Here is a 60943-nt window from a genome sequence, read left to right as displayed (position 1 = left end):
GACTCAGACTCGGATGATGACGATGAATAACCTGATGCTGCAACTAGTAATGAGACTAACAATGCTAATATTGATCCAGGTATTGGTGGAGAAAACAATGGAAACACTGTGGACTCTACTAATGCTAGTGGTGGATCATCTAGTCAACCTGGCAGCAACTCAGGGGGAGATGGTGGATCAACTGGTCAAACACAGCATCACAATGATAATTCTGGCGAATCATCAAGATTATATCTTCCAAGGGAGATGATCTGGAGTAGAGATCATCCCTTTGAACTAATCATTGGTGATCCAGATGTTGGTGTTTAGACTGGGAGTGCAACTCAGAATGAATGTCTATATTTGGGTTTTCTATATCAGGAAAAACCGAAGAAAAATGAAGATGCACTAGCCGATCCGGAATGGGTTCTTTCCATGCAAGAAGAGCTCAATCATTTCGAGAGACAAGAAGTCTGGGCCATGGTTCCAAGACCAAAGATAAAGTCTGTTATTGGAATTAGATGGGTCTACCAGAATAAGCTTGATGGTGATGGCATTGTTGTACGGAACAAAGCCAGACTGGTTGCTAAAGGTTACTCCCAAGAAGAGGGAATTGATTATGATGAAACCTACGCTCCAGTTGCACGTCTTGAGGCGATCAGAATTTTTTCTTGCATTTGTTGCACATTCCAACTTTAAATTCTATCATATGGATGTGAAAAGTGCATTTTTGGATGGAAAGCTTGAAGAAGAAGTATATCTAGAACAGCCCCTGGCTTTTAAAATCTAGAATTTGCTGATTTTGCGTACTTCTTGTTTAAAGCTGTTTATGGCCTCAAGCAGTCGCCAAGAACCTGGTATGACACACTCTCTGAGTTTTTAATTGGAAACAATTTCATTAGTGGTGTCATAGACAAAACTCTCTTTCACAAATTGCATGATAATAATATGATATTTTTTCAAGTATATGTTGATGATATTATATTTTGTTCTACTAACGATAACTCGTGCAAGAGATTTGCTAAGTTAATGCAGAGTAACTATGAGATGAGTATGATGGGTGAACTGTCATTCTTTCTTGGTCTTCAAGTAAGTCATAAAGATGATGGGATCTTCATTTGCCAATAAAATTATGTCAGAGATCTTCTGAAGAAATACAATCTAGAAGACTCTTCACCGGCAAAGACACCCATGACCACTGCCACTAAGCTTGAACAGGACATATCTGGTAAGAAAGTTGATATTTCAAGCAATAGAGGTATGATTGGCTCATTACTCTATCTCACTGCTAGTAGACCTGATATAATGTTTGCAACATGTTTATGTGCAAGGTTCCTGAGTGATGCTAAAGAGTCAAATCTTATAACTGTTAAAAGATTTTTTGATATCTTAAGGGCATACCAAATTTAGGTATCTGGTACCTTAAGAACACTGGTTTTGACCTAACAGGCTATACAGATTCTGATTATGCAGGATGCAGGATTGATAGGAAAAGCACTTCTGGAAGCTGTCAGTTTCTAGGACGACGGTTGGTTTCCTGGTACAGCAAGAAACAACACTCAGTATCTACCTCGACAGCGGAAGCAGAATATAATGCGGCAGGTAGCTGTTGTGCTCAGATCTTATGGATTAGGAATCAGCTTAATGACTATGGACTTGTATTAAACAAAATTCCCTTTATTTTGTGATGATACAAGTGCGATAGTCATTTCCAACAATCTTGTACAATATTCGAGAACCAAGCACATTGACATAAGGTATCATTTTATTAGAGAACATGTCATGAATAGAACTATGATGTTACACTTTGTACCATCAGCTGATCATCTTCACTAAACCACTTGATAAATCCACTTTCTCAAGATTGGTTTGTGAACTTGGAATGTCAAACATGACATGAGCTCTTGTAAATAGTTTTTATGTTTAATTCCATTTTAATTTTGTTGCATGCTTGTAAAGTATTTCTTATTGGTATCCATGTTCTGAATACTAATATTGTGAATATTTCTGTGGTTGGTAAATATCGAAGTAATTGACGGTTGCAATAACTTTGTCGTCCATATCAGGGATAGACACTGGAATTGCTGGTTCTTTATTGAACCAAGTGCCTTCACAGGCATCCGAGGGAAACTTGGACACGTTGCCATCTAAAACGTCCTTGTCTACCCTCCCGGAAGGAACATTTCCGGATCCCCTAAGGGATCTTTCACCCTTGTAGGTGAAAGGCAATCTACTCTGATAGAGGATTCTTCTAAGGATCAAGTGCCTTAACAGGTATCTGAGGGAAACATAGGTTTCATGCCATTTAAAGGCCTATTGTCTACCCTCCCAGAATCAAACTCTGGATCCTTTAAGGATTTACTACTTTCTGAAAGTAGTTGGCAACTTGTGGACTATGACTTGGATTTATCCGACGAGTCTACGAGGATCAAAAATTACGAACTCCCATTGCACCACCAATGACCTTCCATGAGGAGGCAAAGGTGATCTTAATTGCAGGTACATCACACCATCTATGGAAGCTCAGGATTTGTGTGGAGTGAAACACTTACAGAACTTGTGAGTGACACCTTTACCTATAAACTGAGAGATATTTTGAGTGTCGAGTGATACACCTGCAGAATGTTTTTGTGAGACACCCACTGTTTACCAAATTTAAACCTTATTGTTCAAAATTGGTATCTATAATATTTTATATAAGTGGATGCTTACTATGGTTACTTTTCTACTGGATGCACCTTCTACGAAACCCTGCCTTCTTCATACTGGATTCTGTCATTCAATGTTTTATCTAATCAGTTGGTATCATTATTGATAACAATTGAGGATTCCTCAACTAAGGGGGAGAATGTTCAATGATGTTAAAAGGAGAATGTTCTGAGAAAATATTCTATGATCCATGATCTTAAGGGGAGAATGTTCTATGCCTCACTTAGGTGGAGAATATTCATGTTCTAATCTATCATCTAAGGAGGAACCTATGAGGGAGAAGATTAAGGGAGAATTACATGTTATATCTTGGAAGGAGATTGCAAGGCCTCTGGGGAGATTTAAAGGTCTTAAGAGATTGAAAGGTATTCCAGAAGAAGTAGCCGTCTGAAGAAAAATGGAGACTGGTACAATGTTATATGTATTACCAGAAACCATCTACTATGTACATTTTAATGTTTTATGTTTCTCTTATCAACTGGGATTATTTCCTAATAGTTTGAGTTGGTATTAATGTTTATTGAGTCATAGAAAGTTGTTAGTTGTTGTTAGTTGAGTTATCCTCATCAGAATTTGTGTGTTAATGTTCAACAAACAAATAGGGGGAGATTGAAAGGCCTTATTCAAAGGTATATGTCTAATCCTATTTTGTACAACCAGTGATAACTCAACTAGTGTCTGATAACCACTCAACTTGTAACTCAACCTGGAATCGTCTCTGATAAGTTATGTCGGTAGATAGTAGATAGTTTAGTTGGAATCAGTTCAAGAAAGTCTAGTAGATACAAAAATCAGAATGACAGAAGAATTCCAAGATATCAGCTACAAGCCACTGGAAGAAGTTCATTCCATATGATCAAGCCTCAGTGTCAAATAAACTGTGTAGCAGTTCAAGGAGTTCGGAAGGTATGAAGATTCAAGTATTTATTTCATCAGAGATTCCATATGTGTACTGAAATGAAGAAGAACTAGAAGACAAAGATTCGAAGACCCGACCACGGCTCAAATGTTTAATTGATGGAGAATATTCAATTTAGTTAGGCACAGATGAACCAGACAGTACATTTGTGTGTCAGCTATTTATATTGAATATTTAACATCAAAGGAAGGTGGTCGTTCAAAGCCGAGTGATGATCAAGACGAAGGCTCAAGACATTTGCTTTCTGGAATATAGAGTTTTTAATTAATTCTTTGTTAAATAATTAATCTCTATTAATTTATTTAGTTGTTAAATTAATTCAATTAGAATTAATTTGATAATTAAGTTTATTAATAAGTTAATTGATTTAGAATTAATTTACAAAACTAACCACCCAAATTTTCAATTCACAAAACTAACCATCCTAATTCATTCACACCTCGGGCGAACATGCCTAGCTGAAAAAAAAATTTCTAAGCCCTTGCCTCAGGCGAAAATGGCACAAAAATTGTTATATGTTCGCCCCCTCGGACGAACATATATTTGGTTTAAAAAAAATTAATTGTTATTTGAGTTTTGGCTTAACTTGTTTATTTCGTTTATAAAAAATTCACAAAAACTAAAAATTGTGATTTTATTTATAAAAAATCAGAAACACTATAAATTAAATGTGTCGTTTCGTAAATATTGAATTGATATTATTTTATTGATTAAAAATGTCATGATTTGAATTGTTTTTAAAATCTAAACACTTCGCTTATTTCATTTATAAAAAATTCAAAAATACTGAAAATTGTGATTATTTTATTTATAAAAAATCAGAAACACTATAAATTAAATGTGTTGTTTCGTAAATATTAAATTGATATTATTTTATTGATTAAAAATGTCATGAGTTGAAGTGATAATTGAGTAAATTTGTTTTAGTTTAATTGGCATATAATTTGAATATTTTTATATAGGTTAATTCAGAACCGAAACTATGTTTATATATAGTTAGAACTAAGCACATACAAATACTCGGACTTCTCATCTGCTCATGCTAAAAATATCTTATGGACAAGCAGATAAAATCCAGAAAGCTTGACGACGGGATGGAAGAATGGAGTTGTACAAAAACGAGAAGACTTGTGATGTGCTAAAAATCGCAAGTGCACGATCTCGTTTTAGTAATTTATGATTCGTCCACAGAGATTAAATCATTTTTCGCTTTCCTTAATTCTTAACCTAGGCGGATTAGAACAATTAATAGGTGGAGAGGATGATTTTGATCTAATTAATCACTAAATGAAAAGTTTAAATCTAAATTAGACAAGTAACTTAACTAAATAAAAGGTCAAATTTTAAAATTAATTTATAAACTCTAATCAACAACTGGAAACCGAGAAACAAATCACAAAACAACAAGCACTACGACTAAAACAGAATAATCAAAAATACTAGAAATCTGGCCATGACCCGGAATAAAGAAGCAGGACTCAGAAGTTTGACTCGGCATTAAAACATAAAACAAAAACCGCACAAAACTCAGACAATTGCTAAAACAGAGCTTGACATTACAAACCCAAAATGTGACTCGATAAAACAAAATGAAACCAGCAATTCGACTGACTCGAGATACAAGACTCAGCCACGACTTCTAAACAAACTCGACGAAAACTACACAAGACCCAAAATCACAGACAAAACAAAACCCATACTAAATCGCAGCAGCAGAACATTCGATAAAACGAAAACAAAACTAACAGCCATTAGACACTCAACAAAACCAACAAACTCAACAACTATACTACCAGACGCGAGAATTAGACACTCGACTCAGCCATTCAAAATCTAAAAAAACAAACTCAGACTCGGCAGATTAATTACGACTCAACTGATCAAAGCCAGTAAGCGAAAAGCAACACACAAACAAAACTAAACTCAATTTAAAATACTAAACCACAGGACTCTAAAACTCGACAACACCACACTGACTCAGCCATGGACTCGACTCAAACTCACGGCGGCAAACAGAAGCAATAAACTCAGTGCTAAAACAACAAACTCAGCGAAAACTCTGCGACTCAAACTACAAAACCCAGCAATCTAAACTAATTTCTTGACTCAGTGATTCAACTCGCGATTAAACAATCAGCAAAAGAAGACACTACATATATAAAGCATCACAGACTAGACTCGCGACTGAATCAGAACTCAACAATACTGCAGGACACGACTTCGGAAAGACGCTCACGCAGCGCAGCAAACAAAAACGAGCAAATGGTGACTCGAAAAAGAACAGCTAAACAAGATTCGACGAAACAGAACTCAACGACTAGGAATACGCTTTTTTTAAAAGTCAATAAACAGGAGTACCCATCAAGAACAAACGAAACGAAGCAGCTTAATTAAAAACAGAGAAATCGGTGGACTCAGTGAGTTGACTCAGTAACGGAACGCAGTACTGACTCGGTCGAGGGGGGGTTGGTTTGTGTGTGCACTTAAAAGAAACAGGGCTGCTGGGTTTGTGAATAAAACAGGGGAATAATTTTTATACTTAAACCAACGATTTAATCAAAGCAAACCGAGTAAATTAATTAAAAACAAGCGCAGTTGTTTAAGTATCCAAAAACTGAATTGCCAAATTAAAACTAATATATGGTAGCCTTTAAATCTAAATATTTAACCCCCACACAAATCATCTTTTGTGCTAGAGTTTCAATCACTTCTCAAAAATTAAATCTAGAACTTAAAGAGAGCTACAACTAATTAATGGCTCCTTCCAATCTACAAACAATTTTGAACTTTGTAGTTAGAGGAAGATTTCATAGCCAAAGGAAACATAAAGAACAAGAATGTAAGAACAAATATGAAATCTTGCATTAAAATATTAAAATGTGTTTACAAAAGGAGGAGAGAGCATACAAATTAAAACTAGATCTAGACTAGAGAAAGGAGGCTACTAAAAGAAGAAAATCCTAGGTTGGTTAAAACATGATGGGGAGATGAGTATTTATAGGGGGAAATTAGGGTAGAGGGGGGTGTAGGTGTCCCATCTAGATGCTTCCTTGAGAATATTCCCCTATGATTCTTTTCTTCCCATCTTTTTCTCCCTTTTGCTTTATTCTTTTATTTCTTCAAGCTTTTGCAATTTTCCTAAAAAAAGACAAATAAACAAATAAATAAGTGAGAACAAGCAATAATTAGGCATTTAAAATATACAAAAATATGCACTTATCAACTTGTTTCAATTGCCATGGAAAGGGATGCTGAGAAGATGAAGTTTGCTACGGAGATGCGGTTGTTGGAGTATCGAGAAGCGAGACAGGGCAAACACTGGGTGCCGACCAAGGATGAGACCCACATTGAAGTTCTGCATGGAGTCGGTCGGTCGCTACGTGAATATCACTACAGAAAAGACCGGGATATAAATGATGCCTTCTTGAAAGGAAAGATCACGGACGAGGAAAGTATAGGTTTGTTGAGAGAAAGCTCGGTAGAATACGCTGTAAAAGTGAAAGTCATTGAGAAATCAAATTTTGATGTTTATGCAAGGCAGTTGTAATGTTGTTTGTGCTAAGTTTTTCCATTTTCATGTTTTAAAAAGAAATAATAAAGATGCATTTATTCGTACTTATATTTATTGGAATAAAGTACAAATGATATTTTGAAAGGCCTTATTCAAAGGTATATGTCTAATCCTATTTTGTACAACCAGTGATAACTCAACTAGTGTCTGATAACCACTCAACTTGTAACTCAACCTGGAATCGTCTCTGATAAGTTATGTCGGTAGATAGTAGATAGTTTAGTTGGAATCAGTTCAAGAAAGTCTAGTAGATACAAAAATCAGAATGACAGAAGAATTCCAAGATATCAGCTACAAGCCACTGGAAGAAGTTCATTCCATATGATCAAGCCTCAGTGTCAAATAAACTGTGTAGCAGTTCAAGGAGTTCGGAAGGTATGAAGATTCAAGTATTTATTTCATCAGAGATTCCATATGTGTACTGAAATGAAGAAGAACTAGAAGACAAAGATTCGAAGACCCGACCACGGCTCAAATGTTTAATTGATGGAGAATATTCAATTTAGTTAGGCACAGATGAACCAGACAGTACATTTGTGTGTCAGCTATTTATATTGAATATTTAACATCAAAGGAAGGTGGTCGTTCAAAGCCGAGTGATGATCAAGACGAAGGCTCAAGACATTTGCTTTCTGGAATATAGAGTTTTTAATTAATTCTTTGTTAAATAATTAATCTCTATTAATTTATTTAGTTGTTAAATTAATTCAATTAGAATTAATTTGATAATTAAGTTTATTAATAAGTTAATTGATTTAGAATTAATTTACAAAAAGAAAGCAAAAGAAAGAAGGCCAAAAGGAAGGACAAGGAGACCGCCGCTCAGACCTGTCTAGCTATGGGAAAAAGAATTATCACCAACGCAATGGAGTGTGATATATTCTTAATGCTGGAAACCCGGTTGGAATTGATTTATATTTTTCAAAGCAAAAGGGATCCGGTTCCAGACCCACAGGAGACCGAATCTTTGACTTGTCTGACTATGAGGAAAAAGAATTATCACCAACGCTATGGAAAGTGATATAATCTTAAAGCTGGAACCCCGGATGGAATTAAAATATTATTTGCAAGGCAAAAGGAGTCCGGTTCCTGGCCCTCTAGAGACCGCAGCTTGGACCGTAAGGATTTATTTATATTAATAAATATTTTAATTAATTAGAAAATTATATTTATAAATGTCTAATAATATTAGATATTTATTTATATAATTTCTGGATTAAATTAAATATTTATTAATTAAAGATTATAAGCTGTGCGGGATTAAAAGCAGTTCTAAGGGCTGGCTGAAGGACGAAAGTTTATAAACTTTCGTAGCGAGCGTACTGCCGTGTGGTTCAATGGTGTGCAAGACAATTCTTGTGAATTGTCTTGCCGAAGGTATGAGTATGACAGCAAGACAATCTCTTTGTCTTGTCTTGCCGAGTCAAGTGGATGGTGTGCAAGACAATCCTGGATTGTCTTGCCGATTCTTGCAATTGTCTTACTGGCAGTGCAATTGTCTTCCCTTCCCCTTTGATTGTCTTTCTGACTTGGTTAAAGCTTGGTAGACAATCTGTGATTGTCTTCCCTTGCCCCTTTTTGTCTTGCCCAAGCCTAGATTGTCTTACCCTTCTTGTAATTGTCTTTGCTAGCTTGTAATTGTCATTCCTTCCCTCAAATTGTCTTGCCCTTCAAGAAATTGTCATTCTGGCTTGTTTAAGGCTTGGTAGACAATCTGAAATTGTCTTTCCTTGCCTTGATTTGTCTTGCCCAAGCCTAGATTGTCATACCCTCTTAGTATTTGTCTTGTCTTGTGTTTGTCTTGCATGTACAATGCTTTGCCTATAAATATGGCATTCATTCTTCATTTTCAAGTGTTCATTCTCTTTGATTTCAAAGCATTGTTAAGCTTTCAAGTTGTTCGTAACTTGCTTGTTATATCCACAGTTTTCTGTGCTTTGATCACTCGATTGTTTTAATCCCTAAATTAGAATACTTCCTGTCAAATTTATTCTAAAATATTTAGTGGACATTAAAACTGAACCCTAATTAATTTAATAACGACTTTCAAGTTTAAATTACTTTTTACTTGAACCTTGTTTATTTAATTAATTAATATCTGATTATCCTGTTTTATTCAAATCAGATTTATTCCGCGCGAATTTTGTGACGATTGTATTCAACCCCCCCTTCTACAATCGTATCGGGACCTAACATATTTGTTAATCAGAATCATCGGCACCGGTTGACTCTTCGTCAGACATGTAGAAATCGGAAATGTAATTTGGATTTTGAAGTAGTGCGCATTCTTCTTCGAAAGACATTTCTCTTCCACTAGCAGTTGACGAGTCTCTGGCCAACTGATACATGTACATACGACATCGGCGCATCAACATTCTGTTGTTCTCTTCCCTGATCAGCTCCACTGCTGCAATCACTTTCATTCGATATTCACCCCAACTACCCTGGAACCTAGGGTTGTGCATTCGGTTAACCGAAACCGAAACCGAATTTTTTTTCGGTTAACCGAAACCGAAGTTTATGAAAAATCGCTACCGAAAACCGAACCGAATTAATTTCGGTTTATAACCGAACCGAATTTTAAATTTCGGTTAAAATCGAAAACCGAATTTATTAACCGAAATTCTTAAATGATATATAAAAAATATGTAAATAACAGCCAAAATAGTTAAGCATAAAATGAAGATAATCATGTGGTTCTTGTCGTTGCAGAGTTGCAGCACATAACTGCTTAAGTTTGCAGTTTACTGTTTACATTCCAAATCAAAACAAAATATTCCTGAAGAAACTAACAAACTAACAACTAACAAGCAAGCTCCTAAACCTTGAGTCCTTGACTCATGCTGTGTAGTGCTGTTGGCCAGTGTCATCTTGCATGGCATTTATAAAAAAATACTAATTTTTTTCGTGAGATGTATAAAATTCGGTTAACCGTTCGATTTTCGGTTAACCGCGGTTAAAAAACCGAAAAACTGAAAAATCGAAATATCAAAATTTGGCTACCGAAAACCGAACCGAAATTTAAATTTCGGTTAACCGAACCGAAATTATTTCGGTTATTCGGTACGGTTTTCGGTTAACCGAACCGAATGCACACCCCTACTGGAACCTATATTCCGGATAAAAACCTAACGAGTCATGGGCCAGGAGTTTTGCGCCTAGAGCTATAAGATCATTTCTCAACTGGTCGGATTCTTCAAGATGATATGCCAACTCGCGCCAAACACCAGCAAAATACTCTCTCGGATCGCTGTATTTTAAACTCTCGTAATCATCATTTCTTTTTGCTAGCAACCATTTTCTACTTGGTGAGTACATTGTGGGTGTAAGTATAGATTGAAAGTTTGAAGGCGTCTCTGTGTATATAAGTTCATAATGTGGAAGTAAATATAGAGTTCAAAAGCACTGTAGCCATGTCAAGACTGTAGCCATGTGAATATGTTTGGTGCAGAGAGAGAAAATGACTGTAGCCATGTGAATATGTTTTGGCCTTTGCAATGATAATATTATGCAGAGAGATTCATCCACTGTAGCCATTTGAAATTATTGTGGCCATTGCAATGATAATGTGGCCTTTGCACTGTAGCCATGTGAAATTATTGTGGCCTTTGCACTGTAGCCATGTGAATCCTTCAGTACACCCATGTGAGTAAAGTGGTGGAGGTGTGTGAAATGCTTCGGGCCATGTGAAACTACATAGATTCCTTGACTGTAACCATGATAAAAGTAAATGGCATAGTGGGGGGTGCAGAGATTCGGAGGCTGTAGCCATGTGAAGCCATAATGGTAGAGATTCCATTATTTTCTTCCGCAATAATGCTGAGTGAACATGTGTATGAAGGGAGCCTACTTAGGAAATTGGGGTTATAAATAGTGGAAAACTTGTTCACACTTTTTAAACAAATCTTAATTACATGGATCCAATAGGTGAGGTTGTTCAAGGGGATACGTGCTACTGTGAAAGGCTTGCCATTCATAGTCGTTATCGAGGGACTTGGCCTAATGCTGGAAGAATGATGTCCCGGTGTCCACTATGGCCAGACGGGTGCGGATACATGTTCTGGATCAATGACCCACTTGAGCCGCGTGCTACTGCAGTGCTTACTGAGATGACTAAGGAGATGAGTGACCTGATATGGGATCATTACTTTGCGAAGGAGAGGATTAGAGAGAGGCATGATGAAGACCTTAAATCTATGAAAGGGAAAAAAAGGGGGAGGGTTGTTCAAAAATGGGATAAAAGTTGATGTCCTAGCACCGTGCATGTATTGTTGTGTTTCTTATTATGTTAATCAATAATATATTGTCCTTGTCTTTCCCTACTTTACGAACCCAGTCTTATATATTAAGTTATTTACATTTTAATATTTTAAAGTGATGCATATGTCATTTTCGATAAATAAGTCTCTCACTCATCATCTCACTTTCATCACTAGCTCAAACACATTATAACATTTATGGATTCCGCTGCTGTCGATAAGTGCTACTGTGATAAAGTCCTTGTTAAGAGGGTTTGTCGGGACAACGGTCCCGACGTTGGTAGACGGACGTTGCAATGTCCTGACGGCGCAAGTGGTTGTGGTTACTTATTATGGCTAGATGAGCGGTTAGACACCCGTTCAACTGTGGTCATCAACAAACTTTCAGAGGAAATAAGTGACCTCAAATGGTCGCAGGCAGTGGAAGTGGCAGAAATGGAGACGAAGCATGCCGAAGAGTAAGAAGAATCTGGAAGACCATGAAAGGTGATGGATTTCGATGGGATGCTGAAGATGTGTGATGTTATTCATGTTATGTGTTTGTCTTTCAATGTTGTTTAACTTATGCACATCTGCCTATCTATCTTTATAACTGTTCCAAATGTTGTTTGCTCGTGTTACGTTTGTAAGTGCCCACTGCTATGTTTCAGTGGCATTTTAAGTGGTATGTTGATGCGTAGTATGTTTGTGTGGCTTTGTCATTGTTAGTTGCAATAAAATTCATGTTATGCAAGGATGTTTGTCATTTATTATGTTATGTCATTTGTTATGTTATCATGTAAATGGATCGTGCTAACATTATACAACACTATGAGTGAACAAAATACATAATACATAAACATAATCAAAGTACATAAACCGTTCTACCCGAATAAAAGTACATAAAGATAAACATAATGCATTATCAAATGCATAATAAAAGTACATAAACATAAACAAAGTACATATGAGGAAAAGCTGAAAAGCCTACTTCTTCTTATGCCCGAAGAAGTGGCTTCCGGTATGACATCTACGACCCTTCCCCTTCACAGCTCTAGGTGGCTGTTGTCTTTGCTCATGCTCAGATGGCTCCTCAGGGTCGGACACCTCCTCAACCTCCAACAGCTGTGCTGCTGCTCTTGGTGGACGCACAGGTGCGTACGCCCAGGGGCTACTATCCCCCGAATATGAAGCAAAAGCGGGTAAAGGTGTGGTAAAACCCTCGCCGGTGGTGGACATCACCGGAGTGAACGTGACAGCTGGACTCCCGAATCTGTATGTAGGGCTCCCAAAGGACGGCACCTGGGTGAATGAGGGAGGTGTGTGCTGCTTGTCCTCTAAGAACGACATGTCAGGACGATATACATATGACTCTGCCAAGTGATCCTGTGACGGACCCTCATCGTCCTGTGCCTCATCATCCCCTAATCTAACCGTATAACCAGCCTCAGAAGTACCCGCAGCTGCATATGTAGGGAGCTTAACCCACTGGAGCCATGCACCCCCCTTAGAAGTATCTGCCTCATATATAGAAGGCTGAATGAATGGAGACCATCCACCAGCCTCAGAAGGTTCTGCTCCGTCATGACCTGCAGAATGTGAGGTGCCTGCAAGGTGTGAACTACCCACATGGGTGTAGTAAGTGCCCTCTTCGGGCACTACCAGTGTGACTGGTGGTCGTCCCCTATGCCTGGCAGGAGCCTGTGCCCTAGGTCTGGCAGGGGCACGTTCCCTAGGTCGACGTTGTGCACGAGCAATCAGATCCTGTAAAATATGGTTTTCCTAACCCAAATCAGGAGCATAAGGGTCAATGGCACGCTCCATAGCTGATAACTGCTCCGCCTGTTTACAAACATGTATACTTAGCTCAGAACAATGTACGAAACAAGTGAAAGGAGCGGATGTTTACCAGTTCCTGTGTGGAAAGCTGTGTTCCCTGGAAGGCAGCCTCCTTTGGCCAGTACTCGGGGTTGATAATGTATCGACGTGTGACCCTGTGGAACCATGGTAGGTATGAGGCAGTGCAACCCTCGCCATGCATAAGTGGAGGAGATTCGAGGGCACGCTCCATACGCGTATCCCAAAGATCAACGAATGACTGCCTCGCGTACATCCAATCAACTTGCTCGTTGTAGTGGTCGTGCAGCCGCTGATGATTATAGCAGGGAGAGGAATATGGTACGCCCTGCATAAAACCGAACTGCCTCGTGACCTGTCCGTGTAGCACCACTCGACATAGGACATGTACATCATGGGGGCGGGAGCTGTCCAGCGCAAGTACATAGTGGCCTCTGGGTGATGCTCCCCAGGTAAATCAGCATATGGCCTCCATCGAAACTGCTGGACAGTCAATGCATCCAACTCATATCGTGTCATGCGGCTCTGCGATCGCGGCACATCACAATGGCTAAGTGGCACCTTCCACCTACAGTGGGAGTTGGCATAAGTGGTCAGAGGTTATACATGCAACAAATATGAATGCGTTAATCAACAGAAGGATTGATAACATACCTCAGCGCAAGTGGGTACTCGAACAAGGGTTCACCCGCAAGGCTAGACGCTAGTGATGGAAAGCGCTCGTAAATCCACACCTAGTGGCAAGGTTAGTACATCATGAATAACTGACAAACATAAATAATGCAACAATAAAGACAAGAAAGAAAGTTGTGGTTGGTTTAGTATTACCTGTAGCAATGTGGCGTAGCCGCAGAAATCAGAACAGTCCTTCCGACTAGAAGAACATAGCTTCCTGTATAGGAAGGCAAGAACAGCACTGCCCCAGCTATACTGACGCAGCTTGCCCATGTCCCTCAGTAACCATAGAAGGTCAAGCTGCACGCGGTTCCCGCTGCTGTGGGGGAACAATGATCTAATAACGCATAGTAGGTGCGCGCGAATATGGCAGGTAACCTGTGCACCACAACCTATAGCTGCTGGATCCAAATGCTCCAACCGCTCACAGGACCCAAAGTTCTCCACCAGCCATTTGATCTTTAAACCAGCTCTGTTAACATCCTCATGGTCTGCTGGTAATAGTCCAAGAAACTCGCGTACTAGCTCGCGCCTCTCCTCCACGGTGGTACTCTCTCCACGGAGGATGAGTGGATCACCCTCAGTGGGTAACCCGAGAATGTGATGAACATCCTCGAGAGTGATAGTGGCCTCTCCGAACGGTAGGTGGAAGGTGTGCGTCTCTCCATGCCATCTCTCGATAAAGGCTGTAAGCAACCCCCTGTCGTGCTTGACATGTCCCAGCCTAAATATGCAATCAAAACCTAAGTCCCTGATGGCATCCATGATCCTCTGATGCGGTCTGTGGGTCCGAACTTTCTTCCAATACTCGCCATAGTTTGTCCTCGGTCTCAAATCAGGCGGTGCCTGAAATAATTGTAGTGCACCAAAAATTAGTCCATGTTGGCTACACACCCGTACAAATGTAAAAAAATAGCACGAAAGGAGGAGATTACCTCTCTGTTGTCCCACACAACCTGAGACCTGTGCACCGACTGCAATGTCAACAAACGCTCGTCTACAGGTCCGGGACCAGAACGACCGACATTCATCTTCGAAATTAAACTTACTATTAACATTGATTTTTTAATATATATTTGTAATATTCAATATTATTTTATTTGATATTGAAGTTATTGTAATTATTTTATTACAATATTGAAATATTTTCCATCCGATTTTTAGTTGATATGGTTTAAAAGTATTTTAATAAATTATTAAATTTTATATCCGAAATTTATTAAAATATTATATTATTTTATCGTAATAATATGATATTTTAATATTTTTAATATTTATTGTAACAATATAATTTCTTAATATAATTCCAAATATTGTACTATATTTAGTATTTTCTATTCTATTTTATTTTCAAATTCGAAAATATTGTACTATATTTAGTATTTTCTATTATATTTTATTTTTAAATTCGAAAATATTGTACTATATTTAGTATTTTCTATTATATTTTATTTTTAAATTCGAAAATATTGTACTATATTTAGAATTTTTTTATTAATATTTATTATGCAATTCAAAATAAACTTTATTAAATTCAAAATATTTGTTATTAAATTCGTATTTTTTTTTAATTAAATCCAAAATTCGAAATAATTCCAGTTTCTATTAATATTTTTTTATTTCTAAAATTCAAAATAATTCCAATTTTTAATTCATTCAAAATTTGAGATTAATTATTTTTATTCTATTTTTTTACGTAAAACATCCAAATTTAATCAGTCATATACTACACTAATTTCCCAATTTAAAAGAGATCTAACCTAATTTCTAAAATTAACATAAGCTACTACCAAATACCAACTTACAACAACCATTATAAACCATCATGCAAAATTATTAATCAAGCTCGTCATATAATTTGTATCTACTAGCAACTAAGAACAATCATTATAAAATTTATAAAAATACATGCATGCATTTTAATGAGATTGAGAATGGTGAAAAAACCTTGAAAATGGGCGATCCAACCGTACGGATCGTAAATTAAGTAGTCATAGTAGTTGTATACCAAAAATCAAATCAATAAGATTTTATCTGTTGAGAAATTATAACGAAAATATTATGTTATACTTAAATATAGATGTAGGGTTATTTTTTTACAAAAAATTAAAAAAAAATTTAGACGATCCAACCGTACGGATCATAAATTAAGTACTCATCGTAGTTATATACCAAAAATCAAGTCAATAGGATTTTATTTGTTGAGATATTATAGCGAAAATGTTATGTTATAGTACTTAAATATAGACGTACGGTTATTTATTTTTTAAAATAAATAACTTATTTAAATAATCCAACCGTACGGATATGAATATAATTACTCAACTCATATTGGTCCTTAAAATCAATAATTTTGAACATTAGTTGAAGGAATATTATAATGAAAAATTGATTTTCTAGTTATTTAATTTCATTAAATAGATGTAGGTTTATATTTAAGTTCCTTCAGTTTTATAACAATGTTGTAGCTGGTCTGGTGGTTGAATACTCTACGCACAAGGCAGAGGTTTGAAGCTGTTGAGATGGTAGTTCGAAACTTATTTTATGTACAATTCTATGAGTAATAAGTATTGTGCATATAGATCGACACACACACACATATAGTGAATTAAGCTAATGTTGTGTATCGTTTATATAAATTGTAATTGATATATTAGTGTAAATGATGGATTGTTGCAGGAAATTGCAGAGGCAAATAAAGACGTCACTGATGGTGAAAGTTCTAAGTATGACATTGGTGGGGATGATGATGATGATGTTGGCGGCGAAGGTGGTGGCGGCGGCAACAATGATGTCGTTCTTGATGAAGATTCAAATGAAGCTAGCTAACTAGCAACATTTAGTACTATATTTAGTATTTTCTATTATATTTTATTTTTAAATTCGAAAATATTGTATTATATTTAGAATTTTTTTATTAATATTTTTTATGCAATTCAAAATAAACTTTATTAAATTCAAAATATTTGTTATTAAATTCGAATTTTTTTTTTAAATTAAATCCAAAATTCGAAATAATTCCAATTTTTAATTCATTCAAAATATGAGATTAATTATTTTTATTCTATTTTTTTACGTAAAACATCCAAATTTAATCACTCATATACTACACTGATTTCTCAATTTAAAAGAGATCTAACCTAATTTCTAAAATTAACATAAGCTACTACCAAATACCAACTAATAACAACCATTATAAATCGTCATGCAAAATTATTAATCAAGCTTGTCATATAATTTGTATCTACTAGCAACTAAGAACAATCATTATAAAATTTATAAAAATACATGCATGCATTTTAATGAGATTGAGAATGGTGAAAAAACCTTGAAAATGGGTGAAATTAATTAATAGATCCGGTGAAAGTAGCAAAGCAAGCACCCTTTTCCCCCTTTTCTTTGTCTCGGACCACCCCTTTCTTCTACAAATTAAAGCTTTCAAGGTGTGTTTAAAATCTGAAATTGTGGTTTTTGGTTAGCAGTCGGCGAAAGTGAAGAAGAAGAGGGGTTGGGGCTGTTTTTGTTGCTTTAGAGGGACACGTGGCCGCCCCTGGTTGGGCCGGACACGTCACAGAGGCATAGTTATGTTCGCCCGAGCCAGGGGCGAACATAATGCTACTCTCCAGTAATGTTCGCCCGACCTTGGGGCTTGGAAAAGTAATTTTTGACTCTATGTTCGCCTGAGGGGTCTTGAATTAGGGTGGTTAGTTTTGTGAATTGAAAATTTGGGTGGTTAGTTTTGTAAAAATTATGTTCCAGGTGGTTAGAAATTGGAAGGAGCCATAGCAGCCCCATCCTAAATATACCTCGAGTAATGCAAGGTTATCAGAAACGAATACAAAATATGTACCGAATGACGTGGATATGCTAGGTTATCATAAACGAATACAAAATATGTACCGAATGACGTGTATCCACGTGTTCTAGGTTATTTTTTTGTTTTGATTTTGTATTATGAGTTTTTTCTTTTTAGCTTTGAGTCTTAAAATCTGTCGCTACTTTTTGTTGTATATATAGATTATATGTTTAATCATTTTTTGATAATTTTTTATATAAGATATTTCATGTATAACAAATATGTTGTTAAAGTTAAAGTATGAATGATAAAATAGAAACTTAAAATTTTTAAAATACAAAATAAATAAGTCTTGTGCAAAAGTACAGTAAATAAATTATCTAATAGAAGGAAGAAAAATGTCAAACTATAAAGATGATAATATATAATAAATATATTGGATAATAAATGTAGAAAAATATCAAAAGTATAATATAAATATATTTGTTTATATAAAAAATATTTTAGAAAAATGATTAAACATATAATTATGTGTATAAGAAAATAGCAATAGATTTTAAGACTCAAAGCTAAAAAGAAACAAATCCAGACCAGATTATAGAGATAGCGGAGCATAGGTAATGGGATACACGTCATTCTGTACATATTTCTGTATCCGTTTCTGGAGACCTACTATCATTCATTGGACCTCCTAATTCGCTGGTTCTTTACTTCTTGTTTCATTAGAATTTCATACATTTTCGACACGTTTTTCAACACATTTCTAAAATATGATTTCAATTTTTTTAAATGTTCTTCTCATAATAGTTCAATAAAAAAAATTACAAAATTATAGGATTCTCCAAATATCGCAATCCAGATGTAAGAAATATGTATTTTCGTCTTTCATAAAATTCAAAATACAAACACAGATCATTAATTTAGAGTTCACTTCTTTTCATATTTTTGACTTTGTGTATTGTACTTTCGCGTGCATGTAATGTGTTGTTTATAAATTGTGTGACACTATATATAAATAAATATATAAACGAATTATTATATATGAAATTATTGTAATAATATATATATATATATATATATATATATATATATATATATATATATATATATATATATAGACAGACACATGCACATATATATTAAACTAGATATTGACACAAAATTTGTATAAAATATTACAGATATATATATATATATGAATATTATCATAAACACAAATGCATATATTATAAATATTATTACTTGAATATATCGTGTACCTTTATAGTGTAGTGTGTTCAAAGTACTAAATTAAAATGATGACTCGGTGAGTAATTTATAAATTATAATTTAGGGAAATTCTCAATGGTACACTCGTGATTTTGACTTTTCTAGATGGTACGCAAAATTTTTGACTTCCGGTTGGACACTTAAATTATTCTACCATTCTATACCATACGTACCCTTGTCGCCAAGTTCTGTTAAACAAACATTTATTAATTCTAAACTAATTCTAAAGTAAAATAATAAAATATCTAAACAGAATAAAGGCTTATTTAACAAGAGTTAAAAGTCAGATTAGGTTAAAAGAAAGGGATCAGACTCATTTATATATGATCGAGATTTGGATCGAATGTGTTCGTGATTTTGTGTGTGTTTGTGTATAGGTTTGTGTGTTGTTGATTTGTCATTCAAAGAGATGACGACGGCTTGCGGTGATTATGTATTGCAGCCACGAGAAAGAGGAATCAGATGGTGGTGGGTTGCTTTGTTTGCGGCGCAGCGCAAGTTGGTCCACGATTCAATCGTAAAAGCAGTATTGTGTTAGCCGCGGTGGTTGAATTGATGGGTTTTGTTGAGTGTTCGATTATCGCAACAGATGGGGTAAGCGAGGCAGTGAGAGTTATGGAGCTCACTAACTTTTAAGTATGTAGGTGATCTCTATTAAATTTGGCTTCTACATGCACTTCACTCTACTCTGGCAGCTGAGCCCTTTTAGCATTTAATACATATTAACTTGCTAGAAGGTTCTGCAAACGGTATTAAATATTAAACAAAACTGATTTGCATTTAGCGACTCCCAACATAGACCAACCTTTTATATGATACTCCCTCCGTCTCAATTTATAGGTCCAGTTTGGAAAAAAAAATTTGTCCCAAAATACTTGTCCCTCTCGTCTTTCAATACAAATTTATCTACATATTAATTGTGATTTTTTTGAAACTCAACATTATTCTCATTTCTCAATGCACTAAATCCCTATATTTATTGTGATTTTTTTGAAACTCAACAATATTCTCACTTATCAATGCACTAATTAATGATACATGAGATAAGATTCCATCTAACCAACTTTTTTCTTAATATGTGTGTTTATTCCAAAATGGATCTATAAATTGAGACGGAGGGAGTATCAAACTTTAGCCGCCGCCCAAAAATGGGGGACATTTTCGTCCAAAAGTCAAAAATGGTGTGAATTAAATTTATTTAACTGCCCTCCTAAAAGATCTCTCCTGCAATATAACGTATCTACATATTTGATATGCTTGAATTAACAAATTAACATATTTTTATCGAAATTAGATTTGAAGCATGCAAGCGCAGGACCCATTAGACGTATACTATATATTTGTAGTATCTGCTGAATGGTGATGGTCCATGTAATTATATGACGAGACTTTATCCTTCACCACGTAACAATCCTTTACCATCATTCTGTTGTCAGCTTTATATTAAATATAAATTTCTTACTAAAAATTATTATAATAAATTAATACTCAAAATTATCAACATGTTCAATAAGTATAACTATAAATATATAGGAAAATATATGTCTATTAAACTCATATATATTTTTTTTGAAGTGTTTTCAATTTATTTGAATTATAATTGACAATGTATAATTAGTTCACCTCACATTAATAAAAATAGTCAACTATCTACCTCAGTTGAAAAATCAATTTAGAAATAAAATTTGAAACACGTAACATTATATTTTTTGACAATATAAGAATATAAAATTATTGATGATCCTGTTTGAAAGTTAGAGGTTTGGGGTGAAATTAGAGATACGGTGTTTTAGAGGTTTGACCATTTCAATCCGTTAACAGTAGTGTTTGATAGTTAACAGATTGAGATAGAAGTTTTGGCTCAAAAATTTAATTTTCAAAAAGCTACTTTGAGTAGTTTTTTGGTTTAGAGATTTTTGTATGTATCACAAACAGTTTTAAAAAAACAGCTAATTCAATTCATTGGTCAAAAAATACCGCTATAAAAAATCTCTAATTCAATCCGCTAACGACTAAGAGTATCTCCAACCAACTAAAACCATTAGGTAAAAATATAGAGATTGTGTAAAAAAACATCAACCCCAATGTGGCATTCCTGTTGTCTATAAATATGGTCAATCTACACATATTGGCTATATTTGTTGAACCTCTGGTCCTCTACAGACTTGTAGACGTTTTATAAAAATATTTCACATCCATTTATCACTTTATTCATGTGATATATTCTAGTCATAACAACCCAACATATTAATAATATATTAATTTTAAAATATACTCAACTAATATAGTTTATCATTGAATCAAAATGATTTACAGGTTCTAAAAATTTTAAATAACATCTTCCAGATCCAACTTAACCAACACTATTGAAAATGCTCTAACCACTGATTCTCACACACAGGACCCATAATTTTACCATAATTTTACTTGGCATCCCCCGCAAACTGACGAGAGCAATTGTGATGCGTAGTACTACCTTCATCCTAAATTAGATGATTCCGTTGACTTTGGTCACGTAATTTTAGGTGCATTGACCGTCTATTTCCGAAATTTATTTTTTTTATTTTTTCTTTTGTAAATGAAAATTTTATATTTTAATTTTTATTTACAAAAATAAAATTTTAAAAATAAGTCATATAGCTATATGGTCAATGAACTTTAATTTATGTGCTCAAAGTCAACGGGTCATCTAATTTGAGATGGAGGGAGTATCTATCTGCGTGTGTATCGTAACTAGCGCAAATCATGGGAGGAGTTAGCTGCGTTGCGTTGCATGAGGTCCAGACTCCAGAGTGGACCAGCCTCATGAAAATCAAGAGCCAATTACGGTGGCATGTGTTGCCACCCTCTTCGCACCTTCCAGCGCTCTCTCTTTTGGCGGACCGTGGACCAGCCTGTTACCTAGGGGTGGCAATTTCGGATAACGGATCGTGTTCGTGTCAGCAATCGGATCGATTTTGGGTCAAGCTAAAATCACTCAAAATTGAATAAAACTGAAAATTGAAGTTATTAGAAATGAAATTCTCATTTCGGGTCAATCGGGTGATTTTCGGATCACTTTCAGGTTCCTGTCTCATTAAATCGGATTTGTGGTTGGGTCGGGTTCGTATCGGGTTTCGGATCGACTGTTACCCTGTTTCCATCTCGTTTTCTTTTCTTAAATCATTTTTGTTCAAGTGTTTCCGCATCTGTTTGTTTCAAATAATTGCCAGTTAAATAAATCCTCTTAATTATTACTCCGCAGAAGGCTGAAGCTTATTTCGAATTTCTTGTCGCCGTCATAATTTGGACCAATCATAGAAAGGAGCTCATGCTTGTACGTTTATTGTTAGTTAATCACTAACCAGACTAATCATGTTCCTAAGTAGGGGTGAGCAAAACCGAACCGGAACCGAAAAACCGGACCGAACCGTGTAAATTCGGTTCGGTTCGGTCCTAATTTTCTGAAAGTTCGGTCCATTCGGTCCGGACCGAATAGACCGAAATAAAGTTCGGTCCGGTCCGGTCCGTAAAAAATTATTTCGGTCCGGACCGAATAGACCGAATTGTCCAAAATATATATAATTTTAATTCATATTTATATTATATATGTATCTTATATGTTATAATTATAATATCTAGTTTGTAAATTTAATTATATGTATCTTTAATGAATTGGGGGAGATTATTTAATATGAAAATTTTAAAATAAATCATGAATTTTAATTAAAAAATATAATATTTTTTTATTTTTAAAATAATTTCGGTTCCTTCGGTCCGGACCGGACCGAACCGAATTATTTCGGTTCGGTCCGGTTCGGTCCATTATAAAACTTCGGTCCGGTTCGGTCCGAAAAAAATCTAAACTTCGGTTCTCGGTCTATTCGGTTCGGTCCGGTTTTGGACCGAACCGACCGAATGCTCACCCCTATTCCTAAGTACGCAAGTTTAACTCCTCTTCACATTTTTTCATTATTACCCATTCCTTACTAATTTTTGTTGTCATGTCTGTAATATACAGTGGCGTTTGAATGAGTTTAAAATAAGGTTTTAAAATAAAAATTAGAAATAAACTAAAATTTACAAATGATTAAAGTGTTTGGTAAAGAACTAGAAGTCATGAAACAAAAACAGTATTCTCAGTTTTTTATAAGTATTTTTTGACTTTTTACAAAAATGCTTCTAACTTATAAGCCTGTTCCGGAATTAGAGGTTAACAGTTAGGTGTTAGAGGATTCAATTAGTTGTTTTGACTAGTGTATTGAATTAATGGTTTCTTGTAAAACTATATGGTAAATAACTATTTGATTAATTTTTTATGACACATACCAAACCATCTAATCCAAAAAAATCTTCAAACTAGCTTTTTAAAAATTAGGTTTTTGAAATCAAACCTCTATTTCAATCCGCTAAATATCAAACACTAATATTAACAGATTAAAATGATCAAATCTTTAAAACACCTCAAACCTCTCATTCACTCAAACCTCTAACTTCCAAATAGGGTCATAATCCAATAAGCTGGACTTTTAAGCCTGATCAAACACTCCGTATTCTTACTTTGACTTTATTGAAGGGCGAGCTCAATGTGTTAATCAATCACTTGATTAATATTAACCATGTTGCTTTGGACGAAAGTTCAACATCTTTTCACCATTTTCATCATTATTACCCATTCGCTAATAAAATTTCACTTTTATGCCTGAAATTTATATCCTGGTACCTATTAGTAATTACTTCCATTTTATAAAAGAAACGATTTAATTTTTTGTACGAAATTCAGGCTCTAAACACATGCACGCAATTTAATCTTAAACTCGAAATTTCAAATTGTAACCAGAAAAGAAAAAAATTATGATTACGCGAAACTATAACTCAATTCAATCATGCGGATTATTTGCATTTAACATATGTTTGTTTTTGTGACATCAAAATTTGAAAAGCATATAGTTCAAATTTGATGTAGACAACAATTTAAAGTTGTTCGGAAACTTTGAAAGATGTTAGCGCCCACAATTATCATGCTTTTAAAAAGCTTATGGTTCGAGCACGATTGGATAGCCCAGTGGTGGGTTTATCCTCTGTTGACTCGGGGCACTCGGGTTCGACTCTGGCTCACCCCGAGAATAACAGATACTAAATTGTAAGGCATATAAGCCTGCATTGTCAAAAAAAAAAGCTTATGGTTCCACTAATAAAAAAAAAACTAATTAGGTTTATTAACGCCTAATTAGTGAGTGAGTAGTTGAACACTGACAAAACTCCCTTTTGACTCCTTAAGAATATAAAATTGGTAGTGAACGGAAGTGCAATGCGGCCTATGCCCATTACAATGTCGTAAACGCATGCATGCACGACTTTAAAGCGCACATTATTAATATGAACTAACTTTAGTTAGTTAATCGATTTTTTTATAGTGGGGTTATGGGTACATAATAATCACAAAATTTGATTGTTTTTTTTTTGATTGTCTTATGCTTCTTTAATAATGATGGTCCTTCTGCATTCACACAAATGAAAACACACTAAATTTATGAGTTTCTGTGCTTAGCATGTGCCCATGAGCACACCAGACAAACTCTTAGTTAATAAATTAGGACTCGAAAAGAATAAAGTAAAAACCTACTTCTTCTGTTTTTTTTATATGACGCTTTGACTTTTGGCACACACTTTTAAGTGTTTTGACCGGGTAGTTAAAAATATTATTTTTAATTTTTTTTTTTCTGAATAAAAATTTTGATTATATATTATTATTTAGAAAAAAAATTTAAAAAAATAATATTTTTAACTACCCGGTCAAAACATTTAAAAATGTGCGCCAAAAATCAAAGCGTCATATAAAAAAACAGAGGGAGTAAGAATTATGCAGGCCTGGTTGCATAAAAGACAAGCTATTTCTTTAGTGGTCCGGTTCTTCATTTCGCTCGTTTGTTTATTCCTATAAACTCAATTCATCATGTATTCATCTTTCGAGTATATAGGCAACGACGGTAGCAATTTTAACGCAAAGGCATCTTAAAAATTCACGGCCAAGTGTAAGTCACACGCTCTTCTTGTATCTCAAATTGATATTGCCGAACTAAAATTTTGATGCATATTAACTATCCTTCTATCTAGAGGTGTAATTTAGACCGAGCGAACCGAGTTTCGAGCCGGGCGTAATTCCACTAATCGAGCCTAAATCCCCGTCCAAACTCGACTTGTTTAATTTCACGAGCCGGCTCGTTTAGCTAAACGAGCCGGTTTTAGTGAGCTGACTCGTTTGATTTTACACTTAATCGAACCTAAACTCATGCCCGAGCTCGGCTCGTTTAGTTTCACGAGTCGAGCTGAGCCGGCTCGGATAATTAAACGAGCCGGAACCTTTGCCCAAACTCAGCTCGTTTAACTAAACCAGCCGAGTCGAGTCTAGTTAAACGAGTTAAACGAGTTCGAACTGAGCGAGGCGAGCCGCCTTGCCGGCTCTCGAATTACAGCTCTACTTCTATCTCCGAGATTTTTAGATCATGATGTGATAGTGGTCAAATTAGAAGCTCGTTTAAAACCTTAGAGTGTCTAAAATCGAATTCAATTAAAAATAACCGTGTCCATCTCGCAGTGTTTGAACTCAAACTCAATGAAGAAATATTCTGTCTCATCGATGAAGAACAAAGCAAACTCCGAATACTTGTCCGCAAATAATAAAACGTCGGTAGACACACAAGTTTAAATTTGTTCATGTGAGTGCACGTGCTCATCATGACAGCTGGCCGCCGGAAAAAACACGAAGCACGTGACGTGTTCCACCATATGCCAACCAATTATTATCAAACACGTAGTGGCTCACATGCACGTAGACACCCATGCATTGGCTGTTACTGTTTCTGACTCATTTATTCATTTCATTTTCCAAGCGTCGAATCTGAGAAAATATTAAATTCAATGTTCGCCCATTAAATGTGTATACATAGAGTATATAAGAGGCCCAATTTAATTTGACAGTCTTAAAATAGTCACCTGCAAATCAAGCCATCCATGCACAAATCAAATTCAATAAATAATTAATTTAATTTTATCAGCAGGCCAAGCCCACATGACTCGCATTTAAAACTCAACACATTAGCCCAGCACATACACACACATTACAGAGTCTTCTGTCCCTTGGTACTTGGTAGTTTTAGAAGAAAACTTAAGAATACAGTGTAAAGGTAGAACATATAAGATCAAAGTTACTGACCAAACCAATGTGTTCGATGAATGCACCGAAACATGAAATACAATATTCAAAAGACCGTGCCAGTTCCCTCTTTCTATTTCAACAAAAAATGAAACGAGCTAAGACGTATCTATATATCAAACAAAGGAAAAGATTTAATGAAAATCTCTTACCTAGTCTTCCACTCGAATAACTTTACTTTCTCCTATGGTGAACTGAATTCTAATCTTTCCACCCGTCCTTGTTAATCCGCCTCGAGGAAACACCTTGAGATGAGAAGCTAGGAGTAATGGGCATTGATGGCGTCTTAGGTGTCTTGGGTGCTTCTTCATCATCCCAACTATCACCCCAACTGTCGTCCCATCCAGCATTCAACTCTGTATCCACTTTTACACCATTAGAAACTGGTAGCTCCATGTCTAACTTTTGATATTTACTGCTGTTGCTTGGATAATGCCTACGGCGGAAGCTTATACATGTCCAAACAGATGCCAACAGTATCAGTGCCATCAATACTATAAACACCGCAGCAGTTGTCCAATTAAAGTATATAGAACGATTGAACTGTGAGGTGTAAACAGTTTCTTTCTTCAAATTTTGTGTAATTAAATCCTTGAAACTCAGAGTGCAGTTACCGGTTCCTGCTGTAAGAATTATCAAGTTATCAGTTCCCCCATTCTTGACAGTAACTTTAACCTGCAAAGTCCATATTTCCAATCATGTCCACTTCTCCAATAGACAAAAAAGTATCAAGCACGCAAAGGGAGACTGCTAATACAGCTTATCACAGTTTGCTTAATTAGAGTATAAGGTAACTCAAGTATAAGGTAACTGCGTAATGGATAAGGTAATGTTACCGAAAGTATAGTAGTAATTCAATAAGAATCTAATCAAACTATTAAGCTAGTATTCGTAATGTGATGTCATGAATACCCGTTCATGTTTGTTCTCCACGAGATGTATTTGTTGCTTTTCTAGCAAAACAAAATTAGGAGCAATGATCTTCACGTCAAGAGGGCTTTTTCCTTTGTTCTGAATTAATAGTGCAAGATCCGGAGATTCTGAAACATGGAAAGAAGACCTCAGATATTTAACAAGAATGCAAGAGACTGGATAGTAATTAATTGAGGCTTCGCAGAAAAAGAACACCAATGCTGGGACTTAAAGAGCATGAACAAAATTGCCATGTCTGAAGACACATAAAAAACTGATCAATCCCCTCAACTAAACAAGCAGCAGAGCCGGAAGAAATTATTTAAAATCACTGAGCTACTCCTATCAGAACATTTTATAGTGGCAAATACGCCATATATGACTGCTATTAATATCAGCATCTAGGTAATTTTATCTGAAAGATCAGATAAAAGATGATGAATACAAAAAAATAATTAGAGCGCTATTGTGAAAATAATATAAAAATGAGGATTCAGGATAATTAGGCGAGGTATTATTACAGATTGCTTTCCACCAGCATGCACATCCATTAGCATAACATAAGTCTCTCTAATCACTTAATACTTTTATTGTTGAGGCCAATTACAAGAAACATCAAGCGATGAGGGGTCTCCAGTTAGGCGATCACCAAATACTTAACAAAATTTTTGAAAACTCTTTCTCAACTAACAACCCTGACTGATAGCTAACATACATCCACAACAAGCAAACTAGAAATAGTTAAACCAACAGGTCACTTAAGTACTTCAAATCCAACATTTTTCTAATACCATTAGACTATGCAAGCTATCATCAAAGCCTTGTTTTCTACTTTTATATATCATCTTGAGAAGTAATATAACAGTGTAAGAAAATGACTGCAGGGTTTAAGTACCGACCCCCCCCCCCCCCCCCCCCCCCCCCCCCCCCACAAAACAAAAAAAAAAAATCATAACTAACGATCGAGAACCATCTCCCTCACTTTACCCTTGAAAGTGAACGAGCCAGAGATACCAGCATTTGGACCAGGCACAAACAGACACAGTAGTCCCATATTCTAGTTCAAATTATTAAGGAGTCCTGGATTCGAGACTTGTCAAAATTAAAATAAAATAATAATGATTAAATAGGATCTGTATATGTCAAACTTTAAACAACTTCATTAATAATAGCAATAGGTGAGTGATGAACAAAGACAAGATTCATTCTGCTGAATTTTTATTCCTAGAAGAAAGCCTCCTTTTCTGGTATATGTATATAAAAAAAGGAACGAGGGAAAAGAGACGAGATCTGAGATATGAGAAACTGGCTGTACAATTAGATTAAAAACAGGTTAGATTCAAAGGCGAGTCAACTGCCGTTTGCGTGGCGAGTCGGACACATACTCATCCATTAGCACCCATATTGATTCCTAGGCTACTATGTCGGGCCTTTGCAAGTATTAAACATATGGACCCTAAATCTATGACACTATACTAAAAATTCACTCATTGTTAACGAATAGTCTACTCTAAAAGAAGAAGAGGCACTTCAGCCATCTGACAAGAAGTTCACAAGGAAAATAGGATTGTGGATGAGTAGGTGAATATGTTGTGATTTTTGATTTCCAGTGGCACTTCTGACTATCATTGATGCATTCTGATCTTCTAGGTCAGTGTATTAGCTATTTATATTAAAATTATAAATTTATTTAGGGGTCGTTTGCTTTGTGGAGATGGTACGACGTTAAAATGAGGAATCGGGTTAAGGTGGTATGAATTTCGGCCTTTGAGGTATAATTTTTGATATCATGTGCTTGGTTTTGTGTTGGAATATATATGTTCAATAAAAAAATAAATAATTCATTAATTATTGGTTTAGTTTTGTATTAAACGTTTCTATTTAATTGCCTAAATAGAGATAAAATTATCACAGATAAAGTTGATTCTCATACCAACCTCCCCCTTGTATCAAAAACCCATACCTTGGGGGTTTGAGGTATCAGGTATGCGTTTGGAATGGACGAAACCCATGGCTAATTCTGGAACACCCTAAATACACGCTCCTTGTTGCGATCGATGAGTATAAATATTCTTATAAATACATCAAAGAACATATATGATGTGCCATCGAGTCAAAGGTGAAGAAAGGAGTAACTAAAAAATAGAGTAAATCCAATTATTTATAAGGAAACAATCTTAGTGTTGGTTGTTGAGTGATACTTTACAACCAAGGACCAAGCCACAAACCTTTTTTTTCAAAGGTGAAACTAATGAGACAGAACATGATTGTTGTTTGAAGAGTAGTTTATAAGATTACAAAGCTTGGACTTGAAAAGAAAGTTAGGGTCCACTTTTTATAATATCAATGGAAGTGCGGAGGAGACGGGTTCTATCCCCATAGAGTAAAACCTCGACGAATGAATATTTGAAAATTAATAACCACGATTAAATAATAATTTCTCTTAGTCCCAACCTGGGCCAATGTGATAAATTAATAATATTACTAAATGCATGTGATAATAATTTTCAGAAAAGTTCATAAAGGCACGATATAAATATAAAATAATAATTTACTAAACATGCCGTTTTTATATATAATTCATGATATTTAAATATTTACTAGACAACTTTGTTAAAATGACTAACTTCATAGCTCAGATTTTTTTTAATAAAAATCAAATACAATTTCATCTCTAGGTAATGATTCTATTAAATACATGTTAACATATTCAATAAATGTATACATGTATATTTGTTGTAATTTGTGATCATTAACTTTATTTTGGTGGATAAACAAATTATCAACTATTTTTGGTAAATGAACTTATTATTTTTCACACTTGTATGGATATATATATATATATATATATATATATATATATATATATATATATATATATATATATATATATATATATATATATATAACATTGGTCTACATTTTGAATTTTGAATAAATAGTTGTATCTTACATTAATTATTATGTCATTTAATAAATTTCAATAAACTGCTAAAATAATAAAAACATTCATTAATCAATTAACTAATAACCTCGCTAATACAATACTTCTTTCTGGTTCTAACGATATCAATTTATAGAGGTTTTACTGAATTTTATTCTGCAACTTACTACATACTGTCATCTCAATCAATTGATACTCTCGATTCTTTGTAAATTAAATTCATTTTCTTGAATCAGACTCACATGTCTTCTTTTCATCATTGTTTACAAGTTTACGCATTGTTGTTCCCAAGTAATATAACTCTTAATATCCATTCTTTCTATATACAAACCCTTTTCAATCAAAGCTTAAATTTCCAATATCATCTTAACACGTAATATAACCAAGCAAGCACCGAAAACACCCCTCCCTCTTCCCAAATACATCCTACACTCTCCATCATGGTTAATGACTGTGAACCCTCTCCCTAACTATTTCCTAGCAACTTAACAAACCAGAGCTAACACCATTTGCACCAGGCATACACACACATTGGTAGTCTGCACTCAAATACAAACGGCTACTAACTCCGGCTTTTGCAAACCATTAAACCCTTAGTCTATGTTGTTATATTGTAAAAGCACTTAAAACTAACAACCAGTCCACACTTAAAAAAAGTTAACGGAATTTCAGACATCTGATTTAAAGTGAACAAATTTACACAGATATGACAGGGGAAGGTATATATTACAGGGAAAGGTATATAGAGGCAACCAAACGCAAACAATTGGTTCCTAAACCATAACAAAATTTGAAAGAAAAAACGCATTACCGTTTCCCGGAACTCTTAAGCATGCAACCAATGCATCATTCTCCGCCGTACACCTATCAGGTAAGCCACATTCCTCATTCTCCTTCCTCACAGCTGGAAATACCTCCTCATTCTTTCCTTTCTCCTCCGACTCTTCAAATTCTCCGTCTTTCTTATCAACCTTTTTTTCCTGTTTCTCCGAACTCTTTTTTCCCACATTACTTTCCACCTCCACATTATGACCTTCCACTGGCTTACTCAAATCCGTCTTCTTCTCTAACCCCGATTTCTCAACACCATCACCCTTAACTTGTTTTTTACCCTTACTCAATAAATCGACATTCTTACTATCTAAATCGGACACGGATCCCCCGACTTTCCTATTCAATCCTTTAGTTTGCACCGATATCTCACTTGTATTTGTTCCAGATCCTCCATTAACCTATATCAACATTCTAAAAGTAAATTCTAATATAATTACATACATAATTGCAACTAACAAAAAAACTTAAGAACAAACAATTAAAAATATTAGTATTATTCACCTTTAATTCAGCTTCATTAGTGGCAGAAGTAACTAAAATAAGTAAAGTGAGCAGCAGAGTAAATTTAATCATCATCTGTTTAATATAAATAAACACAAATAATTAGCAAATAAATAAATTAGAAGTGGAAATTGCGAGAATATAAAAGTAGAGGATTGCTGACCTTGAGCGAAGGAGATGAAAGAAGAGTGGTAGTCTTAGGGTTTTAGACACTGTTTTGTGTTAGAAAAGTATCAAAACATTTAAATATTTACAAGTTTGAGCAGAGAGAGATGGAGAGTTGGGAGAGAGAGAGGGAGAGAGAGAGTAATGTAATGGAGAGAGAGAGAGAGAGAGAGAGAGTCAATGACGATGGAAGTGAAGTGAAGCAATCTAAGCATACAGTGATATATGAGTGGGCTGTGGGCAGTGGGCTTATAACAAGGGCTGACTATAGCTAATAAACCAGCAGCAAATTTTTGTTGGACCAAATACTACATCAGTGGAACTTCTTATAACAATTAGCCTGGCCTGCTTCACTAGGTGAGATTTTAGGAGTAAGGCCTGCCTAGATATAGAATATAGACTATATATGTTTTATGGTTTTTAATTTTAATTAATGATGAAGGATGGGTTGATAGGCAAAAGATGAACTCGTTACTCATGGTCAACTTGTAATTGGGTCGGTGAACTCAAAAAACTGGCAAACGAATCACAGAACTGGTTTTAATCGGTGTTTTAAAAATCTCCAATTTAACCGATTAATCTCCTGCAAGGTCGGCCACCGATACGATTTTTGAATTTGATTAATCCTTATATATATATATATATTTAATCGAAGTATATACGATAGATTATTAAAATAAAAATACTATATTACTTTAAATTATGAATAATTATAGATTTTATGAATATAGTAAATATATTAGTTATTAAATAGCTAATATAATAATAACTAAATATGAAAAAATATTTTAATATTAGAATAAATCCGATTTTCACTCCGATTAATCATTCCGATTAATTCCCGATTTCCGATTAATCCCTGAATCGGTAGCTCAACCGATTAGGTCTGATTCTCGATTTCTGTAAATTTAGAGAAATTCTTGATGGTACACTCATGGAATTGGCTTTTCTCAATGGTACCTTCGCATTTTTTACTTCTACCGATGGTACGCTCGTACTTTTGATTTACTCTTTATGGTACCCTTGTGTACTTTTAATTTAGTCTCTATTGGTTTCAAACTGTAAAAGAAATTGTATATTTGAAATCTTTACGAAAAGTTACATAAAATAGACCCATAAATCATGTAAAACAGAGTCAAAATGAGTGAGATATTAATGACAAAGTTTGGTTGTTAGGAATATGTGATGCTTGATGATACAAGGTATTTTATTCTTACTTAGAATAAAATTGCATGTAGCTGATCAATTGGTAGCATGCTAAGACAGTATCAATTGATCAGATTGACCCATCAACGGCTGATGAGATATTGTAACAAAGCTGGAGCATTTTAGCAGTTGATGTAAAATAATGTGTACTTTTAGATTAGCAGTTGATCTATCAATGGATGTTTAGATAGGATGACATAATTGTAAATATGAGAAGTCATGTAATCTATTCAAGTGAAGTGAAGATCGATCGGTAATTTAAAGTATCAATGGCTATTTGGAAAGAAGATTATCAACCGCTACATCAACATCATCATTATCCCATAACTCAAAGAAGACTATCAACTGCTATTTCAGTGTATCATCAATTGATGATATTAGCAATTGATTATCAGCAATTGACAGCTGCAAGTCAGGGAAAAGACAAAGTCCACATGGGTTGATGTGACAGATGCTGCACCAGCTTTGGAAGCTAAACCAAAAGGAGTTTAGTCAAATATTGAGAACCTCGAAGCCTACCATTTCTGGCAAAGCAATAAGAATTTCAAGCTGCCAAATGCAGTATCAAGTCCAAGAAATTCTATATCTGTACTAGCTAGAAAATGTGTAGGAAAATACTTTTACAGACTAGTTTTGTTTGTAGTGGTATATATTCACTTTGTAATTTCATATTTCAAAGTATCAAACACCAAGAACTGAAGAACAAAGTATTAGAAAAAGTTAGCAAGAAATTGTAAGCTTCTGCTCTTCATTCTTTGTAAGCAGCCAAGTATTTTTACTTGGAAGGTTCTTGATATAAAAATCTCTCAGGTGGATCTAACAATCCACCTGAAATTTTTAAGATCCTTGTTCTTTAAATTTCTGTTTTAGCTTTTATATTCTCTTGTATTTTGAATATGATCTGCTGTGCAAAAAGATATTGAAATTTTTGTAGATTGTATTCAACCCCCCCCCCCTTCTACAATCTAACTTATTGTTTGAATTGTCTGAATAACAATTGGTATCAGAGCCAGGCTTCTAACATACAAGAAGTTTTCAGATCCTAAAGACAATCAACAATGGGAAGAAGAGATGAAGGAGTCAAGATTCCAATGCTGGTCAAAGAACACTACTTTCATTGGAAAGTGAAAATGAGGATGCATCTTCTCTCCTTGGATCCTAGCTACATCAACTGTATTAAGAAAGGACCACATGTTCCAGTTAAGATCAACACTGCCCTGAGACTTGATGGAAGTGAAGCTGAAGATGTTGAAGTGCCTAAGAATCCTTCTGAGTTCACTGAGGAAGACGAGAAAGAAGTGCACAAGGATAACAAGGCTATGAACATTCTGTTCAATGGTATTGATGATGACATGTTTGATAGTGTTATCAACTGTCCAACTGCAAAGGAAGTATGGGATACCATTCAAACCTTATGTGAAGGCACTGATCAAGTTAGGGAAAACAAAATGCAGCTGTTTGTTCAACAGTATGAGAGCTTTCACTCTAAATCTGGTGAATCTCTAAATGATTTGTTTAACAGATTTCAAAAACTGTTAAATGGATTAAAGTTGTATGGTAGAATCTACATGGTCAAGGATTCAAATCTCAAATTCTTGAGAGCTTTACCTAGAGATTGGAAACCCATGACTGTTGCTCTAAGACAGGCTCAGAATTTTAATGAATACTCTCTTGACAAATTATATGGCATTCTTAAAACATATGAGCTTGAAATACAGAAAGATGAAGAACTGGAAAAGAACTCCAAGAGGGAGAAAACTGTGGCTCTTGTGGCAGAAAAGGAAGAGGAAGAGGAGAAGGCATTAAAGTCTGTGATTGCTGGAAAGACCTCAAGCAGCTCTGCTTGTGAAGGAAAGAAGGATGATGGAAAGAAGAAAGGAAAAGTCATTGAGGAAGATGAAGAACCTTCAGCTCAAGATGAGCTAGATGATCTTGATGAACATCTAGCATTTCTTGCCAGAAAATTCTCCAAACTCAAATTCAAAAGAAATGCTGTCAGCTCTAGACCATTCAACAGAGGAAATCAATCTAAACCATCTGGTATGGTTGATAGATCAAAATTCAAATGCTTCAACTGTGGTCTACCTGGACATTTCTCTAATGAGTGTAGAAGACATTCTGATGAAAAGAAAGGATCCTCCTCAGAGAATGTAGATTACAGAAGAAAATATTTTGATCTACTCAAGCAAAGCAAGGAAAAGGCATTCATAACTGAGGATGGTGACTGGGCTGCTGATGAAGGTGATTCTGACATTGAGGAGCATGTCAATCTTGCCTTTATGGCAATTGGAGATGATGCTGATTCTTCCACCACCAGCAATGGACAGGTAAAAACAACCAACACAGCTGATCTCACTAAATCTGAATGTAAACAAATCATTGATGACATGTCTAATGAAATCTATAACCTTAGAGTCTCTCTTAAATCTCTAACAAAAGAAAATGTTAGAATTAAAGGGACTAATGATTTGCTTGCTGAAAGAAATGGAAAGCTTGAAACTGAATTAATCCAAATGGATAAATTCAAAAAGGCTTCTGAGCTTGCCAAGGATGAGTTGTTGGCTGTTCTAAAAAGAGAAGAGATTCTCAAAAAGCAATTGGAAAGGGAACAAGAGATTATTGCTAAATGGAAGGATTCTAGGAATGTTCTTGAGAACATGTGCTCCACACAAGTTTTTGAGGAAACTTGTAAAAGTGCCTGGAGAAAGAACAAAAAAATGTTAGATGAATCTGATCTCTTAGTGGATAGTGATCATCCATTGATAGATTCTCAATCAATGGATGAAAGCTATCCATCAAAGAATCAAACAGCAGTTGATGAAAACAAACTCAAAACGTTGGATAAAAAATATGGGCCCATCAATAAGAACTTTGTGAAGGAATCTGGTAGTTCCAAGAAGATTGAAAAAGAAGGAATTGGTCATGGTGAAGAAAGAATGGAAGCTGGAAAAGGGAAGAAGAAGAGTTCTAGGAATGGCAAAGTTGGGATCAACAAAAAGAATGATTACACTCCTGACAAACATGCTGTCAGAAAAACCTGTTCCAAATGTGGTAGTGTTAATCATCTTGCTGTTAATTGCAAAAATGCTCTATCTGATCATTGCATGCCTAATTCTATGATGAACTCTCACATGTCATACATGCCTATGTTTCCTCCTGCCCCCATTCAATATGCTAATATGCCTTTCATGCCTAATCCATTCTTTAATGCTTTTAACATGTCTGCCATGCCCAATTATCATGATAGCATGAATCATGCTTATACAAATCAATTTTCTGTGAACTCTACTAATGTTGGTTCCTCTAACTCTGCTGTGATGTCTAAAGTTAAGAAGATTAACTCTGAGGATGAAGTTGTTTCTAAACCTTCTAAATCCAAAGAGAATAACTCTTCTAAACCTAAGGTTGTGTCTAACAAAACTGGACCCAAGACTGCTTGGGTCCCAAAATCAACTTAAATTGTCTTGAATCTGTGCAGGGAGGTAGAAAGAATCTGTGGTATCTTGATAGTGGCTGCTCAAGACACATGACTGGAGATTCTACCCTGCTCAGCAATTTTGAGGAGAGAGCTGGCCCAAGTATAACCTTTGGAGATGACAGCAAAGGATTCACCTTGGGATATGGCATAATTTCAAAAGGAAATGTCATCATTGACAATGTTGCATTAGTGAAAGGGCTTAAGCACAATCTGCTTAGCATCAGTCAACTATGTGACAGAGGACATCAAGTTTGGTTCTCAACAGAAGCCTGTGTTATCTCTGATAAGAAAGATAACAAAGTGGTTTTAACTGGAAATAGAAAAGGCAATGTCTACATAGCTGATTTCAACTCTACAAGTGCAGATTCTCTTACTTGCTTATTCAGCAAAGCAAGCTTGGATGAGAGTTGGCTGTGGCATAAGAAATTGTCTCATTTAAACTTCAAAGCTATGAATGATCTTGTGAGAAAAGATCTTGTTAGAGGACTGCCAAAGTTGGAATTTTCCAAGGATGGTCTGTGTGATGCTTGCCAAATTGGAAAGCAAAGAAAGTCCTCTTTCAAAAGCAAACTAAAATCATCAATTGATAGACCTCTACAGAATCTACATATGGACTTGTTCGGACCAGTCAACATAATGTCCATTTCAAAGAAGAAGTACTGTCTGGTGATTGTGGATGATTTTACAAGATTTACTTGGACTTATTTTCTTCACTCCAAGGATGAAGCAAGTGAAATCATCATCAATCATATCAAGATAGTTGACAACATTGATCCAGGTAGAAAAGTTTCAAGGATCAGAAGTGATAATGGGACTGAGTTCAAAAACTCTGTTATGAAGAGTTTCTGTGAAGATAAAGGAATTCACCATGAGTTCTCTGCTGCAAGAACTCCTCAACAAAATGGTGTAGTTGAAAGAAAGAACAGAACTCTTATTGAAGCTGCTAGAACAATGCTTGAAGAATCAAAGTTGCCAACTTACTTTTGGGCTGAAGCTGTTAACACAGCATGTTATACTCAAAATATCTCTTTGATCAATCAAGCACAAGGATTGACTCCCTATCAATTGTTCAAAGGGAAGAAGCCAACATTGAACTTTCTGCATGTCTTTGGATGCAAATGTTTTGTGTTAAGAAATCAAGGTGAAAATCTTGGAAAATTTGAAGCAAAGGCAGATGAAGGAATATTTGTTGGATATGCTGCTGGAAAAGCCTATAGAGTTTATAATTTAAGGTTAAACATTGTTATGGAATCCATCCATGTGATGTTTGATGACAAGAAAATTCAAGGCTTAGATGATGAAGGATTTCATGATGTTCTTCAATTTGAAAATGAATCTGAAGGAATAATTGAACTGGAAAGTGATGATGATGACTGTATTGAAAGTGTAAATTCTGGTGTAATTTCTCAATCAACTGGTAATAATTTACCCAATACCAGAACAGCAGTTGATGTAACTCAATCTACATCAATGGCTAATGATTTATCCAATACTAGTTCATCAATGGCTGGTAATTCAAGGTCCATTCACTTAGGGGGAGCCTCTCAAAATGAAACTGACTTTACAAATGAAGCCAGTTCATCCAGATCAAATCTTCCTCCACAAAGGAAATGGACAAGAGATCATCCCTTTGAGCTTATTATTGGAGATGCTGCTGCTGGTGTCAAAACAAGAAGAGCTACTATGGATGAATGTCTCTACAGCAGCTTTCTCTCTCAGGAAGAACCTAAAAAGGTTGAAGAAGCCCTTCTTGATCCTGACTGGATTTTAGCTATGCAAGAGGAGCTGAATCAGTTTGAAAGGAACAAAGTGTGGAAGCTGGTACCCAAACCCAAAGATAGAGCAATTGTTGGTACAAGATGGGTATTCAGAAATAAGATGGATGAAAATGGTGTGGTGACAAGGAACAAAGCAAGACTGGTTGCTAAGGGATACTGTCAAGAAGAAGGAATAGATTATGATGAGACATTTGCTCCTGTAGCCAGACTTGAAGCCATAAGAATCTTTCTTGCTTATGCTGCTCATGCTAATTTCAAAATCTATCAAATGGATGTCAAGAGTGCTTTTCTAAATGGTGAGCTTGAAGAAGAAGTTTATGTAAGTCAGCCACCTGGTTTTGAAGATCCAAATTTTCCAGAATTTGTATATCTTCTCCTGAAAGCTCTCTATGGACTGAAGCAAGCACCTAGAGCCTGGTATGACACCTTATCACAGTTTCTTCTTGAGAATCACTTCACAAGAGGTACTGTTGATAAGACATTATTTTATAGAAATGTTAATGGTTCTAGTATACTTGTTCAGATTTATGTGGATGACATTATATTTGGTTCTACAGATGAGAAACTTTGTAAAAAGTTTGCCAAGCTAATGCAAAGTAAATATGAAATGAGCATGATGGGAGAATTGACTTATTTTCTTGGTTTGCAAGTCAAACAAGTGAGTGATGGCATATTTATAAGTCAAACTAAATATGTCTATGACTTATTGAAAAAGTTTGATCTTATAAATTGCTCAACTGCTAAAACTCCCAAGGCCACTGCCACTAAACTTGAATTGAATACTAAGGAAAAGAAAGTGGACATTTCAAGTTATAGAGGCATGGTTGGTTCTCTTTTATATTTAACAGCCAGTAGACCTGATATAATGTTTGCCACATGTCTTTGTGCTAGATTCCAAGCTGATCCTAGGGAATCTCATTTAATAGCAATTAAAAGGATTTTCAGATATCTCAAGGGTACTCCAAATCTTGGCATTTGGTACCCTAGAGATTCTGGCTTTGATTTAATTGGTTTTCCAGATGCTGATTATGCAGGGTGTAGAATTGACAGAAAAAGCACCACTGGCACTTGTCAATTTCTAGGAAATAAACTAGTCTCTTGGTTTAGCAAAAAGCAAAACTCAGTTTCTACATCAACTGCAGAAGCTGAATATATTGCAGCTGGCAGTTGTTGTGCACAGATTCTGTGGATGAAAAATCAATTGGTTGATTATGGATTGACCATTTCCAAGATTCCTATTTTCTGTGACAACACAAGTGCCATTGCCATAACAGAAAATCCAGTGCAGCACTCAAGAACAAAGCACATTGACATAAGGTATCACTTCATTAGGGAACATGTAATGAATGGAACTATTGAACTTCATTTTGTTCCCAGTGAAAAGCAGCTAGCAGATATTTTCACCAAGCCACTTGATGAATCTACATTCTCAAGATTAATAAGTGAACTTGGTATGTTAAATTTCTCTAGTTAATATTTTACCTATTTTATGCAGCCTGTGATAAGTGACAGATAGGATATTGAACTATCTTTCTCCATTTATCCACTATCAATCGTTATTTTAGCCATTGATAGTGTGTCACATATCACTGGATAAGTAAATACAATTTTGACATATCAATGGCTCTTTTGTTTAGCCATTGATATGTTAAAATAGCAATCGTCAGTTCCCAATTTAATTATCGATCGGTATATACATACGTATATGTATATATCGATCGGTGACGCTTGGCTACTTTTTGAACGGTTACTTTATTTACTTTTACTGAGAGTATAAATAGTTTGCCTTTAATTTCATTTCTCTTTTCACCTGCATTTGCAAACTCTTAACTCTCCTTCTCTCTCAACTCCTACAAGCCCTAATCTTTTCTTAAGCATTCTCATGGCGCCTATTGTCAAAATCACAAGTCAAACTGGGTTTGTCTATGAGCAGAACAATCATGTCGCCTACGTGGACAAAGATGGGAAACATTCTGCAGCTTTTAATACCATGATGGATTTCATCAAGGAGTGTAAGTTTTCATATGCCATGCTTCATGCTCCAACTATCTTCTGTGAGATTGTTGAGCAAATGTGGACGTCTGGAAGGTATGACTCAACCTCCAAAACTTTGTCTGTTTCTATCAATGGTAGTAGCTACAATATTGATGGTGAAATTGTTAGGGCTGCTCTTAACCTGCCTAGGAACTCTACTGATAGATTACCTAGTGATAATGAAATTGTCAGCATGCTTAGGAATATGCACTATAATGGTGATTTATCCATCTTAGGACAGATTCTTAGGCGTCATATGCGCAAAGAGTGGAGTTTTCTTTGTGATTCCTTTATCAAAGTCTTTTCTGGTAAAGTTTCCAATTATGATGCTTTCACAATGTCTATGCAATCCATGTTCTACATGCTTATGACAGATGATTACTTTAACATTGGTGATTTAGTATTATATGCAATTGTTGCTAAATTGGGTCCTCATGAAGGAAGACCCAATAATATTTATTTTGCTAGATTCTTGATGATCATTGCTAATCATCTAGTCAAGGATTTAGTAATTGCACAGCCAGAAAACAGGTTGGACTGCTGGGTGCAAAGCAAAAGAGTCTGTGCTGATCTGATGAGGATACTTGCAAATGATCAAGTACCCTTGTCACTTCCATCACTGATGCAGGTACCCTCTATTCCTATCACTTCTTCCAATCCTCAACCTTCTTCTACTTCCAGTACAGCAATGGTAGTTGTACACCCCCAACTTCCTACCCAAGCTGTCAAAACTAAGAAAACTTCTAAGTCCAAATCCAAGAAAACCACATCTGGTGTCTCCCAAAAGATACCAGTTGTAACAACTTCTTCACAACCTGAGGGGAGTGTGAAGGTGGTAAGTGGTGAGGGGAGGGGTGATCATCAAAGAAGCCCCCAGAATAAGGAAGGAGAGGTGAATGATGTCCAGCCAAGCCATCCCACATCTTCCCAAAAAGATGTGGTGATTAACATGGAATCAAACACATTACTAGTGACATCTTCTCAACAAGGTGCCACTATTGAAAAGAGCTCTCCTCCAAGAGCACAGAACAAAAGGGGAAGGGACACTGACCAAACACCTCCCAAAACCTTCTCTAGGAGAAACAAGAAAAGGGCACTTGACACACACTCCACTGTACAGTCCAAAATCACAGATTTTGTGACAATACAGACCACTTCTCAAATTCAGATTGATGTGGCTCCAACAAAAGTGGAGTCACAGTCCCCTCCTGTTGAAACACTCTCTCCAATCTCAGATTTCCATATGGAGGATGTTGATCTACTATACAACATCCCCCACCCAAATTCTCCAACTCTGTTCTTGGAGAAGTCAATCTCTGAAATTGGTGATCATCCTTCACAGGATTTGTTGGGTCATCAATCAATTTCTTCTGTGACTACTAGTGAAGTTGTGGAATTACCAAATCCATCACTCTTCACAGATTCACTAGTTGTCACTATTGATGCATCAACTGCTAATGCATCAATTGCTAATTCTTTCACATCATCGATCGGTATTTCTCACCAATCGGTAACGGCTGTGCTTGACAGCAATCAGCCGTTGATGAATGACAATGTAGCATCAATGGCTATTCCTCAGCCATTGATAGAAGAAGTTCCACTGGCAGATGCAACTCAATTAGATCATCTTGCTGTCACAAGAGCTGTGAGTGAAGAACTTATCATTGTTACTGCACTTTTAGGTCTGAGAGAAAGTGAGTTAGTGGAGAGGCTGTCTTGCAGACAGGCAAAAGGAGAGGATGAGAGTGAGAGGCTGGGAACTTCTTCCTCCCAGGCAAAAGGAGAGATTGTGGGTACCACCTTAGATGGTGAAGGTGAGAGTGTGGTGAGCCAGGGTGAGACCCTGATGCAAGAATATAGAGATTATGAGAGAAATGCAGGTACAGAAGAAACAAGGATGGATTCTGCTGTGGACCCCTTGGATGCCTCTACATTCACCCATCCAGTGTCAGCCTATCAAATTATGGCTGGCCAATCCAATGTCCTAGCAGAAGAAACTTTGGGGTTGCTTCACACATCTGAAGCACTGGAGAGAGCAAAAATTGCACATGCTGCTGTTCCTAAAGGCATGCTCTCTACGCAGGGTGATTCTAAATATGATGACTCCCTGGCTGATGAAGATGATGATGAAGATGAAGAAGTAGCTGGGCCTTCAGAAATGCCAGATTGGGTGTTTAGCCAAAACTTCAATTTTGGTGACACTAAAATGGAAATTCTAAGGCAATATAAGAGAGCAATGGAGTGGGCTGAAGATAAAGATCCAATGAAGAAAACTCTCTCTATGTTTGTGAAGGATAACTTGAGACTTCACAAATCTCATCTTACTCAACTCAGACAAGAAATTGGAGATCTTCATACTGCAGTCTCTGATGTTAAGAAAGATAATGAGAAAAATCTGGATGCTAGAATGTCTTATGACACAATGGCCAACATAAGATCCAAGTTGCATCAAGACTCTCCACTTGCTGCCTCTATTGATGCTCTGGACAAAAGAGTCTCAGATGTTGAGTGTCAACTCAATCAAGTTCTTATCAATCAAAACACTCAGCAGAAGTTACTTCTTACTCTCCTCCAAGCTCGGAACATCCCAATTCCCAGTGATGTTTTTGTTGATTCCAAAAAGGGGGAGAAGTCTTCAAGAGCTGTCACTTCTACTTCTACCTCTCTCATTGTTCCTGTCTCTAATGTTTCTACTACACCACCATCAACATCAGCTCTACCATCAACCACCATCTCTGAAAATCTGCCTCTACCCTCCAAAGAACAATTGCCTACATCTGAGGGGGAGCCACTATCTAAGGGGGAGCAACTTGCCCCTGTGTCAAAATCCAAAGCTCCTCCAGTTGAAAGGAAGAAGAAGCCACCAAAGAAAACTAAGACTGTCACAGTCAAGAGCATAAAATGTCAAGGTGAGGCATTATCTGTGAATGAGTTCAAGCCTTGCCTGATTGATCCTTCATCCCCAACAAAGCCACATGGTAAGAACAAGCTAGCTATAGATTTCCCCATGCCAAAATCAGATAAGTCTAAGCTACTTGGTCTTGCCATTCACATGGGAAAATTTGGCAAGAAGTGGGATGAGACTGAGGAAGAAAAGAAAGAGAGAGAATGCTGAAAAGGAGAAGGCTGAGCAAGAAGCCAAAGATCTTGCAGAAGGGAAGCCTGTTAAGCCAAAGCTAGTTGTTGGAAAATTAGATCAAGACTCTGTGTGGAGATCTGAATTTGCCTACATTACAAGGAACAATCAAGTTATATGTGTGCCTCCTAGACACCCCTTGTATGCTAAGGCCAAAAAGAACAAGAAAGAACTCAAGGGCACTCTGCAAATAAAGATGCAGACATTGAAAGATTTGCTGCAGAGTTGCTGCAAGAACTTGGAGAAGAAGTTGGTGATTTGGCTGATGAGTCCAACATTGCTATTCAGCAACAAATTCTGGATGAAGCCAAGAAAAATATGGAAAAGAAGGCTAGAAAGAAGGTCAGGGCTGGTGTGAAGAAAAATGTACCAAACTTGACTGTGGTACATGAAGAAGAAAAAGTTAAGTCTCCAAGACAAGATCCACCTCCTGCTTCTACTGCTCAATCAGAACCTCTCATAAATCCAGAAGAGCTAAAAGAAGAACCTTTAGAGTTTGACATCTCATCCATGAATTTTCCAAAAATCTTTGTAACTAAAGAGGATGAGCTGGCAGACTCTCTAAGGCCAAAAAAAACCAAACTGGAGGTAAAGCCAAACGCATGCCTAGTATCATCAAAAAGAAAGGAGGAAATCCTAAAAGGCATGATCCAGTTGGACCTATTCAAGTTAAGTCTCCCTCAAGAGAAGTGGTGATCCCTCCTGTGCCAGAAATTGTCAAGGTTCCTAAATCTACTTTTGCTTATGCATTTCATATCAGTGAACAGCCTCCAATCAATCTGTATCTGAATGAATTGCTAAGTGTAAAGGCCTTGACAAGGACAAAGAAGCTTCCAGAAAGGTTGGAGTTCCACTACTCACCTCAAACAAAAATTGTGTGGCCACTAGAAAGGATCTTGGATCAGGATTACAATGATTTGAAGACATTGTACATGAAGCTGGACAACAGAACTTCATACTCACAAGGAATCAGAAGTGAAATTCTCAAAAGAATTGAAGATATAAGGAAGAAATGGAATGAACCTTCTGATCTCCCCTTAAGATTGTCCCTTCCTAATACTGGTAGCTGCATTCACAATCATCCCTCAAGACTGATGACTTTTTGAGATGATCAAGGCATTAAAAGATTTTTCAGATTAAAAGATCATGCTAGAAATGCTGATATAGACATCTTGAGGGCAATGCAGAACAAACTCAATTCTAAGATCACAGAAGAGGCCAAGTTCATTGAAGATCTAGAGAGGGAGATCAACAAGAAATTGTCCAGACAGAAGAAAAGGAAACAATGAATATCTGCTCAGTCTAGAGGAGCAAAAATCCAATCTTTGTAAAACTCTTATCTTTCAGCAATTTAAATTTTCTTTCAATGCAAAGATATTTGTTTTCCTTATTATGTGTTTTGTAATCATCAAGCACCTCAAATTTATATCTGAAATTCCTACAGATATAAATAGGGGGAGATTGTTAGGAATATGTGATGCTTGATGATACAAGGTATTTTATTCTTACTTAGAATAAAATTGCATGTAGCTGATCAATTGGTAGCATGCTAAGACAATATCAATTGATCAGATTGACCCATCAACGGCTGATGAGGTATTGTAACAAAGCTGGAGCATTTTAGCAGTTGATGTAAAATAATGTGTACTTTTAGATTAGCAGTTGATCTATCAATGGATGTTTAGATAGGATGACATAATTGTAAATATGAGAAGTCATGTAATCTATTCAAGTGAAGCGAAGATCGATCGGTAATTTAAAGTATCAATGGCTATTTGGAAAGAAGATTATCAACCGCTACATCAACATCATCATTATCCCATAACTCAAAGAAGACTATCAACTGCTATTTTAGTGTATCATTAATTGATGATATTAGCAATTGATTATCAGTAATTGACAGCTGCAAGTCAGGGAAAAGACAAAGTCCACATGGGTTGATGTGACAGATGCTGCACCAGCTTTGGAAGCTAAACCAAAAGGAGTTTAGTCAAATATTGAGAACCTCGAAGCCTACCATTTTTGGCAAAGCAACAAGAATTTCAAGCTGCCAAATGCAGTATCAAGTTCAAGAAATTCTATATCTGTACTAGCTAGAAAGTGTGTAGGAAAATACTTTTACAGACTAGTTTTGTTTGTGGTAGTATATATTCACTTTGTAATTTCACATTTCAAAGTATCAAACACCAAGAACTGAAGAGCAAAGTATTAGAAAAAGTTAGCAAGAAATTGTAAGCTTCTGCTCTTCATTCTTTGTAAGCAGCCAAGTATTTTTACTTGGAAGGTTCTTGATATAAAAATCTCTCAGGTGGATCAAACAATCCACCTGAAATTTTTAAGATCCTTGTTCTTTAAATTTCTGTTTTAGCTTTTATATTCTCTTGTATTTTGAATATGATCTGCTGTGCAAAAAGATATTGAAATTTTTGTAGATTGTATTCAACCCCCCCCCCTTCTACAATCTAACTTATTGTTTGAATTGTTTGAATAACAATGGTTATGAAGTTTGGATATATCTCACTTATTTTGACTCTGTTTTACATAATTTAAGTGTCTATTTTATGTAACTTTTCGCAAGGATTTCAAATATACAATTTGTTTTACAGTCTGAAATCAATAAAGAGTAGATCAAAAGTACACGAGTGTACAATAGAGAGTAAATTAAAAGTACGAGAGTACCACTGGTAGAAGTCAAAAATGCGATGCTACCATTGAGAAAAGTCAATTCTATGAGTGTACCATCAAAAATTTCCCTTTAATTTACAATCAACTAACCGAACTAATAAAATCTTGCATTTAGATAACTACCGTTAGCACAGTCGCTAAGTATAAGTTGACTTTAACGGAATCCTTTAAAAAAATAAAAAAATATATGATAAAAATCCAAAAATTCTGAAAACTTCAAAAACTCTAAAAAAAGGAAAAAATGTAAAAACTTTGAAAAAACTTAAAAAATATGGATTTATTTTTGGATGTTTATCATATATGTTTATTTTATTTTTTAACGAATTTAGTTAAAGTCAATTAATAATTAACGACTGTGCTAACGACAATTACGTAAATGCAAGTTTTTGTTAGTTCAGTTAGTTGACTGCAAGTTAAATCTAATTATGTGTTCTATATACAATTTTTTTGAGTTCAGTGACCTAACTGCAAGTTGGCCATGAGTTCAGTGATTTTTTGCCTAGAAGAATTATTTACGTTATCAATTTTGTACTTAAAATATTTCATTCTACTATTTTTTTTTAAGCTGTGTGATTATTATATCAGCTAAAAAAGAGTTGACAAGTGAAAATACAAATGCTGGATTTTATCTGATTTTTCATCCGACACCTTTTTTGCCTGGACAAACTAGAAAAAGTTGATCTTCTCTTGCTGGCTAGAGAAAGAGTTTAAGGAGACGTGACTTTTGTAAAATCATGACCGTGAAATTATTAATCCAGCGACAGACTAAACCCTATTTTTTATCAAGTGAGATTGTCTGGCCCAAAACTGTCCTACGGTATTCCGGTAGAGCATCTCCAAGAGGCTCTTCATTTAGGCTCCTAACTTGAGATTTGAGGAGGGAGAAGCAAAATGTTGCTCCAAGAGACTCTTAAGTGGCTCTTAAATCTTAAGAGGCTCTTGTTTCTCTCTCCTCTCTCCTCAAAGTTAAGAGCCACCACATGGCTCCTAACTTATTTTTTCACAATAAAAAAATCTTTTCCTCCAATCAACCTCCATCTTTCCCTTTCTTTTGTTATAGTGGAGCCCAATATATGAATAAAATATGAAATAGAGAAGAGATGTTGAGAGTATTGTTGGAGTTTACACTCTTAACTTTGTCCTAAATTACTAAGAGCCACATTTTTTATATTATATTTAGGAGCCAACAAGGAGGCTCTTGGAGATGCTCTCAGGCACATTGTTTTGTAAGATGTAATTGGGCCTGATTCTTTTCTAGGGTGGCAGAGGTCCCGATTTGAGGAATTAGGGAATGTAAATAAATTAATTGAACTTGATTATTTGCGTGTTAAGTAATCTGATAATATAAAAGCCTTGTTTGGAAATTAGCGGTTAATTAACTGATTGAATTAAATGTTTTGTCTAGCTGATTGAAGTAGCGGTTTTTCGTAAAAGTGTTTGGTAAATAGCTGATTGATTAGTTTTTTGTGACACAAATCAAATCCTCTAACTCAAAAAATTCCTCAAAGTAGCTTTTTCAAAATTAGTTTTTTAGTCCAAACCTCTATTTTAATCCGCTAACTGCCAAACAATGATATTAGCTTATTTTAATGGTCAAACCTCTATAACATCTCAAACCTACAATTTTGTCGAAAACCTCTAAATTCTAAACAAAGCCAAAATGAGCAAGGTATACAGGATCTCATGATAACAAAACAACAGATATCATGCCGTTGAGCAAGGTATACAGGATCTTATGATTACAAAACAACACATGTCATGCTGTCGTCGAGAGTTTTCATCGATTTTTACCGGTGGAAAGTTTCTAATCAGTTTTTTTTGTTTGTTCTTTTTTTTTTTGATAATTCTCCTTCCCATACAAGGATTTCTAGTTTTCGAGATTATATTTTTTATTTGATAAAATTTTTTTTGGTGAGTTTTGTTCCCAATCAATTTGGGTTTTGTTTATTCTTTTCTTGTGAAAGTTGGATGTGTTTTGTTGTGATTCAATGTCTCACACTCACGTCTTTTACCGGGCGTGAAAATATAATATCATTTTATTTGAGATATGAGGTTTAAAAAAAAGTCAATCAAATATTAGATATAAATTTGAAATAAACGAAATTATATTAGTATTGAAAAAACACAAACCAAATAATCCTTAAATACGGTTCTTTGTCATTCGGTCACCCTAATAATCAAACCTCTTTTGCGCGCGAATATATAAGTTCAACTATATATTGAGTTGGTCAACATTTGCGAAAGTCTACTTGCCTGATTAGAGGGGTATTAACATAAGCATAACAAGTAGCACAAATTATCAGAGACTCGTTCAAGAAAGTATTAAACGGAAACAAAAGCTCACCTAAAACTTGGCTGTAACTACATTCTTGTAAAATTATATAATTGATACTCCCTCCGTCCCATTTTAGTTGTCACATTTGACAAAAACACACATATTAAGAAAAATTTAATTTTACACTTTGTTGGTTTTGTTTTCATCAATATTTTGGTGCTTAATTCTATATCATTAATTACTGTACATGAAAAATGTAGATATATATACACATGGAGCATGATTTAACTATAAAACTCTTCAATAGCCAAACATTGGAATCAACCAAGCAGGGGGTAGCCATGGAAAAGTCTACACAAATATGCATTGGACTTGATGTGAGACAACTATTTTGGGACAAAAAAATTTCCCAAATGTGACAACTAAAATGGGACGGAGGGAGTAGTATACACTATCCAAGTCCAAATACGTAGAAATTATTATTCAAAAAGGTCAAACCGACTTTCTTATGTGGAGAAGGAAGATCACATCAACCTTACTCAACTCCTTCTAATTCCGTCTATTATCATCTTTTATCTAAATTTTATGAATATTCAATTTAGATTTTAATAAGAATTTGTCTGGGCACATGCTAAGTGCTAAAACTTATGGATTTGGAAATTTTTGATTTGTGTGGTTGTTGTGAATGCAGAGAGTCCACCATTATTGGATAGTGTAGATCAATCAAAAGCTTCCAAATCCATAGATTTTACTCCCTCCGTCCCATTTTAATTGTCCTTTTTGGGACGTCCCAAAAAGAATGAACCTATTAAACTTACTATTTTTGAACACTATTTTTCACTATTACACCCCCTACTTTCTTCCACTATCTATATTCTATAATAATATAAACACTATTACACCCACTACTTTCCTCCACTATCTCAAATCTATTATTAAAATTTTGATGGGTCCCACCACTTTACCAACTTTTCAACCTTTTTACTACCTTTTTCTTAATCTCCGTGAAAGTCAAAGCAGTTCAATCTTTTCGGGACGGAGGGAGTAGCACTTAATATGTGTACATGGACACACAATAGAAAAACCGTTTTAATAAATTATATCTGATTCTAATATTTTAAAAAATATAAATATAATTAACAATAATTGAGATTGAAAGATCGAATCAAAATTTAAATATGTTTGTGCCATGCATTACAATAAAAATTGTTCTGATGCTGGAAATAGAATTTGCAAGTAACGTGATTATCAGTGCAAGAAGAGCTCGAGTCGAACTCAAGACATAAAAATAGAATTTGCATGCTACTTTGATTATCAGTGCAAGAAGAGCGCGAGTCGAACTCAAGACAGGGATCTATGAACTTTTGAAGGCCATGCCAGCTTATAATGAATTTGAAAGGGCAGAAAATGAGCTCAAACTTATCTCTGAGATAGCTATGGGATAAAGGAGCATTATGAATACATGACAATCACACAATAGTTTCGCTTTATACATTTAAGGTTTGAATTATCTGCCATACACTTGTCATCTGCCAAAATGTTGTGGAGGTGTACTTCAACTTCGATAAGATATGTGAATCTGTTGTTATCCTTTCAAACAAAATGGTTGTATTCATCAATTCCCCACCTAATATCGGCCCTATCATCACTTCTTCGAATTTCGTCATACGAGGCTGTTTGGGCAAACTTAAAAAAAGTGATTTCATGCTTAAAGTAAAGAAGTGGATTAGAAGTGAGAAGCAAATAAGTTAATAAAGTGTTTGGAAAAAAAGTAGAAGCTGTGAGAGAGAAGTTAGCATTCTCAGCTTTTTAAAAGTGTTTCTACTTCTTTACTTCTTTACACAAACAGGTTAAAAAAAGCAGAAGCCAGAAGCGGCTTCTACTTCCTTATACAAACACCCCCATAAACTCTTGTTACTTAACTCATATCACAATTTTTTTGTCAAATTCTTTGTCTTGTTCGATTGTAATTAGAATGAGTTTTGCTGATCATCAGGATTCTGTTATCACTAATCAGGTTATGCGAAGTCAGAAAATTTAATAAATATATGTATTTTTGTCAGATTTTCTCCTTTAAATGTAACATATTACATTCATATAAGTCCATATAATTTTGAATAATTACTTAATATTTATTTTCGGTCATTTTAATTTCTGATTCTGCCTTACCTATATGTTGTGCTATTAGTTTTTTCTCTAAATACTTGTCTTGTTTTTCGGCTGGTGGATGAATATTCAGCGGTGTTCATCGAGCAATCAGGATTCTTTTTAAGCGTTGGGCAGGGTTTCCCGTCCAGCGCTTTTAAAACGCTCTATGTATTAAAAATATGTTTTAATCTTGACCACTGAATATTCATCCAACGGTCAGGAGATTGATGTTGTTTAATAGGTCCTCATCATATACATGATAGAGACTTGAACCCATAGTAATTTGTAATTCTTATTTTAAAAAAGTGCCTAATGTTAAAAACACATTTTTCATTTTCATTTTCATTTAAACGAAGTAATTAAATTTGAATTTATCTTCAGGAATTTTAAAAAAACAAAAAGGCAAGAAGCCTTCCTTGCGGGGCTAGGTTGGTTATTTGTTGGCTAGTTATAACACCAAAAGTCTTCACTTGTTCTGTGGTCGGTGCAGTCTGCACCTTCTGTTAGCTCAAATGTCACCGTCGGTGACCCACCGCCACCACCTTTTTCTCCGACGACATCCTGTCATCACATTTCTCAGTTTTGACGTTTAATCCTTCTCCTAGAATCATATCTTTTGTTCTATATATAGGAGATGTGTACTTATAAGTTTGTCCCCTAATTTTTGTAAATATCATGCCATTTTAATTCTCCATATTTATTACTCCCTCTGTTCCTTTCATTTCTTTACATTTTTTTTTGGTGTCCCATCCAATTCTTTACATTTCAAAACTTCCAAAAAATAGTTAATGGGTCCCACCACTTCTCCACTTTTCTTTCATTTTCCACTACTTTATACATATTTCTTAACCTTCGTGCCCAACCCATTTGATAAGAATACATATTTCTTAACCTTCGTGCCCAACTCATTTGATAAGAAATATGTTTTTAACATTTTTAAAATTATATGTATGATTTTAACTTATAAAATCATATTTCATGTAGACCTTAAAATGTGTAATAAATAATATAAAAAACTGTAGGAAAATGAGAAGTAGCAGGGAGTATAATTTTGTGTGAGTTCATAATGTATGAACGAAGTCCAAATTAAATCAGGAATTATTTATTCAAATTTTATTTCAAATACATGCGAATTGCTAATTTAACCTAGTCGACCGGAATCAAATTCAAAAAGTTGAGAGAAACTCATAACAAACATCATTTCTAAATTCTAAAATCGTTACTTCTTCTATCCCATCCATCATTTGTATACAGTTTTCTTTTGAGACATTCCATCAATTATTTACATTTCAAAAATATTAATTTTAATAATATAAAACACTAATACTGTTAAATGATTTTGTGTCGAAACATGCTTGCAGGCTTAAGTGACAAAAACGTAACGCTCAAGTTTGTTAAACGGTCCGCGAACAGGGTAGCTCACTATCTAGCGAGATATAGCTGTTCAATTACTGATCGTGTTTGACGGGTGGGAGATGTCCCCTCTGATTTTCATCATGTACTGTTAAATGATTTGAAAGCTTAATGAAACTTTTCTATTCGCGGCAAAAAAAAAAACATTATTACATCAATTATCTTCTTCCACTACCTTCATTTTATAATAACATATAACACCATTATACCCACTTTTCATTATATTTTATTTTTTTTTACAGTTTTTCTTGGTTTCGTGTCCCGACCACGGAGGGAGTAATTTACGCATACAGTAAGGTGGTCCAAGATGACAGGATTCACGACGTACCTGGCAACAAACTACACGTACATGTGTAGCATGGAGCTGCCCGTATTTCATGGGCCTCAATAAGCCTGACCGTGTCTACGTAGGGACCACAAATAGTCGGCATCTGCCAGGAGACCATGTCCGAATACTTCCAAAACATAACTTTTTCAGCATAAACTATAATTCCCTTTTTGCCCTCTCGCTTCCACCAATATTACTCACTACTGATTTCTGCTGCTCTTCCTCACTCGGTCAAGTCAAAAAAATTTCATCCCACATACTCCTCCGGTCCCTTTGATATGTATACGTTTAGATTGGACATGGAGACTAAGAAAGGTGTATAAAATAATATAAAGTGAGAGGAAAGAGAAGGAAAAGTGAGTAAAGTGGTGGGACCCATCAATATATAATTGATAGATTTGTAAAAGTGGATGAAAGTAGTGGGTGGTTGGGATTTTTATATTATCGGTTTGGCTAGTGTGTGCCCATGGGCACATGCTAAACACGGAAATTTTTGTATTTGGGAGATTTTGATTGGTGTGGTTGGTGTATTTGCAGCGGGGTCCACCATTATCATGAGATAGGAGCCAATCAAAATGATCAAAACACAAAATTTTCCGCGCTTAGCATGTGCTCATGGGCACACCATAGAAAAACCGTTATATTATAAAAGGTTACCATTTTGGGAAGGTTTTGAAATGTATAGAATTGAGTGGGACATCTAAAAAAGGAAAGCGTATAGAAATCAGAGGGAGGGAGGGAGTATATATGTTGTTGCATGTAACTACGTAGGTACTGTTAGGGTTGAGCACCTGAGCCTGAGCAAGACTTGAGCGAGTTAAATTATTCGTAAGCTAATCGAAATAATTTCTTAAATTGAATTCAAATATTCATGTTCACATCAAATTCTAAAGATTTTGCCAAAATTTATCTCAGGCTACAAGAAAATCGACAAAATCAATCATTTAAGGATGTTAGTTTTATTCGATTACATTATCATGTTGATGGGTGCTCGATTCTCACATGATCTCCTAATTGTATTGCGGTTTTTCTAATGTGTGTTCAAGGTGTATTTGTTAAGTACTATTCCCTCCGTCCCCCTGAGTAGTATACATCGGGGGACGGGGACGCGGCAAAGATTTTAATACTCTTGTAAAGTGTAGTTGTGTAATTTATTTTTGAATTATTTTTTTCTGAATTAAAGTTTGGATGTTATATTTTTATTCAGAAAAAAAATCTCAAAAATAAGTTACGGAACTATATTTTATAAGAGCATTGAAATGCGTGTCGAGCAGTTGAAAAGAAACGTATACAATTAAATGGGACAGAGGGAGTAATATTTATAAGTTTGACTTATTTTAATTCGCTCCTACTTTCTTAATAATGATGGACTCTGCATATACAACAATCACACCAACCAAAATATCTAAAATTTATCAAAATGTATAAAATTTAGTGCTCATCATGTGCTCAGTTTTATTATGTTATCTGATCAATTTCTTATACTCCTCAAAATGCTCTCAAGCATCTTCCAAACATGTCAAGTTCTCATATTATTCCAAGTCCCTGCAAAACTCAAACATGTCAAATGCTACAAGGTGATTAAGCTTAAAAAGTCAATAAAACAAGTGGAAGAAAACCAAGCATGGATATGCCAGAGTGTACCCAGAAATAAAGATCCCCAAACATATAATTGATTTTGACTTTGTTAACAAAAAGATGAAAAGTAGGTTTAGCTTCACATGCCATGACCCCATGGCTAGCTTTTGGAGTATGAAGATGAAGAAGATAGTTATTATGGTGTCATGTGTTGGGTCCATCACGAGCTCTGTCCAGAAAGGACCATTGCCTTTAACAAAACTAACTTTATGAATTTAATAGCTTCACCATACTTGCCTAGACTGTGACATTCACCTTTGCAGAGTTATAACAAATGGAAGAATTGGTCTTGCAGCTTCACTCAGCCACATACTGGTGTTTCAACTTGCTATGTGAAGATCTTGTGTAGGTTTGGAGAAGATACTTGCTTAAGTGAATTTTGTCGATCCGTAAATGTTGTCATTTTGGTATCAAAACACAAGTTTGTGGTAAGTATAGATTTGAAACTTTATGTTGTGTTTGGTTGGGGTGAATGATTCCGGAAGGAATGGAATGAAAAATGAACTATATTATGGGTTTTAGTTAACAAATTTCATTCCTTCCTCCATTCCATTCCTTACATTATGTGCTAGAGATCATACCTTCAATTTGAGAGAGAATGCTCCATTCTCTCCTACCCTCAATTTCTCCTCAAATCTCATCATAGCAATTTTGCCCTCGCTTATATTTATTCCAAAACTTCCTTCCTATCTCTGTTAGTTTCAAGTAATTTTACTCATTTTATTCCATTCTTCCCAACCAAACAATCATGATTGTGGATTTGGACTAAAATTCAGTCTATGCCTAGCTTTCTTATACTAATAAGGATTTGTGGCCGTTTTAATCCTTTAAATAATTCCATGAATTTAGTGGATTTGTGTGATTTGTAATGTCTATGAACTTCTTTAAATATCGCCGCTCTTGAAGCACTTATGGTTATAGACCGGTGTCGTAAAAAGTGATAATTTGATTTAGTCAGTAAATTCACGGAACAAGAATTAATCAAAGATTAATTTAATTGATCAGGGTTTAATCGGAGTTAGATTAATTGGAAATTTAATCAGTTCGGCGAGTTACGGAACATTGATTAATCGATGATTAATCTTTTAGAGTAGAGATCAAAATCAAAAATTTATAAGCATAGTAGTTGCGCCTAAATGTTGAATTTTATCAGAAGAAAAACAACCCAGGCAACATATTAACCATAAATTTTCTAAAAAAAAGTAAGTAAATTCAAAAAGTAGAATTTTCTGGAAATATATTCTCATTTTACAAAATAAGAACACACAAACACCCTATACCCCTTTTAAAAAAAATAAAAAATGTAGGCGTTTGTTCTGCATGGAGTCAAAACAAAGGGGTTGTTTGGATGGACTTAAAATAAGTGCTTCTTGCTTAAAATAAATAAGTGGAGTAGAAGTTAGAAGCAAGATAAGACTTATAAGTGATTAAAGTGTTTGGGAAATAAGTAGAAGTCCTGAAACAAAAGCTAGCATTCCTACCTTTTTATAAATGCTTCTTGAGTTATTACACAAACGTTACGAATAAATGCTCATAACTTATAATCCAGAAGCTGGGCTTATAAGGTCGAAACAAACACCCACAAAGTAATGTGAACTCCACTGCAGTTCTCCATCCATACAAACTCCTCCTTTTGATGCCTGATTAAAAACATATATTAAAATATTACAACTATTTTCCAGTTTTTTGAACATTTCACTTCATTTGACAGGCCTTGTTTTTGTATACCAACACTTTTCAGATATTACTTAACCTCAATTAGATGAAAGTGAAACTTAACATAAAAAATTCTCTCATTATCAAGTTTCTCAAAATTTCCACCTACAAGTCAATAAATGGTTTACAGTTACCAGAAATTAACATGGATGAAAATGAAATGGCAGATGTGTATAAAACTGAAGTTTAGTTCACATGAGTCAAATATTAATCAGATTCCTGTACGTATGATATCATATTCGTAAATATTAGTTTGGACATATGAGGGAAAAATTGGACACATATGTATAAAGTTCGGTTTTCCAACCGTGAACCGTGTTTGTAGGGGCTGTAAATCGATACGGACTATCCGGTGTCTCGGCTCATATCCGGCTCGAAAATATGATACATGTCTCATATTCGTTTTGAAAACGATCCAAATCTGGCGGAAAAATTAAGCCCGTATAATATATGATCCCGGATACGAGCACACCTATACCCGCTCAGATTCGGGCTCATATAACTTTTCATAATATGATCCTACCCGAATAACCGAATATGATCCGCGGTTCATATTCGATTCAAACTCATATACATATTATATTTTAACACCATCATATTTGCAAGTAAATAGTTATCATTTTATAAAATTTTAATATCTTATTTAAGTTTATATCTTCATAAAATATGATTTATTTAATGTGATCATACTTATTATCTTCATATATATTTAATAAATGATATATATCAATATATAACTATAAGTTTTAATTTAAAATTATTATACGTTATAATATTATGTTTACTTAGACTAATGATAGTTATTTGAACAAATGAAATAATAATGATACTTAGTGTTAGTGGATCATATCCGGCTCATATTCGATGGATCATAAACTACCCGTTTAAAAAATAGAAAATACGATACTGGATCATATCCGGTTCAGATCCGAATCTCAAATACCTGGGATCGGTTTAGATCCGAATAAAACGATCCCGGACCCAAATCTGGACAAGCTAAAAATAATATGATCCAGTACTTGAGCAGAGGGGTACCCGGGATCACCCGGATCATTTTACAGCCCTACGTGTTTGGACTGGGTACCGATCTTTTATTTCTACTTAGTTAACTTGTTGAGGAATTCATGTTAGAGTAGTGCTAGGTGCACATAATTGTGTACAGAAAATTTTTACGTAATGACGTGACAAGTGATGTGGTGGATTTTAATTGGGGTGGTTGGTGTAAATGCAGGGGGTCATCCAATTAAAATCCACCACATGTCATCAATCAATCAATCATCATCAATCAATATATATATAAAGGAGGATGCGGGCGTCTCTAGAATTGCTCGATTCAGTCTTCTGATTTTTCTTAAATTTCAGATAGAAAATATAGTTATAATTCAAAAAATCATGTTTGAGAATTCTTAAAGTGATACAATTTTTTTCTTATTGAATTGTAAAGATGATACAATTCTTTTCTTTTATATTTAATATTTTTTATTGAATTCTAAAGATGACACAATTCTTTTCTTATTTAGTAATCCTAAAAGAAATAGGATTATGTTTAAAAAATCAGGTTCAAAGATTCCAAAAGTTAATACAATTCTTTTCTTTTTGAATTCTAAAGATAATACAATTCTTTTCTTATTTAGGAATCCTAAAAAGAGTGGGATTATATTTATTTAAACTAACAATCATATATATAATACAATTTATATTTAAGATTTGTAAGGTAATACGTACAATTTGTATTTTCAATTTAGTCTTATAATTTTTTTTTAAATTTCGTATAGAAAATAAAGGATTGCAAAGATAATAATCATTAAAAAACACTAATAGCAAAATAATTAGAACCATAAAAGAGTAATAATTTTTAAGTAATAAATAGGAATCATAAAATAAAAATCATTAACAAAAAAAATAGGATATAAAAAATAGGAAATATATATTGATTTTATAATAACGTAAATGATTCTTTTTTTTTTTTTCGGATTCTAGAGGTAATACAATCTTTTTATTATTTAGGAATGCCAGAAGGAATATGATTATATTTATTTAAACTAATAATCATAGATAAAATACAATTTATATTTAAGATTTGTAAGGTAATACGTACAATTTTTATTTCTGATTTAGTCTTATAATTTTCTTAAATTTCAAATAAAAAATAAAAAATTGTAAAGATAATAATTATTAAAAAACTAATACCAAAAATATTAGAACCATGAAAGAATAATAATTTTAAACTAATAAATAGGAGTCAAAAAATAAAAATAATTAACATATTAACATATAAAATAATACATATAAAATAGGAATCATATATTGATTTTATGATAATGTTGATTAATTTTGTGTTTGACGGGCACGGGAGGCGGCCCAAACTAATTTTTATCTAACTAATAATAAATTTTCTATTAGTATTATGTTTGACAGGAAAGTGGCTAAAATAATTTTTTATCTATGTTATAATATATATTTTTGTTAAAACGGGACCACAGTTCAAAATACTTTTTGTCCAATTATAATCTTTAATTTTATCATAATTAGAATAATTTTTATTAGTATGTGTTTGACAGTAAGGCGACTCAAACTAATATCTAAATTATAATGTTTTGTTATTGGTATTGTGTTTGATAAGAGAGCGGCTCAAACTAATTTTGATCTAAGTTATAGTATTTAATTTTATCATAAAAAAAATAATTATGCATTAATATTGTCTTTGACGGGAAGGTGGTTCAAACTAATTTTATTATTAGTATTGTGTTTGACAGGATGACCACTTAAACAAATTTTTATACCAATTATAATATTTTTTATTTGTGATATGTTTAACGGAAAGATGACTCAAAATAATTTCAAAGTTATTATAATACTGATTCATATCAAAATTTAACATGCCGCCGCGAAGCGCGAGCGTCTCTAGGATTGTTCGATTCAGTCTTCTAAATTTTCTTGAATTTCGGAGATAAAATATAATTATAATTCAAAAAATCAGGTCTAAGAATTCTAAAAGTAATACAATTCTTTTCTTATTTAATTCTAAAGATGATACAGTTCTTTTCTTATTTGGTATTTCTTATTAAATTCTAAAGATGATACAATAGTATTTCTTATTGAATTCTAAAGATGATACAATTTTTTTCTTATTTATTCAAACTAATAATAATAGATAAAATACAATTTATATTTAAGATAAGAAGAAGACAGAAAATAAACTAAAGATAAAATACCCCCGACGACTCAAGTCCCTGCGCGCACGTGAGTGATGGTGCAATATATTAGTAACACATTTAGACACAACCAAAAAATCTTTTCCCATATAAAGCCTTCAAAGGTTCTTTATCAAACCAACGTGGGACTTAAAGTTGCCTTTTTAATTTTCTACTACCAAGGAAGCAACTTTGGATCATCACAACTCATCCATTCCTTAGTCATTTTGAGTGAATAAACATGTATTGGAAAGCTCTCATGGAGAAGAACATAATCCAAGTATAACCTGCCACGAACACGTAACCGCGCCTCACTTAAATTGATGCTCAAAATGACAATATTCCAACAGTTACGTGGTTATTCTGCAATCTTCTAATTATGATGTAAATTTATTATTCAGGTAGAAAATTTACAAAATTATTACGAAAATATGCGACTATTATCCAAAATTTTAAGATGTGATTATTAGCTTCTCCGAATCTATCATGAAACTATGCGATTATTATATAATTTTTTACCGTCCGATCACCAGCTTCTCAACATCTCACTTAAAAGGGTGCTGATAGCATAAGATTTTAAAATTTTCAATGTGAAAGAGGAATTACTTGTTTTTTTTGGGAGTCAGAATTACTGGTTTCTGCAAAGTTTTACTCAATCAACCAAAGAAGAAAAAAGGTACTTTTCGAACAGGTGGGAGTTAACAAGTTATTATGGCCAAACAAAGTCTTCCCCTGCAGCTATAAATACCCAACAAGAGTGATCCCAAACTCAGACTCATCAAAGATATTTCAGAGACCCATTCTTCTAACCAACACCTTACAAGACTTTCATTTCCAATTTTCCAACCTTCACACTCATCTCAGTTTCAGAGGGCTAGGGACAATTTTTAAGTACCCGATTCCCTCTATTTTCATCTCGAAAAATCGGAAAAAATGAACCGAATGCAAGAAACCAGCATTCCTGATTCTCAGCTCGGAAACAACAATATTGGAACTTCACTGTCTAATATAATTCTAGCAAGTAACACAAACGCCTTAGATTCGATCTTCTCTCATTGTTCATCGTCCATGAGCCCGGTTGTCGATCAATTAGGCTCTTCCGTGTACCACACTCAACGAGATTTGCTACAAAAATTCTGTGAAGAAAACACTTCGCAAAATCAAATTTCAGTACCAGATAATTTTAGATCAGTCCAGAACTCTCTGTACAACCCGAGCTACCTCGTGCCCCCGAAGAAGAAGCTGTACAGAGGAGTGCGACAGAGGCATTGGGGAAAATGGGTGGCGGAGATTAGGCTCCCGCAGAACAGGATGAGGGTCTGGTTAGGAACTTACGAGACACCGGAAGCTGCAGCCTATGCTTATGATCGTGCTGCATACAAGCTTCGCGGCGATTATGCACGTTTGAATTTTCCGAATCTCAGTGATCCAAGCAAATTAGGATTCGGAGATGGTTCAAGATTGAATGCCTTGAAAAATGCAGTGGATGCGAAAATTTCAGCCATTTGCCAGAAGGTGAGACGGGAGAAGGCGAAAAAGAAGGCTAAGAAAAATAGTGAGGCCTGTCCTGATGGTAACAAAATCGATACGAATGAGAAATTGGCGAAGGTTGATTCAAATTCTTCGTTATCGTTGGCTGGCAACGATAGTAATTTGAGTAATGACATCGTTTCTTCAAGTGTTTCAGAAGATGGACTATGGATGGATGTGAATTCTCCATACTCTGTCCTTGGAGCATGTCCACTGGTACCTCAGGAACTCGAGTTTGAAGGGTGTTCTCTTGCACGTATGCCCTCGTTTGATCCGGAGTTGATCTGGGAATTTCTTGCTGGTTAAGAAGAAAGTTTTGTGCTTCCTTGTTAGCTCAAAATCTGTTCAAGTACAAGTACTTATTCAAGTGACTTTTAGTAACTTGTGCAAGTCAATTTAGTTGAAGGCTTACTGAATCTTCTTTGTGGGAGATATGAGAAAGATTTTATATATGATTAATGTTGTTAAAGATTTAAACGAGGTTTATCTATATGATCGTGTTATTATATATTGGTCTTGCAATCTCTGTTCCTCAGTTTTCATGTTTGCATAATACTTGTAGAAAGGCTTATAGAAAATGATATTCCAGTTATCTGTGCTTTCGTATGTTTCTTATTTGGTGCATCTAAATTTCGGAAGATATCCTGACAAAAAAAAATCAGAAGATATTATGGAGGTGTTTGGCGAGGGCTTAAAAGCCCGGCTTCTAGGTTTATAAGTTAGAAGTACTTATTCGTACCGTTTGTGTTAAACGTCAAGTAGTACTTATAAGAAGTTGAGAATACTGCCTTTTGTTTTATGCATTTCACTTCTTTCTCAA

At 34.9% G+C, this 60943-nt stretch overlaps 2 protein-coding genes across 3 annotated transcripts; one reads left to right on the top strand and one right to left on the bottom strand.

Annotated features, from left to right (window-relative positions):
• Window positions 1-26020: 26020 nt before the first annotated feature.
• Window positions 26021-31767, bottom strand: LOC108206039 (uncharacterized). 2 transcript variants are annotated; one of them, XM_017376207.2, is made up of 6 exons: window positions 31563-31767; window positions 31400-31474; window positions 30876-31296; window positions 27121-27248; window positions 26361-26883; window positions 26021-26281 (listed from the first exon to the last, which is right to left on the bottom strand). In XM_017376207.2, the coding sequence occupies exons 2-5, from the start codon at window positions 31472-31474 to the stop codon at window positions 26410-26412; spliced, it is 1098 nt and encodes a 365-aa protein (XP_017231696.1). In that variant the 5' UTR covers window positions 31563-31767; the 3' UTR covers window positions 26021-26281; window positions 26361-26409. The 2 variants fall into 2 exon arrangements, with proteins under 2 accessions (XP_017231696.1, XP_017231695.1); XM_017376206.2 differs by having other exon boundaries at window positions 26021-26883.
• Window positions 31768-59354: 27587 nt separating this feature from the next.
• On the top strand, window positions 59355-60600 carry LOC108208075 (ethylene-responsive transcription factor ERF061). Its single transcript, XM_017378555.2, has one exon. The coding sequence runs from the start codon at window positions 59527-59529 to the stop codon at window positions 60427-60429; it is 903 nt and encodes a 300-aa protein (XP_017234044.1). The 5' UTR covers window positions 59355-59526; the 3' UTR covers window positions 60430-60600.
• Window positions 60601-60943: the final 343 nt, after the last annotated feature.

Source organism: Daucus carota, chromosome 2, assembly GCF_001625215.2.
Source record: "Daucus carota subsp. sativus chromosome 2, DH1 v3.0, whole genome shotgun sequence".
Taxonomy (NCBI): Eukaryota; Viridiplantae; Streptophyta; class Magnoliopsida; order Apiales; family Apiaceae; genus Daucus; species Daucus carota.
This window is presented reverse-complemented; position numbering and strand designations above follow the sequence as displayed.

Bases quoted from the DNA above. Each gene is read 5' to 3' on its own strand.
- LOC108206039 (XM_017376206.2), bottom strand. From the start codon at position 31,474: ATGATGATTAAATTTACTCTGCTGCTCACTTTACTTATTTTAGTTACT. The intron at 31,297-31,399 runs GTGAATAATACT...ATGTTGATATAG, and splicing joins CTAATGAAGCTGAATTAAAG to GTTAATGGAGGATCTGGAAC. The intron at 26,884-27,120 runs GTATTCATGACA...TGGACTTTGCAG, and splicing joins TGGAGAACAAACATGAACGG to GTTAAAGTTACTGTCAAGAA.
- LOC108208075 (XM_017378555.2), top strand. From the start codon at position 59,527: ATGAACCGAATGCAAGAAACCAGCATTCCTGATTCTCAGCTCGGAAAC.